General features: G+C 43.7%; 1 protein-coding gene across 1 annotated transcript; it reads left to right on the forward strand.

The window, feature by feature from the left end:
* The first annotated feature begins 26,768 nt into the window (after positions 1 to 26,768).
* On the forward strand, positions 26,769 to 51,169 carry Nalf2 (NALCN channel auxiliary factor 2). Its single transcript, XM_051178501.1, has 3 exons — positions 26,769 to 27,629; positions 49,447 to 49,618; positions 50,148 to 51,169. Exons 1-3 carry the CDS (start codon positions 26,769 to 26,771, stop codon positions 50,528 to 50,530), a joined length of 1,416 nt encoding a protein of 471 aa, XP_051034458.1. The 3' UTR covers positions 50,531 to 51,169.
* The last annotated feature ends 20,920 nt before the right edge of the window (positions 51,170 to 72,089 follow it).

The following is a 72,089-nucleotide window of genomic DNA, read 5'->3' on the forward strand; positions in this document are numbered from 1 at the left end:
GTATACATGTCCTAAATTATGTACATATATCAAAAGAGTTTAAATGGAGGAGACAATGCCTCAAACTGTATATCTTTTACCTCCAAATACAACCTCTAGTACCAGAAATGGGTTACGTCATATTGAGTCATTGGGCCATTGGCCAAAAGGGTCTTGTATACTCCCCCAAACATTACATGCTGTTGCCAAGGCTATTGGCTATTCTCCATAACCTGTTAGCCAGGTCTTATTGCTACAAACACAACTTACCTAAGTTGAGCTGGTGTACAACTGGATGCCTCACCCCTACTGACCAGTATCCATGGTTCTGGAAATTAATCATCAAAATCACCTACCTATAAAACCTGTGACCTATAAATACAACATGCCTGCAAGATGTACTAGTGCAATAGTGGCACAAATATTATAGGAGTAATGAATTATGTTTTAATTGGATTTAAGGCCCACAAGTGAGATGGAATCTGTACCTGAAACTGCTAAAGTGAGAACCTGATGCTAGATAGTCATGGGTCATAGGGAGAAAACTACTTCTGTTACTCCACTAAAAGAATATAACAATAAAATAACTTCTTATACCATACTGCTACATTGAACCCTCATCAGAAGAGCTTCTTTCAGTGGCTGATAATCAACACAGAGATCCAAAACTGGACAATGTGCAGATGGAGAGACTTCAGAACACTTGGGCCTAAATTGGATATTTTTATCAAAGTTGTCCCTTCAAAGTTTACGAATCTATGGGGAAGATGAGGTAGAAAAGATTGTAAGGGCCTCTAGATGACTCTAAGGAAACAACACCTGCCAGACACAGCAGGGCTGATACACATGAAGTCACATAGACTTCTGCCCTGGACCAATCCAGACAAAATCTCACCATTGAAAAGGGTAAGTGGACTCACCACTAACCAAGAAACTCTTTGCAATAGGTACCTGCTGGGAAAGGGAAATTAGTTTTCTCCAATGGAGTGTCACTGGATATATCTACTAAACTCCAAGGTATACCCCACATCCAGGAATAGTTAGCCAACACAAGACAGACATTGTTTGTTTTTTATGGGCATTTTGTTTCTTTTTTGGGAGGGGATTGGGTATATTTTGTTCTTTTTTTTTTTTTTTTGCTTGCTTATGTGTTTTGAGTTTTGTTTTGAAAAGAGGGAAAGAGACATGTTAATGTTAAAACATGTATATTTTGTTAACTCTTGCATCAAAGAAGCAACCCTATGTAGATGAGAAATATCAAAATGGGTCAAGTGCAGCAAGAAGATTGTACAAAGAAATTAAGACTTTTAAAAAATTATTTATTTAGTCTTCTCTTGTATATTACATCCCAACAGCAGTTTTCCCTCCCTCCTCTCCTTACAGCCCCACCCCCACCTACTCTTTCCCCCAGATCCACTGTTCCTCCTTTCCCTTCAGAAAAGATCAGGCCTCCCAGGAATATCAACCAAACATGGCATAGCAACATACAAGAAGACTAGGCAAAAAAACCCTCCTGTTAAGGCTGGACAAGGCAACCCAGTAGGAGGAAATGTATTCCAAAAGCAGGCAAAAGAGTTAGACACAATATACCAGGCTTTTTCTTTTGGACTACCAGCCAGCTCCCAAATCATGACATAGAGACTTCTTATTAGCTATGAATGTTTGGCCTAGCTTAGGCTCATTTGGGGAGAGCTCTTTTAACTTAAATTAACCTGCTTCTCTTTATCTACATTTTGCCTCAGGGTTTTTGACTTTTCTTTCTATGTAAGTTTTACTGCTTCTTATGTCTGGCTGGCAGCTGCCTTGCTTCTTTCTCCAGAATATCCCTCTCTTTCTCCCTTGTTTTCTCCTCCTTCTTCCTCCTGTTCTTCATTCTCCCAAGCCTAGATTTCTCCTCCTATTTACTCTTTCTTCCTAGAAACCCCACCTATCATCCCTCTCCTGCATTGCTATTGGCCATTCAGCTTTTTATTAGACCAATCAGGTGCCTTACTGGCAAAGTGAAACACATTTTGTTTCAAAGTCTATTTTGTTAGATATTAAAATGGCTACAGCAGCATTCTTATTAGGTCCATTTATCTGGAATACCTTTTTCTAACCCTTTACCCTGAGGAACTACCTTGTCTAGATGTTGAGGTGTTTCTTGTGTACAAGAAGAAGAATGTATCCTGTTTTCTAATTCATTATGTTAATCTGTGTATTTTTTCACATCCACACCAAAATTTCTCGTCTCTCCTCCTTCCCCCCCCAGTCCCTTCCCACCCCCCCCTCAGTTTCCCTTCTGTATCCCTTCCATCCACATTTTCTCTATTTCTATTCCGAAAAGGGCAGGACTCCTATAGACATCAGCAACCATGAAACATCAAGCTGTAGTAAGACTAAGCACCTCATCTTGCATTAAGGCTGTGGAAGGTGACCCGGTATGAGGAGTAGATTCCCAACACCACTAAAATAGTCAGAGACAGCCCTGTCTCCTACTGTTAGGAATTGCACAGGAAGACCAAGCTATAGGACTGACACATACATACAGAGGGCCTAGGTCATTCCCATGAGGACACCCTGGTTGTTGGTTCAGTTTCTATGAGCTCCTATGAGCCCAGGTTAGTTGACTCTATGATATACTTGACCACTTTCATTTGTATAATCCTTCTTCCCTGTCATCAGCAAGATTCCCTAAGTGAAAATGGAAAGATCTCTTATGATCTTGGGTAATAGGCTCAACATAGTAAAAATGGCAATCCTACCAAGTAATCAACAGATTCAATGAAATTCCCACCAAAATCCCAGAACAATTCTTCACAGACCTTGAAAGAGCATACTCAACTTCATATAGAAAAACAAAATACCCAGGATAGCCAAAACAACCCTGTAAAATAAAGGGTCATCTGGGGGCATCACCATCCCTGACTTCAATTGGCATAAAAACTGATAGGTGGACCACTGGAATAAATTCGAAGACCCTGATATCAACCCACACACCTATGAACACTTAATTTGTAACAAAAATCTAAAAATATAAAATGGAAAAAAAGAAAATATATTCAATAAATGGTGCTGGTATAAATAAAAATATAAATAAATAAAATATAAATAAATAAAATGGCTGTCAACATGTAGAAGAATGCAAATAGACCCATATCTACCACCATGCATAAAACTCAAGTCCAAATGGATCAAAGACCTCAATATAAATCTAGCCCCACTGAATCTCAGAAAATAATGTGGGAAATACATTTTACCACATAGGCACAGGAGACCACTTCCTAAATAGAACATGAGTAGCAGAGACTGAGAGTAACAATTAATAAATGGGACTTCCTCAGGAGGGAGGGCCTAGTCCATACTCCAAATGACTTGACAGATTTTGTTGACCCCTCCTGGAAGGCACCACCCTCCCTGTGGAGTGTGTGTGTGTGTGGGGGAATGCGATGGGAGAGTGTTCGGTGGGGATGGGAGGGAGAGAGAGAGAGAGAGGGAGAAGGAACTGGGATCAATATGTAACATATGAAAAAATAATAAATAAAACATAAAAAATAAATAAATGGGACCTCCTGAAACTGAGAAGCTTCTGTAAAGCAAAGAACATGGTCAACAAGACAAAATGGCTCCCTACAGAATGGAAAAAGATCTTCACCAACCCCACATCTGACAGAGGACTGGTCTCCAAAATATACAAAGAACTCAAGAAACTAGAAATCAAACAACCAAATAATCCAATTTGACAATGTGGTATAGATCTAAATAGAGAATTCTCAACAGAACAATCTCAAATGGCAGAAAGACAATTAAAGAAATGCTCAACATCCTTAGTCATCAGGGAAATGCAAATTAAAACCACTCTGGAAATCCATCATACACAGATGAGAATGGCTAAGATCAAAAACACTGATGACAGCTTATGCTGGAGAGGATGTGGAGAAACTGAAACACTCCTCCATTGCTGGTGGGAGTGAAAACTTGTACAGCTACTGCGGAAATCCATATGGTGATTTCTCAGAAAATTGGGGATCAATCTACCTCAAGACCCTGAAATAGCACTGTTGGGCATGTACCCGAAGGAGGCACATTCATACCACAAGGACATTTGCTCAACTATGTTCATAGCAACATTATTCGTAATAGCCAGATCTTGGAAACAGCATAGATGCTCTTCAATTGAAGAATGGATAAAGAAAATGTGGTATATTTACACAATGGAGTACTACACAGTGGTTAAAAAAAAAACAAACAACAACAAAAAAAATGACATTCTAAAATTCACAGTCAAATGGGCAGAACTAGAAAAAAAGATCATAAGTGAGGTAACCCAAAACCAGAAAGACAAATGTAGTATGTATTCACTCATAAGTGGATACCAGACATAAAGCAAAAGATATCCAGCCTAGAATAATCCATAATCCCAGAGAAGTTTGACTCCTCTTCCAGAAACAGATGGAAGAAGATGCAGAAATCCACAACTAACCAATGGATCAAGATCCTGGAGTACAATCAAAGTGAGGGAGGAGCAAAAATACAAACAAAGGAGTCAAGACCATAATGGGAAAACCCACAGAATCAGCTGACCAAAGCTAGTGAGAGGTCACTGACTCAGGTCTGACAAATAGGGAACCTGCATAAGACAGAACTAGACTCCCTTAATATTGGTGACAATTTTGTGGCTGGGATAATATATGAGGCCACTGGCAGTGGGTTCAAGATCTAACACTACTGCACAAACTGACTTAATGAAGTCCAATCTATATGGAGAGATACCATGCCCAGTCTAGACTCAGGGGTGTGGGGGGTGGAGAGCTGCCTTGGTCCTGCCCAACTAGATGATGGGACAGACTTAGTAGACTTCCTATGGGAGGCCTTACCCTCTCCATGGAGCACATGGGAGGAGGGAGGAGTGGAGGGAGTGGGAGAAGAGAAGAGAGGGGTAATTGGAATTGGAATGTAAAAAATAAATTAGAGAGAGAGAAGAGAGAGGAGAGAGAGAGAGAGAGAGAGAGAGAGAGAGAGAGAGAAATTTCCCTGAGCTCAGTCTAATGTTTGACTGAGGTTCTCTGCATCAGTTTCCACCAGTTGTTAGATGAAGCCTCTCTAATAACATTTGGGCTAGGCACTAATCTATGAATATAGAAGAATATTGTTAGCCATCATTACACTGACTTTTTAATTTCTTTAGTCATGTATGGTTCTATCCTAGGTCTCTGGGCCATCCAGACTCTGGGTTCTGGTGCTCCAAGCAGTGTCAGGGGTTGGCATGGATTTCAGGCTGTACCAGTCATTGATTGGCCACTCCCACAATTTCTGTGCCACCTTCCCCCCCCTGAATTTTCCATAAGCAAGACAGATTGTAGGTCAAAGGTTATGCTCCTGGATTGGAACCCCTCCACTGGAATTCTTGACTGGTCATAGGAGATGATCACTCCAGGCTACATATCTGCTGTTGCTAAGACTCTGAGCTAGGGTCATCCTTGTAAATTTCTTTGAGTTTCACTTACTAGTTTCTACCTGACCCCCAAATACCCCCATTTTTCAGTCAGGTCTTTCAGTACTCTCCCCACCCCACCTGATCTCTTATATTCCCATCCTCATCCATCCCCAATCCACCCACAAAATCTCTTCTTTTCCACCTTCCCAGGGATAACCATACTTTCCCCCTTGGGCCCTACTTGTTACATAGACTCTCTGGGTCTGAGGTTATTATTTATTTTATAGCTAATATCCATTTATAAGTGAATACATACTACGTTTATCTTTCTGCGTCTGGGTTACCTCACTTCAGGATGATTTTCTTTCTAGTTCCATCTATTTGCCTTTGAATTTCATGATGTCATTATTTTTAACATCTGAGTAATACTCCATTTTATATTTTTTTTCTTTATGTCATATTTTCTTTATCCATTCTTCAGTTGAGGGGCATCTAGGTTATTTCCAGGTTCTGGCTATTACAAATAATTCTGTTATGAACATAGTTGAGCACATGTCCTTGTGGTATGGTAGAACATCCTTTGGGTATATGGCCAAGAGTGGTATAGCTGGGACTTGTGGTACATTGATTTCCAGTTTTCTGAGAAATCACTATATTGGTTGTCAAAGTGGCTGCACAATTTTGCACTCCCATCAGCAGTGGAGGAGTGTTCCCCTTTCTCCACATCCTCTATAGCATGAGCTGTCACTTGTGTTTCTGAACTGAGCCATTCTGACAGGTGTAAGATGAAATGTCAGAGTCATTTTTATTTCCATTTCCCTGATGGCTAAGAATGTTGAACATTTCTTTAAGGTGTTTCTGGGCCATTTCGATTATTCTGTTGCAAATTCTCTGTTTACATCTGTATCCCATTTTTAAATTGGATGAAGTATGTTTTTAATGTCTAGTTTCTTGAGTTCTTTATATACTCTGGAAATTAGCCCTCTATCAGATGTGGGGATGCCTTTGTATATTGGGGAATTGAGACCACTGATATTTAGAGATTTCAATGTCTAATGATTATTATGTATTGTTATTCTATTGTTGCTTTTTTGTTATTGGTGGTGATAGTGGCGTGTTGTTTGTGTGTCTTTTTGTTTTGCTGGAGTGAGATTATTCATTTTCAATGTTTTCAGGCATGTAGTTAACCTCCTTTATTTGGGGGTTTCCTTCTACTACCTTCTATAGGGCTGGATTTGTAGATAGATATTGTTTGAATGTGACTTCATCGTGGAACATCTTGTTTTTCTCCAATCATCATGATTGTTTTTGCTGGGTATAGTAATCTGGCCTGTCATCTGTGGTCTCTAGAGTCAACAGCACATTTGTCCAAGCCCTTCTGGATTTTATTTCATTTTATTTTATTGATTGAGGGATGGATTGTTTGGATGATTTTATGAGACAGGGTTTCTTTGTGTAATGGCCCTGGATATCCTGGAACTCACAGATATCCATCTGCCTCTGTCTCCTTTGTGGAGCTCACCCTGCACTCAGAAGGCTTCAACACAATCACAACCTAGTCATGGCTGCGAACCTCACCAGTGTGTCCTAAATATTAAAATGTGATGGTAATGAAGACATCATTACATTAAGGGCTGAAGATAGTGCTAGTATTTGAAGTACCAAATCAAGAGAAAGTTGCTATGACATGAAGTTAATGAACTTATGTAGCACAAGTTCTAACAGGTCTTATTTTTTTTTTAAAAAAAAAAGGTCTTAAAATAAAATATCTGGAGTCAGCTATTGAGGAGGGGAGATGAAAGATCATAAACCAAAGCAGCTAGACACTATCCTTTCCCTTTACCTCAGACCGAATGGATAATTCTGTCTTCACGAATCCTCAGACTGCCTGCTTCAGACTCACTGTTCAGACTCAGTTTGCACTGAGCTCCTGTCTCTTCCAGCCTTATATTCTTCTCTCTACCCAAACATATCACTCCTGTCTTCACCTCCCTAGTGCTGGGATTAAAGGCTTGTGATCCTAGGTGCTGAGATCACCTTTGTGTGAGATGTTTCTTTCAAGACTGGATTAATTCTGTGTGTAGTCAGTGTGGCCTTGAACTAACAGAGATCCTCTTAATCCTGAGTCCCAGGAGTAAAGGTGTGGGTCCTGGAAGTAAAGGTGTGAGATCATCTTTGTGTGAGCTCTGTTTCTCTTATAGATTGGAGCCGTTTCATGTAGCCTAGGGTAACCTTGAACAAGCAGAGATCTGTCGACCTCTGTCTCCTGACTGCTGGGATTAAAAGTGTGTGCCACCACTGCCTGGCTTCTATGGCTGACTAGTGTGACTAGCTCTGCACTCAGATCTTCAGGCAAGCTTTATTTGTTATAGCATAAACAAAATATCACCACAGATTTAAATGTTAAGCAACTTAGACACCCAGAAAAGGAGTACAGCTGTGCAGTAAAGATGACTTTTGGTGAATTTGCAGTTATATGCCTAGACCATAGCCATATTGGAGATTTTGTTGCATCGTGTGCAAAGGGTGGGGCAAAGATTTCTGCAAGTGGTGAACTTGGAAGAATTAAGTTGTCACAAACAACTAATGTTGATAAAGAGGAGGAAGATTTAACCATAAAGCTAAATTAGTCGCATCAGCTAACCGTTCACTGAGGTACCTGAACATGTTCACAAAAGCCACTCCACTGTCTCTTACATTAACACTCAGTATGTCAGCAGATGAACCCCTAGTTGTAGAGTATAAAATTGCTGACATGGGACGCTTACAGTAGTATTTGCCTTCCAAGGTAGAAGATGAAGAAGAATCTTCTGAATTTAAGAAAGCTAAGCCTTTGAGAACTGCTTCTGATATGCCAGAATGTTCTGAAGTCTTTTCTGTCAGCAGGTTTTTTCCTGAGTACATAAAGACACCTTCTGTAAATAGCCTACATTTTCTTCTCCAGTCTCTTTAAACAATTTGTTTAAAGAATAAACTCCAACGTAAAAACTGATTTTGTTGACATAAATATGTCTACCTTAGAAACACTGATGATTTTTATAACAGAATAATCTTGATGCCAAATACCATTTTAATATTTTTTTTCAATTTAAATAAACTGAATTTCAAGAAAAAGGGGGGGGGCAAGCCATCTTTAAAAAGTCTCTCTCTAAAAGTTTAAAGTCTCTCAACTCCTATAAAATAAAATAAGAAAAATGTTATGTGCTTTCTTACCTCAAAAATGAAGAACTATGGAACAGTTACAAGCAAAAGCAGAATTCAGCAGTGTATCTGGGGATCTCAGACACCTAGCATCTGAAATCTACTTGGAATCTCCTGGGCTCCAAAGGTTTGGGAAGCTCCGCTTCTTATGCTTTGCCATTCATAGCACACACAGCTTGTCTCCTAGGCTCAGGCTGGCTCCACTCCACAATTGCTGCTGTTCTTGGCAGTCATCCCACAGTCTTGGCATCTCTAATATGCTGGGGTCTCCACTGCAACTGAGCTGGCACCTTAACCAAAAGCCTCTCTTAGGTTCTCTTTGGGAATTCTGGCCCTGCCTCATGGTACAAATCCTCAGCTTCTCTCCAAGACTGCTTCAATCTTGGAGTTTCCACTGCAACTGAGACTGCACCTTCACCCATGATCTCTCAGCACCCCGTGATGTCAAGCTTCAGATGCTCTCCATGACCACTTTATGCCTTCAAAACCAGTACCAAGTAAGAGATTCCCAAACACTATCAATTTAAGTTGCCAGAATGTGATGTAGATTTTACCCCTCCCCCACCCCTGAACCACAGCTTCTGTGTGCAGACCCAGAGGAAACATTAGCAGATTTTGTCTCAACAGTGCTGGTCTCTTAACCTCAGTTTATTTCTCAGCCTCAGCTAACCTGTGTCCCAGTAAGGCAAAGGTTTCCTTTTAGTGATTCTAGTCTCTTGTTAGTCACAACTGATTCTTCATCTGCAGCTGACCAAAAATGACATGTTCATCCTCAAAATACCACACAATGGCCTCTTTCCTCTGAAGCTTCACAAGCCAGGTCTCTATCATCTGCATCTCTCTCAGAATTCCTAACTTCCAAGCTCCCACAACAGTCCATAAAGGCCTGAGTACTCAACAGCTTTTCCAGCCCAATGTTCCAATTTGCTTCTATAATTTCTCCCAAAACAACAAGTTCAAGTCAGTTACAAAAATCACCCAGATCCTGGTATCAATTTCTGTCTTAGTTTGTTTTCTAATCCTGTAATAAACACAATGACCAAAATCAATTTGGAAAGAAAAGAGTTAATTTTATCTTATAGCTTACAGTCCATAATGAGGAGAAGCCAGGACAGGAACTCAAGACAGGAACCTAGAGACAGGAAGTGAAGCAGAGACCACGGAAGAGTGCTGTTTATTGGCTTGTTCTTCATGATTGATAAGCCTTTCTTTTTAAATTAATCTTTATTTAAATTAACAACAATATTATTTTACATACCAATTCCAGTTCCTTTCCCTCCTGTCCTCCCATTCCCCTACCATCTCCCCCCCGCATTTCACTCCCCAGGGAGATTGCGGCCTCCCATGGAGGATCATCAAAGTCTGTCACATCATTTGGGGTAGGACCTAGGCCCTCCCTGTGTATCTAGTCTGAGAGAGTATCCCTACATAGGGAATGGGCTCCCAGACCCCATTCATACATTATGGATAAATACTCAAATATGGTGGACAGCATGGCAGCAGATAGGCAGACATAGTGCTGGAGCAGTAGTGGAGAGCTTACATCTTATCCACAAGCAGAAAGCAGGCCAAGCTACCTAGAAATGGTGTGGGCTTTTTGTTTGTTGTTGTTGTTTTTTTTTTCTAATACAGAATGTCTCCATGTAGCCTTAGTTGTCTTGGAAGTAGCTCTGTAGACCAGCCTGGTCTCAAACCCAGAAATCTGCCGCCTGAGTGCTGGGATTAAAGGCATATGCCACCACCACCCAGCTGGTGTGTGCTTTTGAAACCTCAAAGCCCATCCCCGGTGGCACACCTCCTCTAACAAAGCCACACCTTCTAATTCTTACCAGTTTCACAAACTGGGGGTGAACTATTCATAAATATGAGCTTATGAGTGCCATTGTCATTCCAACCACCACAATTCCCAAAGGTATACTAGGACCAGAGAGTAGAATGTGGGTCAACTTGAGCTCTGGGATACATTTCACCTTTTGGAACTACCAGGTTAAGTGACATATAATCCAAATAATGGCTTCTAAGTTAAATTTGGAAAGTTATTATCCCTTTGTGCTGGATGGTTATGGTCCTCAGGAACTTCAGGCTGGAGATTTGTAACATAAGAACAACTAAGAGGAATGGTTCCTTGTCTAGTGTTCAGAAACTTCCCCCTTTCTCTGCACATTTCCCACATCACCAGAATAAGGCAAAGATGGGTAATCTGGGTGCAAACATCACCTCTGCTACAACCAAAATCTCAGCACTTCCAGCACTTTACTGAGTTTTGTCTTGCCCTTGTGTCAGTAGAGTCATATTCCTAAAGGTACTGTGCAGAATGAGGAGTAAAGACCCTGGAGAACTACTAGGAATGTGGCAGGCTGACTGCCTTTCTTCAGAAGTCACCCCACGTGAGGAAAAGTAACCTTAGTTACCATGGGGGGGCAGCAGAGGCCAATCTACAGAACCTTAAACCTAGACTAAGACCTCCTGGGTTATGCTGTTTGGTTGCTCTAATTCATGTCTAGGATCAGCCCCCATCCCACACTTGCATTACATTACTCCTGACCAATACAGACATGACCCAATGGGTAGAGGAGTGATCCAAAGAGCAGTCAGACATGTCCAAGAATAGGAAGGTCCCAGGACAGTAGGACAGTCTTTTATGAGTCAAAATGTTGCAATAGAGAAATGCCTCCTAAGGAAGGAGACAGTCATTTGCATACAATTCAGTTCCATCCTCACTGTATGTGTGTTTAGGAATTCCTCTTTCCAAACTGACTCATTCATACATCTTATTTCCCTCCCTTTGATATTAGAAGCTAAACTCTTTTAGCTTAAAACTGCTTTTAGCCTAAAACTGCCTGAACTTCTGCCCCAGATCACACTGGCAACGACTTTTTCCCCATGTCCACCATGCTGGGCTTTTCTGGCGTGGAAAAGCTACCTTCTTAATTTTATAGCTCATGGTTTGGGGTATTCAGGTATTATAAGGATGTAATTTGCTGCTACGAGGAAGAATTTCATCTTCCTCTGATACATCAGAACTAATTTGTTAGGGAAGAAGATGAGGGTAGTTACCTGTACTAGCATGTTTAGTTATAAATTCAAAAGATTTGGCTGTTTAAATACTAGGAAGGAGCCAAAAGCCAAAAGTTCTTTTGAACTAGGAAAGTTCAAAAGACAGCTAAGATTTCAGAACAGGAAGAAAAAGGCTGCTAACTGAGATATCTGAGTCTCAGACAACATCCACTCTGGAGGTCACATAGACAATGTGATGAACTGGTCCAGAGAGAAATTTAGATTAGCAAAGGAGGGTTCTGAGATTATCAGAGAAATATCTCGTGTTTTGTCACATGTGTTTTCTTTTAAATTCCCTGACCATGTGCCAGTTTCAAACCAATTCTAAGTGAGCTCCTTGGCTTACAACAGACCCAGGTACTCAGTTCTTTCCTTTTCTCCTTAAAACTGCTGATAACAACGCATCCCTTTGTGTGAAAAACACTTCTCCTTTGGGTTAGAAGGAGATAAAGCCCTCCTAAGACACTCCCCACAGATAAATCTAAAGACAATCTTCAGGTAACAGAATCTACTGACCACCAGGAAAGCAAAGAAGAACAGAGGTCACAAAATAATAAACACTGAATTTACTAGGTTTGGTGAATTTGGTACACTGGAATAAATATAAAATGACAAAGGCTCCATCTTCCAGAAACTTCATATGGTTAGCATTTGCAATCTGTCTCCTAGATTGCCACTGGAAGCTCATTTAAACTTATTTTCTGCCACTTTTCCTATCCTAAAGATGGGAGTTACTTCTTCCCTAATATACAATGCACTCCCCCCACCCAGGTGCACATATATAATCCTCCCAGGCCACACCTAAAACAGAGTTGTGCTAGCCTCCCGTCTTTGCATAAGGAATCTAGATCTCTGAGGATATTTGCACTAGGTGCTGAAAAGAAACATTCAACCCACAAGCCTCAGCTATACATAGAAATTGTCCCCTCTAGGGAGTTTCCTCCCAGCAGAGAATCAGACTTAATAACCTGCCTGTGGATGTGTCTCAAGCAATAGAACAGCACAGAACGACACCAGGAGGGAAGGAAAATGGAGTGTTTATCCTATCCTACAAAGAATAGTTTAAGGTGGACTAATACACATTGAAGGCTCTGTACAACACACTATAGAGCCATCAGGATACTTAAGGTGCACACTAAACCTTATAAAGCAGATATTTCCTCATTTTATTGAAGGGGGAAACGGTTGTGATTATTATTACACAGAAGTATTAGGTTGGGGTGTTAACTCAGGTCTGCCTGACTTGAAAGTGAATACTGCACCCTCTATCCACACTTGGTTGCTTCCTGAAGATGGTGGGAGGTCTGGGACTCTCAGAGTCATAAACTAAGGCCCATGAGGCAAACTCAAGACAAAAGATAATGGCCCAAGTCACAGGAGAAGAACTACAGGTCCTATGGGGCACAAGGAAGCCACAGGACCAAAGTGCAGCATGTATCAGGTTATGCCTCCTACCCACACAGGAACAATGGAGAAGCAGGTTCTTGGAGGTGCTGCAAATGAAGTCGTGAGTCCACTTAAACCAAACCAACTACATTTGGGAACAAATTCCCAGTTCACAAATGGGTCAACATCCAAAGTGACATGGACTTTAGTGTACACACCCAAGTCTGCCATCTTAAGACTTCTAATGGCATGAGATGTTGGAAACAGTGATATTATTTTAATATATGGACAAAAAGTTTCCTGTACTGTCCCCTGGCTCACTGATCAGCACCTTCATGAGATGGCATCCATGGTTGCAATGAAACAGGATGCTGGAAGAGAAGTTTTCTAGCCTTACAGAGTCTTTGGGGCCAAGGCCTTTCCTTGCTTAGAGACTGGCTCTGAGGAGGATCTGCACAACAGTGTTGGTGGGACCCCATTCACCCACTGCTAGTGAGGAGGTCCATCTCTGTCTACATAGGTAGTTTTCCTGTTGATCTATGTCAAAGGACTATGTGAGAAGAGAAACTGGAGAAAACCTCCATAGGGGAAGAGGCCACAGACACACCCCAGCTTGGACCCTTTTAATCTTTCCTTTCCCTGTAGGGCTCTGGGTCTCATTATGACCTTAACACTGTCACTCCACTCATAAATGGAATGCAGGGACCATCAGGCCAGAATAAAAAAGATCTTTGGGAGGAAGTCATCGCAGAGAAGATCCCTTATTACTGGAATCCTTGAAGTAATTTCTGTGGTAGGGCCTGATTTTTTTCTCTATCTTATGGCCCCTGCTGTGCCCTACCTCCAGCCTTAGGAATATGTCATTGTTTTTTTCAACACTCTGGCCTGAGGGGGCCATGCAGCCCAATCCTGAGTTTTCCCGGGCACAGTGTGGTAAGCAGGAAGCATCAGCAAAGGAACTATCTGAAGCACTGTGAGAAACAAAGGACCACATCAAAGCCAAAAGCAGCCCAGCTTCCACAGTTTCAGAGACACCCCCTATTTTACCCCACCCAAGCCTGGGTTCCCTCAATAAAGAATACATTTCTTCTCAAGATCATCCTCAGAACTCAGATACAGTTTATTAGCCCACATCTAGGTGAGAACTAACTCCCTACATAACACTATTTAGTCTGATAATACCATGTAAAACAGTAACATCCAAGAATTACCTATACACAGTTGTCTTAGTTGGGATTTCTATTGCTGTGAAGAGACACCATGACCACAGCAACTTTTATAAAGAAAAACATTTAATTGGGGCTGGCTTACAATTTCAGAGGTTAATTGGGGCTGGCTTACACTTTCAGAGGTTCAGTCTATCATGGCAAGAAGCATAGCAACACTCAGGTAGACATGGTGCTGGACAAGCCCAGTGTTGTACAGCTGGATCAGCAGGCAACGGGAAGATAGAGAAAGACACCGAACTGATAGAAGTCATACTGTATATATGTTTCTCTTATTGGTTAATGAATAAAGACCTGTTGGCAGTAGGAAAGCAAGATAGGCAGGACTAGGAGACAAGGAGAATTCTGGGAGATATAGTAGAGAGGAGTCAAGAGAAGGACATAACAGAAGAGGTCCAGACCCTTTCTCCGGTAAGATAAGACTACATGGAAACATTTAGACTGATAGAAAAGAGTTAATATTTAAGACAGTAGTAGCCAATAAGAAACACTAGTAACATTAGTTTATAACTAATATACTGTCTCTGTGTGTTATTTTGGGACTGATGGGAAACTGCTTATAGCACTGGGCCTGGCTTGGGCTTTTGAAATCTCAAAACATACCCCCCAGAGACACACTCCCGGAGACAATTTTACTCCAATGACATCATACCTACTCCAACAAGACCACGCCTTTTAATAGTGCCACTCCTTGGTGACCAAGCATTAGAATCTATGAGTCTATGTGGGACATTCTTATTCAAATTACAATTCTTATTCAAACCACCACAACATTACAATGAGGAACTGATTCTGCCTCAGATAGCACCTCATTTCTTTCTGCTATGAAATATGGGAACTTGCACTCAGTCATAACTATGGGCTAGGGATGTACTTTAGAAAGCAACATCTGTCCAGCTATGAGCAAGGGTGTCTGAATCCTCCTCACATGACCTGCTGTCTCCATGCACTCAGTAGCTCTGGGGGAAGCCAGAGGCAATGATTATATTTCTACATGTTGTGGTTCATGTTTACCATTAAAACAGTCATGATAGCAGGTGCGTGTTGGTATTTTGTTGATGGGCTAATAAAGCTTTCCTAAAGATAAGAATGCAGAGCTAAGTCACTAGTTACCCACACACCCAGTGAGGGGTTAAGTCATAGTTAGCCTCCCCTCCCCACACACATAATGCCACCATTTAGTCACACACATAAGCCACTAGTTAGCCTTAAAGGACAGGCAGTTGTGGCCACACCTTTAATCCCAGCACTCAGGAGACAGAGGAAGATGGATCTCTGTCAGTTCAAAGCCACCCTGGCCTACATGACAAGAATCAGTCTAAAAGAGAAACAGACCTCATACCTCTAATTCCAGCACCAGAGAGAATATAAGGCAGGAGCCCAGTGCAGTCTCAGGGTAGTCTGGGGCTTTTTGTGAAGAGCATTGCAGTTTGCAGTCACTCTGAGGACAGGATTGCTCCCGATTTGGTCTTAGCCTTGGTAGAGGAAAGAACTCTCTAGTGGCTGGCTGCTTTCATTTTCTGATCTTTGGCTTGAATCTCAATATCTTTCTCTGTGTTTTTATTATTCATGCTACATAGGTGCATTAGGGTAAAGCCCTGCCATATGATGGAGTGTGAATAGTTTAACTTGATGCATTTATTCATTAACTTATTCATTCTTTCGATAAATATGGAGCAATATTTGCTAGGCACTATTCTTTGCAATGGATAAATGAGAAGCAAAACAAGATATGATTCCTACTCTCATGGAGTTTGGGATATAGTGGAGGAGATGGTACTTATCCAAGGAATTATACAAATATGTATAAAATACAAATAAATTCTACTAAGAAAGATGAGCATTGACCTCTAGGGAATGTGGAGAAGAGTTTGGTCAAGACTATAGACCACATTCATAATTTCTCCTTTTGAAAGAAATCAATATTACTGAGGATTTTTGGTACAATATGATACTATTATCAGATTTAACTTTTAAAACACACTGGTAGTTATGTTTTTAAAAAGTAGTTGGAGGCAAATGGACAATGGGCAGACAGTGAGAGACTTCAGTGCACTCAGTCCTAAATGGAACGTCTTTATCAAATCCCTCCCCTCAAATCTCAGAAATTTATGTGCAAGAGGAAGCAGAAAGACTGTAAGAGCCAGAGGTGGTGGATGACTCCAAGGAAACATCTTCCAGATAAAGGGGACCAATATATTCCACTCTTGGAGACTGGGACAGCACACACAAGACCTGCACAGGGTTAAGCCAGACTGTATTCTAGTACTGAGTGGAGGACATGGACACAAGGACACAGGGACACAAAGACTTCCACCCCTAACCAAGAAGCTATTTGCAATTGACACCTGCTGGGAAATGGAAAATTAATTGTCTCATTTAAGTGTCACTGAATATATCAACCACACTGCAAGCAGACTTCATGCCCAGGAGTCTTGGCAAACAAAACAAACTCCATGTTTTTTGTTTTTTGTGTTTACTTTGTGCACATTTTGATTTTTTGGGGGGGTATATTTTATCTTACTGATGTCCTTTTCTTCTTAAGTTTTGATTTTTTATTTTATACTGTCTTTCTTGTTTTTGAGAAAGAGAAACAGAGAGAGAAAGAGAGAGACAGAAAACAAAAGAGAGCATGAAAGTTGGGTGGCTGGAAGTGCTGAACTAAGACTTCCAAATACAGAAAACTTACTGATGGTCTTCTGAATTGCATAACTGGATATTTAACAGTGTCATTAACTAAAAGAGGGGAAAATGGTAGAGACTCATTTCTAAGGAAGAAAAATATGCCTTGACCTTGCATTGTTATTTGAGCCATACTTCAATTATCTCAGTAAAGACAAAGATGTGGGGTGCAAACCATGAGCATGAATGCATGAGATTTCCCAAGGTAATATATAGAATAAGAAAGACAGACTCTGGGAACTCTACTATATAGGTCCAGTGACTCTGGAAGCAGAGGCAGAAAGACTGAAGTTCATGGTCAGCTTGGGCTCCAGACCAACTTCAAAGCTACCTTGTACAACTTAGCGAGAACTGTCTCACAATAAAAAGCAGAAAAGGGGCTGATTATATAGATCAATGGCAGCGAGAGAAACAGGCCCCAAGGGTCACCTTAAGACACTCTCAAATAGGTAGTAGAAAAACAAAGAAATCGGGTTAATGGTAGAAAGTCAACAAGGAAGAAGGACAAGGAAGAAGTGAACTGAATGAAGATCCAGGTAAAATAAGAATTGAAAGCATCCTTTGGGTTTACTAACATGAAGGTCACCAGTGATTTAGAAGAAAGAAGATTCAACCCGTTTATGGGAGATTGGAGTAGGCTGAGACAACTCTTCTGAGAAATTTCTTTGGAAGCAAAGACTGAAAACTAGAGGAGTGCAGACTTGGGGGTGGCATTACTTTAAGACAGGAGGGACTATTTCACCTGCTAGTAAGAAGTACCCACTTGAAGGAAAGAGGTTTAACTTATTGGAGAGAAAAGGGGTAGTTGATAATAGGGGACTGTAGGAAGGGATAAACTATGAAGCACCCATGGAAAGCATGGTCGCTGAAGAGAAATAGTACCTCCTCCACCATTTCAGACAAGAGGACCTACAGAGGAGATAGACAAGGTGATGTGTAAATGTGGCAGGAAAAGGAGGCCCTGCATGATACTTGCATTTTCTCAATGAAATAAATGGCAAAGTTATCTGCTAAGAGTAAGAAGGTGGACATGGGGACTGAAGGTTTGGATAAAGAGTGAAGAATCTTTTAAATAGTCATCCTGGAGAATGAGAAGAACTTAAAAATATTAGCAGGACTGCAAAGCAGCAATGAGGGATTTATTGAGGTACAGTTGATGACAGTCAGGAGAGGTAACTGAACTATGGAGGAATAGATGGTAAAACATAAGAACCAGGAAACTCAGGTGATGGTCAGATAATCAACTCAGATGATGGCAGTCCTTAATGCGGTAGGTAGGGAATGTAGGGAGACAGAAACCAAAGTCTTCACTGAGATAGTAGGTATATTGCTTTTCTATAGCTGATCTAACAGACTGCCACAAACTGAATGCCTTAAAACAACAGTTTATTCTTTCATAGTTAGAGAAGCTAGAAATTTCTGAGTCTGGGTGTTTGAATGCATGCCTCTTCCTAGAGGTTTCAAGGGGAAAATCTTTCCATGACTTTCTTCTAGCTTCTGTTGGCCAACAGAAATCCTTGATGTGCAACAGCATCACTCCAATCTCTGCCTCTGTTATCGCATGAGTGTGTTGTCTCTGTGCTCATTTGTGTTTCAATTTCTCCATTCTTTAAGATTGTTAATCATGAAACTGTAGTATGACCTCAGTCATTTTATCTTGGTCTAATCTGCAAAGTCCCTATGTTTAAATAAGGTCATGGGTACTTCATAGGTACTTTGTGATTAGTATCTCAATGGATCCCTTTAGAGAGCACATTTCTTTATTTTATATCTTTACTCATTTTACATACCAACCACAGTTCCCCATCCCCCACCACCTACCATCCATCCACCCTCATCCATTCCTCAGAAAGGATAAGGCATCCCATGGGTACTCAACAAAGCCTGACACATACAGTTGTGGCAGGAGCAACCCCATCCCCCCATTATCGAAGCTGAGCAAGACATCCCACCATAGGGAATGGGCTTCAAAAAGTCACCCATGCACTAGAGATACATCCTGGTCCCACTGCCAGGAGTTCCACAAACAGACCAGGCTACAAAATTGTTGCCCACATGCAGAGGGCCTGGTTTAGTCCCATACAGGCTCCCAGCTGTCAATCTTGAGTCCCTGAACTCCTGAAAGTTGGAGTCAACTATAGAGAGGACATTTCAACTCACTAGAGAAGATACGATCAGGTGACTGGTGCATGGCAATAATGTGGAGTAGCTAATATGCCAACTTTAAAAGAAAAAGGTGATTTGTACAAGAAAAAGCAAATGCTCTGAAAATAGCAGTCAAAAGCAAGCCAGACTCTTAAGCAAACTCCTGACCACACAATACTTGAAAAGGCAACTAGTAGGTCTCATAGAGGAAGCTTGCAGGGGAAGCAGAATCCTCCAGGTAGAACTAGGTTTCAGTTAAACCAAAGGGCTTGAGAATGCCAGTGGGGGAAAGTTGACAGAGAGGCAACTTGGGAAGATCCAGAAAAAAAAAATGAGCCTGGATTGACTGAAATAAAATCAGAGCAGTTTGTGAACCAGTGTGAGGGTGGGATACGGGGCTTTCATTTTGAGAGCTGACATGTAGGGCAGAACAAAGTTATTTGCAGGAGATTTGAAGAGGTTGGCTCTGTACCTGAGCCTAGTGGCTAGAAATGTGTCTGTGTCACTCTCCACCAGAGTTGATGGAAGCTGCAGTACCTTCAGACTATGTATACTGCAGGTGTCAAGTACTAGCAATTTCAGAGCCAACAGATTGTGTCCTAAAGTGGATACTGGAATAAGACCACTCCATCAATTGCCTAGGAATCTGCTACCTTCCTCATATTAAAAATGGGAAGTGAGAGAGAGAATGCACTGGGAGCTAAAGTATAGACATTTACGTTTCTGGCTTTTGACTATGAATATATAAAAATATTTACTTGTAATCTAGATTGTAGACCTTAAACTGGCACCCTCCACCCATAATCCCTGTATGCATGAGACTATCCATAACTACTGAATAATCAAGAAGTAGAAAATGTTAGCTGACATGTCAGTCTAGGCAATTACTCAGTCACTACCCACCTCTTCTGAAAGTAGACAAGGTAAGTAAGCATGAACTTTGGAGTGGGACTACATGTCTTTAAATTCTACTTCAGGCACTTGTTAGCCTATCTCTACTTCAATTTCTTTATCTAGAAGATGGAGAGAATAATAATTCCTACTTCACAGAATTATTGTTATAGAAAAAACTAAGTATCATCACCCATATTTAGCACTAACTATTCACAAGGGGCAATTTATGAATTTGTGGAATCTGTTTAGGCATTCATCAATTAATGACTATCAGTAAAGGAAATACAATACCACACACACACACACACACACACACACACACACACACACACACTGGAGTTTATTTGGTCAAAGAATATAATTGTTTCATTTTCAGAAAAAAATGGATGGAGCTGAAAATAACCACATTAAGCAAAATAAGCCAGATTCATAAAAAATACTACAATTTATCTTGTGTACAGATTTTATGTTTTAGAGAGATATGAAAGAAGAAGGTGGATTACTTAAGGGAAAGAAAGGAAATGGGGGTGGAGGAGCATATGAGAGGGTACTGAAGGATAAATAAAATAAAAGTATGTTTTATGTATGTGAAAATATTATTATAAGATCTATTCTTTTATATAAACATGTACTAGTCATTTCTATTTGTAAAGGAAAGGAAAGTTAAGTGACAATATATACAAATACATAAAACAGTATCGGGTGTGTGTTATGTTCTATGGGAGTGTTTATTTTTATGTTTATCCTCTCCTGCCCTATACCATTTAATCACTTGATACCATTCTACTTGCTAGCATCTCCATGGCTTTGGACCCTAACCTAAATGAGCACTTCTCAACCTTCTGTTACATTGTGCTCTTCTTTGAAACTGTTTACTTCTAGACTGAACAAGCCCAGAGCTTTCAACAGTTTTCCATATGGTGTTGCTGCTGTTACACCAGCCTAGTAACTCAGTTTTGGACATCTTGCACTTTGACCTTATATTCCAGTTTAAATGGGCTGTCTGGAATGGACCACAGTGCTTCAGGTAGGATGTGACAAGTGTAGGGAAGGGCAGAACCATCACTTCACTTGTTCTGGTTCTATACTTCTATTAGTGCAGCCTAAAAATCTAATTAGCTTTTTTGGCAGCATCATCATTCTGTTGGCTCACATTGACTTTACAATCAAATCAAGGTCTTTTTCACATATGCTGTTGTTAAACCAGGCAGGTCTCTTCTATCCTGCGCTAGAGGAACAAACTAGCTATAATTGCTATGTGAAAATCCAGTGCAGCAATCAAAGCCAAGTATCAACAGAGTTTAGTTACAAAGAAAAGACAGTCCAAGCAAGCTGTTGGTAGTTGGGGGTCGTGGAAGATGTTACCAGTTTTCTGTCTATTAATGATTTTCCTCTTCTTCCTTATTTGAAGAATGCCACAAACGTTTAGAGCAACAGCAATTACTAAGCAAAAGAATACTGTATTTCCCAGCTTCCATTGCTGTTCAAAACATCCATATTATCAAGCTATAGTCAAAGAGGTGTAGGTGGCTGTCACTGGGTAGAGGACATTATTGTGAATAAAAAAGCAAAGGCTCTGTAAACTAACCTTTGCCTTTAGTCTCCTTCCCATTCAGTGTGCTTCTTTCCTCCTGTCTAGAATGCAGACATGAAGCCCAGAGCTGAAGCAGCTGCCTTGTGACCCTAAGGCACAATGCAAATGAATGAAAGCCTACATTAAGAACCATAGAGAGGAAAAACAAGAATCTTTCTGTGGGAGTGGGTGTTGATAACCACACCATACTGTTCAGGCTTCCATTGCATTATCCCCCTGGCTCATCCTCTCAAGTTAATGGGACAATAGGAATGCACCAATACACTGGACAAAAGCCCTTGTGTCAAGGATGCCACTGAACTGCCAAAGTAGCCCTGGATCAAGGAAATTTTGTTAAATGAAGCAAATAAATCTTTATCTGTTTAAGCTACAACAGTAGATTTGTTCATGATTTGTGGCCAAAGACATTTCTAACTGGAGCAAACTAAGGATCCAAATGAAGGCCAAACTGGCCTCTAGAAATCAAAAGAAGGGGCTATTTAGAAACACACATAGGCTACTAGTCCTGTCAGGAGGTGTCTGTGATGGAGTTAAGGTTCATGTTTAGCTCAGTACTTCCTCCCTAGATTACAGAGGAAAAGAGCACCACCAGGCCTGGTTCTTGCTAAAGAATAAGGGTGAAGCTGGGACTTGGGTATAGGATGTGAGACAGAATGCTAGGAATCAGAAGAAATGGGGAATGAGACAGAGGAGCAGGAATCTGGAGACCAAACTCAGACCAGCAGCAAAAAGGCAAGCTGATGCTGCATTCCAGGTTGGGAGTTTACTTTAAGCCTTCCCATCTTAGTATAGGTATGGGGTATACAAAGAAGAAAACTTCCTCGGACCATGGAGGAAGAAGGTGCCCTGCAACGTGATACAGACAGAACCTGACAAGCTTAACTTGAGCTGTGCTTTAGCCACCTTGACACTTCTTAGATTCACCCTTCATTGCATGCACATCTTTCCTGCTTTGGGCTCATGACTTTTCTAAGTTCCAGCTTTAACAGACAGCCTCCAGTGTATTGACACTTGTCTTTTTAAACAATTCCCACTTCTTCTTTCTATTGTAAGTATTTCACTATGGAAATCTTTCCCTCCTCCCCCCTGCTCCAAGTTGTATTCTCCCATGTCCAGTGTGCAGGTGCTCTTCCTGGGTAGCTTGTGTCCCCTCAGGCAGGGCCACCCTTCAGCTTCTGGTCTCTGCTTAGGATGGATATAGACAGCAATAGCCAGGATAGAAGGCTGACTGGAGCCTATCAGTTGCAGGGAATGGTGTGCTCAAATCCCACTCCTGGCCTTGGCTTCTTTGCTCCAGCAGAGGCCAATGTTTTCCCCACCCCCATTCCACTTTCCAGTGTAAACTAGAGTGAGAGAATGAGATCCTCCTATTTCTCCTTTGTGTTGGCCAGGTGTTGTGTGAGTAAACCATTGTGATCTTGTGCTCCTATGATAAATGGACCTCTGTGAGACACTTTTCTCCTTGTGTTCAGGGACAGAGGGAGTCTTGCCTGAATGACTTCTCACAGAGGTGCTCAGAGCTCACAGCCCAAGGCAGGTCAGCTGTTTGTTCAATTGACAAGAGAGGGTGTCAATCACTGTGGGTCTGCCAATCAGCCCTAAACTAGTCATCTGTAGCCATTAATATTCCATGTTAAACACAACACCAAATCCCCCCAAAGACTAAACCAAGAGTGGCTCCCCAAAGGCAGTTCCTAGGTGGACAGGAGCAGGTCTGCTGGTGTCAGTAATAGAACTCTTTAGTTTCACCTTCCTTCTTCACAGAACTTGTTTCCATTCCTCACATCTAAATAGTCCTGGATCTCTTCAATTAGACCTCTCTCATTCTCCACCCACGAGCATTTCTTCCCCTACTGGAGCTGATGCTGCCTTGATCAGTCCTCAATACCCTTCACTGGGACTCCTAAACAGTCCCCTAATTTATCTCCCTGCCCCCAGTCTTGCCCCTCCAATGCAGTCTCCTTGCCTCAGCTAAATCAACCCTTTGAAAATACAAATCTGGTCATGGTATCTCCTCTCAAAAACCTTCCAGCCTCTTCTGTGGCTTCAGGTACCCTTGGTTAGGATAAAGTCCAGTGCCCTCATAATTAGATTTCTTTAAAACGCTCAACCTCTATTTTGGTAGTATTCCCACTTTATGCCTAACCACAGCAAACTACTTTGTAGGTTTCTAAATATGTCTTTCCTATGTTTGTGTCTACACCCTTATACATGTCATATCTTCCCTTCTCCTGGGATAACCTTCATAATCACTTTCTCTACTTTCTATTTAGCCAAAACCCACTTATCCCTCACTACTTCAACTAACCTCTTTGCATCACAAGACTCACATTATACTTGCAACTATATCATTGGTATCTAGTACAGCACATGGAATTTACTAATTCTCTGTAGATGTTTGCCAGCTGACCTGGCTATGGCAAAATCGCCTCTGAGGAAAATTTTCAGAGTTGACTAGTCCATCTGTCTATGGAAGGGAGACTTCTCATTGATGCCATTCCTTAGTATTTGCTTGTAACCCCTTCTTTAACATGTCTACTTCCCCAATTCAATTGCAAGCACTTCCATAGTAAGGCTGTGTCTGAACTATTACAGCATCCTACATAGGTCCAGTAAGTGCTTAAATAGAACGAATAAATAGGTCTCCTGAATGTCCACATCTTCTTTTTTATTTTGCCATACCTTGTTTTACTTTGTCTCTAAAGTCGAAACTATCACACTCACACACTTGGAATTTCTTTTATCTCTCTCATTTCTTTTCTCTGAAATGTCCTTCTCACCCACCAACCCAATTCAGCTAGTTATTTAGCAACCAGCTCCACCCCCAACCTTCACTCAGGATTTCCAAGCATGCTTTGCAGTTTGCCTCTGAGCAGTGTTAACAATTCCCACCTATCTCATTTAGTCCTTGGCATGTCCTCATGTTACCAAGATGAGGACAAAGCACGGTCAGTTTCAGAAGTATTACTTGAACCCAGCTCTGTCCATGAATTCCACTTGCCAAAATGTCAGTCTTCATTTTCTTGTTTGGAGAATTGCCATTTGCTGCCGGTCTGGGTCTTTCTACCCCTCCATCTTTCTATGGCCTTCTTAGAGAAGTAGAGAGGTCTAGGGCCAGACTCCCTGGGTTTCTGCCTATGATGCACTGGTTATCTTAGGCGGTTTAAGGACACTAACCTTCAGCTTCCTCTTATGCAAATGAAGACGACGCTAACATCCATCTCATACGATTGTTAAGATTAGAAAAATAAAGCAAGTTAAAGTGTCAAGTGCAGTATCTAGCAAGTTGTATGCTGTTCAGTAAAGGCTCTTTGCTCCATTGTTATGACTAGTAACAAATCTCTGTTGCAATGATCCCTTCAAAACTACAAAAGAGTTACAGCGGAAAGGGAATGAAAAAAGGAAGCTGACCACAGGAGATCTGAGATTTTTGTGAAGTCCAAACAAGGTTAGTAGCGCGGCAGGACATTCCTATGTCCGAGTTCCTAGAGCCATGTGACTCTAAGAGCCCAGAGCACATGGTTCCACCCAGCGCAGCTTCCCTAACTCTGGCGCTCAGCTATTCTCAGCAGCCTGTAGGGGGAGCCATGAAGCTAGGACGGGGTTTTGGGGGAGGCTGCTGGAAATCTTCCTAAGGGCAAAAAAAAAAAAAAAAAAAAAAAAAAAAAAGAAAAGAAAAAAAAAACCGACACCCCACCACTACTACCACTGCCTTGCCTCCTTCAGGACACACTCCTAGCTCAGTACTCTTTGGCCGCTAAGCTGGGAGCTGTCCTTCAGCACCAGGGCAGCCTTGGCCTCAGGCAGGACAGTGAGGGCGTCAGCGGAGTTAGGGACTCCGGACCCACCGATCAGCGACCGGCTTCAGTGTCCCCTAGTCTTGAGGACGAGGGCAACGTTACCCAGACAGACAGCAAGAACCTAAGGAGAAGCCCCCTGCTTCTTAGAATCACCCTCAGAAGTCCCCTAGCCCTCAGGGGGAGCAAGGGGCGGTCCTGGGGAGGGAGGCGGGCGCCGGCTTGGTGGGGGGAAGGGGAGTGCCAGGCCTGGGACTCAGCGTGTGGCGTGTGCACGCGGGGAGCGGTCGGATGAACGGAGGCGCCGAAGTGAATGGAGTTGGGGGTGGACTGGAAACATCCCCAAACAGCACAGGCTGCGGCCGGCGGGGGCTGGGGTTGGGGAGGGGGGAGTCCTGAGGCGCAGGCGCAGTCGGGGCCCCAGTCCCGTTCCCTCCTCCTCCCGGTGCCTCTTTCTCCGCCCTGCTCCCCCCCAAACACACTCGCACACGGGCTCTCAAGGTGTTCTCCGCACAGCGGAAGATGGCGACAGACTGAGGGGGCATGGCCAGCGGGAGGCAGGGGGCCATGCCTTTGGGCGGCCGCCACAGCGGTGCGAACCAGAGGCGGAAGCGAGAGGCGCACTAAGTAAAGCCGGGCGTCCGCGTCCGGCGTCTGTGGCGCTGCGGGGAGCCAGGTGGCCCGCCCGAGCCGGAACTCCGGGAGCCGCGGGTGCGGAGCCAGAGCAGAGCCGGCCCGGGACCGGCCCCGGCGGACGGCCAGCGCACGAGCGAAACCCGAAGGGCCGGCCGGTCCGCGGCTGGCCGGCCTAGGAGAGCGCGAGAGAGGCAGGGAGCTGCGCGGAGCGGGCGAGCGGGCGAGCGGGCAGACGGGCGGGAGAGGAGCGGCGCGGGCGAGGGGAGCGGAGTGGAGCTGAGCGGAGCGCGGCGGGGCCCGCACGGCGGCGCTGAGGGGCGCAGAGCCGCGCTCAGCCGAGACGGCCGGAACGGAGTGCGAGCCTGGGGGCCGGGGGCACGGAGTGAAGTGGCGCGGAGCCCAGGGCAGCTGAGGGGCCCGACACTATGAGGAGTGCGGCGCCGCCGCCGCAGCCGCCACCGCCCCAGTGCCCCGCACCGCCCCCCGCCGGGACGCCGGGCTGCGCCTAGCGGGCCGGGCGGCGGCGCCCGGGCTGCCAGCGAGGGAGCGCGGGAGGGGCGCAGGGACGGCCCGAGAGCGCCCCGCGACTCTGGCCTGAGCGGGGCCCCGGGCCGGCTGGCCTGTCTGGCCATGCAGCCCCCGAGGTAGAGCCTGGACGGCGCTGAGGAGCGCGGAGCGGTGCGCAGCCCGCCCTCCTGAGACGGCCGTCCGGCCTCGCGCCTGCCTACTCCCTCCAGCCCGGACCCCCCTGAAATATGTTCAGGGGCGCTTGGATGTGGCCCGGGAAAGACGCCGCCGCGCTGACTATCTGCTGCTGCTGCTGCTGCTGGGCTCCCAGGCCGAGCGACAAACCTTGCGCCGATTCTGAGCGGGCGCAGCGATGGCGACTGTCCCTGGCGTCCCTGCTCTTCTTCACCGTGCTGCTCGCTGACCATCTGTGGCTGTGTGCGGGGGCCCGGCCCCGGGCCAGGGAGCTGAGCAGCTCCATGCGGCCGCCCTGGGGGGCCGGCCGCGACCGGCAGCCGGTGCCTCCTCGCGCGGCGCTGCGTCTGCCGCCGCCGTCGCCCGGCGAGTCCAGTGCGTCCTCGGGCACCTGCGGCCCGCGATACAGCAACCTGACCAAAGCCGCCCCCGCCGCCGGCCCCGGGCCGGTCTGCGGCGGCGTCCCAGAGCCCACGGGGCTGGACGCAGCTTGCACCAAATTGGAATCTTTGCAGAGACTTTTTGAACCGACCACCCCGGCTCCCCCTCTGCGGCCCCCTGACTCCCCTTCCCGTACCCCGGCCGAGTTCCCCTCCGCCAAAAAAAACTTGCTTAAAGGCCACTTTCGGAACTTCACTCTTTCCTTTTGCGACACCTACACGGTCTGGGACTTGCTGCTTGGCATGGACCGCCCAGACAGCCTGGACTGCAGTCTGGACACCCTGCTGGGAGACCTGCTGGCTGTAGTGGCCAGCCCAGGCTCCGGGACCTGGGAGGCTTGTAGCAACTGCATAGAGGCGTACCAGCGACTGGACCGACATGCTCAGGAAAAATATGACGAGTTCGACCTCGTACTGCATAAATACTTACAGGCAGAAGAGTACTCTATCCGGTCCTGCACGAAAGGCTGCAAGGTAGGGATTGGGGTGACCCGTGCCACAATAGCTGCCTGGCCAGAGGCAGCTTCTGAGGCAGTGGGACCAGGAAAAATAAAGGTCTCCCTCTCTGTCCACCGCCCCACTCCCTCCATTCCCAGTGTAGCACTGTTAAGGGTCACCCCGAACCCCACCCTAGAGAGGGACCCGATGGGATTCAGGTCAACTTCTTTGAATTTAAGGTTTGAACATTTTTAAGGCTGGAGCCACGCGGCTTCCTGCCTGTGGGGAGGTGCGGGGGGAGTGAGGCCCTGGATTGGCAAAGTGGTAGCGGAGAGATTGTGCTCTCCAGTCTCCAACACCCTGGTTGGCCCTGAACCCCACACCTGGACTAGAATTAATCCTGGGAGTGGCTGTGGAGGAGCGGGGTGCTCAGCAGGAGGAAGAATATTTGACTACCTAATCCTCACCCTTTGGTTCCTGCCAATGGATGAGAAGCCAGGCCATGCCTGGTGACAGGGTATAGCACGCTGTTGACCTTATATGACCTGAGATATCTGGCCAGATCCTAGGCAAGGGAGCCCAGGGATGCCTGTCTTCTCTTAACAGGGGACCTGTAGGCTTCTGTCTTCTGATGAGAGAATGCTGGGGGAACAGGAGTTATCAGCAGCTTGTGGAAGGGCCATGGAAGGATGGTGCATCACAAAACTCCTAGTGCTCCTGGGTGGCGACAGGAAAATCTGGCTTTCTGGCTGCTAGGGATGAGCATCTAGAGGAAACCGGAGGGTAGACAACTGCAAAAGGGACTTTCCTGGGGAAGAACTGGATGTTGAGAAATTTCTTGACCCTCAGAGGGGTTTTTCTGTATAGTAGGTAGGTGGGACTATGCACATTTGGGGCCTGAGGCTGCTTCCCTGTTTTCCCTGCCTGGCCAGGTGGCCTGCTTTGGGGAAGAAAGAGAACAGCAAGGTCAAAAGGGTCAAGTGACAATGTGACCAGGTGGGTCTCACATAGCCTGGAGCTGGGGGTCAGCAGCTGAAGGTAAGGCAGTTGCCTCCTAGGCTAGTTCATCTCCTTTCAAGGCTTTGAGAAGGGGTAGCAAGCCTTTCCGGCAATCATGGCTCCTGTGGACTCCTGAAAGGTTCTGCTGTTCTCTGTGGGCCCCTTAGGGATTTGGGTGGAGGACTGGGGAGGGAAGGAGTAGCTCCTTGATCCTGACTTCACTTTCTCCTTCTCCCTTTTCCTATTCTCGTAACCTAGCAGTCTCCTCCCACCTCGCTCAGCCTCAGCTGACTCACTGCCTCACTCACACTACCAAATGAGATGTTCCACTTCTTAAAGGTGTACAGACAGATAGACAAACATACACAGCCATGCACCACCAGCACTACTCCAGGCAAAATCATACAGAGAAACAGAGAGGTTGTCACTTTCATAAACAGTGCTGTAGAAGCAGGTACCACGTCTCCCTATGGTGTCAGAGACATGCATACAGTCACATGAAGAAAGACACATTCTGTCATACAGGGCTACAGACACATACTCTAATTGCCTGCCACAGACATGCCCTCAGTGAGAACAGAGAGACATTGTTCCCTAGCAGACAGAATAAAGGATATCCATATCTTTCCAAGCCTATAGCCACAACTGTTCTTTTTTGATCTCCAGAATGAATGAAAACCGTGGCACAACTTTTATGGGTTTTTCTCCATGTTATAGTTGCATCCAAGCTCCATCTGACTCCACACTAAATTAAAGTTCCTCACATTGGTTGCTGATACAAAGCAGTTTGATGTACGAAAAGGCACTGGTTCTCTCTCATTGTAGAGGTCTCATCACCTCTGTCGAGGGCTAGTTAGCAGTTTGCTCTTGGGCACCTTACTTCCTCTAATCTTTCATCTCCTCGTTTGTAAAGGAGGAAAAATATCCTTTCCTGCCCCAAGTCCTGAGGGTTTTGTGAGATTTAAATTGAAATGCATGGCTAGTAGCATTTTGTAGTAAGAATTTAACATTTGGCATCTGGCATAGATGTAATTTACGAGTCTCAGTCATTCATGTATATTATGAGAGCACCACTGCCTAGATTACCTCCATTTACAGATGAGGAAACTGAGGTACATAGGAGTCATACAGTTTGCCCGCAACAGTGAACAGGAATTCCAGTACTCTAGCAACCTTGTCCTCATGCTAATCCCTTGCTTTTGCCAGGGCCTGCTGTCGAGTTCCCCAGGCCTTTTCTGCTGTCTCCTTCTTTGTCTCCAGCAGCAAGTGAGCTCCCCTGCTCTTAATGTCTTATGCTGGCAGCAGGACCATGGCAGCTCCTTGGTTCCTGTGTTTTCTACCTCTTCCAAAGCTTTCTCCTTCAACTGAGGCCCAAACCTGTAGTCTTTAATCCAGTTTTCTGGTGACATGAAAGAAAAAGGCAGCTCTGATCCCTTCTTGAAGCTCTGTTTCCTCAGTCACTCACCCCACCTTCTCACAGACCTTCTTCATCCATACTAAGCTTTTCCCTAACCTCAGAGCCCTCCTTTTCAGCCCACGCCTCAAATGGGATCCCATGAAGATAATGTACCACATCTGGAATCCTCTTAAGTGAGAGTTTGACGTCCTAGGAGGATGAAAATGTTTCTCCCACGTCTGTAAACCAACTGTGGAGACTGGTTCTTGAGCCAGGTGTCCCCCTACCCCCAGGGCCCTTGTTTTGAGTGCTTCAGTCAGATCCTTCCTGTGTGGCCCTAGAAACCCCATTCTCTGCCTCTGAGATGTCTGCCCCTGTTTTGGGACACACAGGGCCCCACAAATCATACAGTCCTCACTGCTGCCTGTGACACCTCCCAATTTAGTACTAGCTGCAACATTTCCTTAATGTGCGACTGACTTCCTCTCACACAGCAGAGAGATGAGGCTAACCCGGGCCAATGCCCATCCCCATACTGGCCTCTCCTAGGTCCGATGGCCATACCCTGTCACTTCCTTAACTCTCTGTGAATCCCCTACTACACACACACACACACACACACACACACACAATCACTCCCTTGGCCTTGCCTAGAGTTACCATAAAATCCCCTCCCACATCTTCATCCTCCTAATCTTGCCATGTCCCTGCCTGCTGATTGCCTCTCCTACTTCTGTGTCTTTCCTCCTCTCAATTCAGAACACTCAGGGTGAAGAGAATAAGGGCACAGGAGCAAACTCTGGTTTCTTTTCTCACAGCTATTCCTCTAAGAAGGCTGAAAGGCCCAAGAGGAGGGACAGTGTCAGCTCTTTTGGCAGCCATTAGCTGCACTAATCAGCTAGTTGAAGGAGGGGATAGTGCAGTTCCACTCCAGACTGACACCCACCTGGCAGCCTGCATGTTTGATACTGGGACATATCAACTGATGAGGTTGACAAGGAGGCTAGAACCTGAATTCTCTGGAGACACTTAAAGGAGTTTGACTTGGAAAAAAGGGGACTCGGGAATATATGGCCTCAGATTTCTCTTCTCAAAAGGGTTGTCCTTGTATAAAAGCTGCATGTCTTGATTGGTCCCAAGAGACTTCACAGAAAGTCCTGCATTCCAACCTAGATTTCACTTCTTACAAGTGTAACCTTGAACCTATGAACCTCAACTCTCTGAACCTCCTCACTATTTTCATCAGTCAAATGGGGATCATTAATCAGAAAAAGTCCCATCAGTTCATTATTAATGAGAAGTCTGTACAGTATTTAGGCTTATCACATCAGAGATTCTCCCTTGTGTTTTTAGTTGCAAAGAAGGAACAGAGTGCCTTAGAGCTCCTGTCCACAGGAAGTATCTGGACTAATACAAGTGGACTGCTGGGTGAAAATGCCATGGAGATGACTCTAGGACTGTATTGTTTTGGAGGAAAGAATTGGATCAGGTGACCTCAGAGATCTGCTTCAGTCCAGAGATTAGACATTAGAGCAGAGCCTGCACCCTGATCAGTAGCATTGGATGGGAGACGCTGGGGAGGGAGGTTTGACCTCAACTTCCCCACAGAGGGAGAGGATGGGGCTGCCAAAGCCAGCACCTTGCCTTCTATCCAATCCCACTGGGATCTGCTCTTCCTCCACTCTGGCTGGCAGCTGTTTCTGCCTCACTGCCTTCTCTCCTCCCACCTGCCACAGCTTCCCTGCCAAGCAGGACTCTCGGGCTAACACTGGAGACAGTGGGTACTAAAAGCAAGGAGCTTGAAGTACTGAGCAAAGGACAGCAGTCTTAAGTTGAATGGTGGTTCTTGTTGTCACCCAGTTGTTCTCTCTGGTGCATAATTCTTAAAGCTAGAAAGGATGCCTTGGTCCCTGTGTGGAGGCAGAGGAAACAGGGAAGCAGTCAATAATCAGCCTCCTGGGAATCACAGCAAAGCTAACCCTAGGGACAAGGCCTCCAGATCCACAGCAGTTCATTTCATCATCGTCACTAAGGACTATACGCTTGATGTTCTAGGAAAGGTCAGGAACCCAGAATCCAAGAGCAGGCACAGAGAAGAGGCAATGCTTACAGCTAGGACAAGGATGTAATGAATTAAAGCTGGGAGTAATAAAGCAGTCACTTGTTGAAATATCTCTCTCTAGATCCTTGACCTACATCCTGACCCATTCTGTCCACTCCAAGTCCGTATTCTTCCTACATTGTAGTCCATGCTCAACATTCCCAACATTTATCAAGGAGCACTAACTGGATAGTGTTTTATGAACTTAGACCCTTCTGAAACCACATCTCATACCATACTCTCTAGCCCACAACCATGAATCTACACAACTCTGCTTCTCCCAAAATTTACCTCTACTCTTCCTGGCCTGATTACTTCCTGTCCCACTTGGTTCATCTCCAAAAGTTGAATGTTCCCATGCCACTTCTCATCTATCTGCAACTGGTACAATTCTCCCAACATTTACTGCCGATCTCACACTGTTCTATGCCTCCCTTCCTTGGTGCCATACTTCTTGCCCTTGACGTTTCCATATCCCCTCGCCCCTCACATCCCTCACACTCTATTTACACTTCACCTCCCTCACCCCGTCCCTCTTCCTGCTGATTTTTCTCTCATTTTCCAACCTTTTTTGCCCCTTTCCTCCTCCCTCCTCGCCTTCTTTTTTCTCCCTTTTCTCCAGCCTACCAAGGGCAGACATATACATATACAGGCATACATAGGCACACACATTCCCTCAGTCTTCATGGCTACTTCCTATCCTTTCCACAAGTTGGTGGCCTGACTACTATAGTCACCATAGCAACGGGAACCTCCAGAAAGGCTGTACTAGTATCTCCTGAAGATGGGGTTGTAAGGAGGAAAGGAGCCCAGCAATCTCCCTCCCAATATTTTTCTGGCTGGGAGTGTCCACTGAACATGGTAGAGATGGGGGTAAGGAAAGATAAGGAGTGGGTGGAGCCAAGATCAAAAGAGAACCAAGGATCTCTGAACACCATCAAAAGGCTAGGAGGGTGCTCCCAAATTATGTGAATGTGTGCTGGTGCCTCAGAGAAAGTACACTCACTTGTCTATGTGTGGTTGGGGATGTGGGCCAACTCCTGAGACTCAGGGGTTGGGGTTGTGCCCTATTGGGGCAGCTCTTCTGTGATCCTCATGCTCCAAGGTTGTTTACCTGTGGTGTGCTTCTGCAGAAAGGCCAACCACCTGACTCTCAGCTCCTCTCAGTCATTTGGCATGCCTGTTGCTGGTGTGTGTTGAATGCTAGGAGCCACCCCTCTTCTGGGAACTCTGCACAATATGGAGGCCCACAAACACTGTTTTCAAACAATGGTCATGTAGGACCCCAGAAAAGGATTATGCCTGCATCCCTGTGTTTACAGGGGGTACACACCAGGATCTATTTGAGGGATGGCAGATCAGTGTCTTGTTCATGGGTAGAAGAGAGAGATCAGAGAAGTCTGAATTTATGAGACCTTGAATCAGGCAGGATTTCAGAGGGAAGATCAAGGGCACCAAGTAGGCTAGGCTTGTGAGGAGGAGTTACTACAGAAGGAAAAGGGTTGCAACAGCCAAAGTTCTTGCTCAAATGGATTCTGAAAATGGGATCTGGAATCTGAGCCACAAGTTTTTGGGCCAAAAGATGAGTCCAGCTGGCTCCATAGAAGAAAGGGATAAGAAAAGGAAGGAAAAAAACCCAAACTTTTGAGAACCTAGGAGGTGTGTGTTTGTAAGGTAGGGGTGTGTGTGTGTGTGTGTGTGTGTGTGTGTGTGTGTGTGTGTGTGTGGTGTGTGAACTCAATCTTGACAATGTTCCTAGCAGGAAAGGACTGTTATTATCTCCATTTTTACAAATGTAACAGCTGAGGTTCAGCAAGAATAAATGACCTCTCTAAGTTACACAGGGCAGGGACCTGGGTTACAAGCCTGCCTGTTTTTTTCCCCCAGTGCACAGATGTATAAAGAAGATGTAATTATCCTCTACCAGCTGTTGGAGGCAATGCCCTGTTAGCTATGAATAGACTGCGGTGAGAAATTGGACTGGCTCAGCAGAACCTATTGGAAACTTAGGGAACCCCCTGGAGTAGCTCAGATTCAGAGTAAGGGCTCACTAGCAACTTCTTTGTACAAGGTACCCGTTTCTTGTCCTTAAGATCTACCAACAGTTTGTCACTGTTTTAGCCGCCATTTTTCGCCTATAGTCCTTCATGATAGATTATCTAATCCAAGTGGGTAGCCTTAAACACATAAGCATATGAACAACATTAACCAGACAAGAGTTTTCTATGTATGTATGTGACAATAATAATGAAGTAATGAATTTGAGAGGGAGTGGGTGTAACATGGGAAGAATTATAGGGGGAAAGAGAAGGTGATGTGAATACAGTACATATGTAGGAAATTCTCAAAAAGAAATTAAAATTTGATTTAAAAATGATCCAGTGACAATCACGGAGGTGTCCTCTTAGGACAGTGACAGGAAGATGAGAAGGAGGGAGGCTTGCACCTTCCTTGTCTGCAGGCTTAGCAACAAAGAAGGGAAGAGCCTGGCTCCACATGTCTTGAGAAAAGGTATTTCTGTTATTTTCTCAGTCTCAGTCCACTGGAATTATCAGCCAGAGTAGAAAAGGAGAAGGTGCCCTACACAGGCCTAATGCCTGTCAAAGCCCCGCTCTACCCGCAGCACACACTGGTAACTGGTAAAACCTAAAGGGAAAACAAATGCAGTGAGATCTTGTCACTTAAAAGCCAGATGAGACCTGGCCTAGAATTTGGATGTCCAGTTCCCGTGCCAGGGTTTTATTGAGTTCCCAGTCTTAGATACCTCATCTTTTTGCCTTGGAAACAGAAAGGAAGAGATGGCCCATAACAATCTGTCTGAGAGAAGGGCATGTGGTAGTGTGAATGTTATCTGTGTTTCCTATGCTCTGGTTTGAATCAGATAGCATGTCCACCCAGCTAATTTGTGAAAGGTGAAGTATGTCTGTTCAGTGTTCAACTCAAGTTAATTCTTTGAAAAAAATAGAATCAATCTTTTAAAAATATATTTCCTTGATTATTAAAAAAAATGATGTCTAGAGAACTTTTGGAAACTAGAAATTTCATAGGGAAAGGGACCTAGAGGCATTTAGGAAGTTTTTATTTATTTATTTATTTAGCTTTATTGTATGTGCATTGGTGTGAAGATGTCAGATCCCCCAGAACTGGGGTTATAGACAGTTGTGAGCTGCCATGTGGGTGCTGGGAATTGAACTCTTGTCCTCTGGAAGAGCAGCCAGTGCTCCCAACCTCTGAGCCATCTCTTTAGTCCCATTTACAGATTTTTCATTATTATAAAGGATACATAACAGAACTTTCCATTTTAACTGTATAATTCAGTGGCATTGAGTACATTTCCATTTCATTACTATTTCTAAAGCATTTTCATTCTCCCAAACAGAATTTTCCACCTGTTAGACAATATAATACTTTCCCATTTCTCCTTCATTTTATTCCCTGACAACTTGCAATATATTTTCTGTCTCTTTTAACTTGACTGATCTAGATAACACACAGAAGTCGAGTCATACATTATTTGTCCGTTTGTATGGCTTGTTATATTTTATGTATTATATATTATATGATGCTTTTAAGATCAATCAAAGCTTTAGCATCTATCAGTATTTCATTTATTCATATGGCTGATCAATATTCCATTGTGTGCATATGCCACATTTTGTTTATCCATTCATTTCTTAGTAGATATTTGAACTATTTTACTTTTTGACTATTGTGAATAATACTGCTATGAACACTGTTCTACTTATATTTGTTTGAATACTTATTTTCACTTCTTTTGAGTATATTTAGGAGAGGAATTACTTGGTCATACAATAATTCTATGCTGAAATTTTATTTTATTTTTTTGAGACAGGGTCTTTCTGTGTAGCCTAAACTATTCTTGAACTCAAGATCTACCTTCCTTAGCCTCAAATGCTGACATTACATGCATGCATCATTGTCCAGCTTATATTTAACTTTTTGAGTAATTGCATCCTGTTCTCTATAACAGCTGTGTCATTTTTCATTCCATTCCATTCTTACATTTTGCATTCTGTACCATTTTACATATGTACCAGTAATGAAGTGAGCAAGGGTCCAAATCTCTACATTTTTGTTAACACTTGCTATTTTCTGGGTTCTTTTAATAATATACACATTGATACCACCACATTGTTCCCTAATATTTTATTGTAGGTCTTTTTATATTACTGGTACTCTGAGTACCTTTCCATGTACTTAAATATTCATAAGCTCCATCCTTGATGAGTGGATAATATTCCGTCACAAGTTAAATAATTGATTTAACAGGCCATGTACTGTTAGATATTTACATTACTGCCATTTTTTTTTTTTTACTATTATAAGTAATCCTGTGATGGATATCATTGTTTATAGATTTGTTTCAGATCTATGACTTTTACTAATAAGACTATCTCAGTTCTTTTTCTTTATTCCTGTTCTTTCCTGAGGTTTTTGAATCACAAATGATATATGCTTATTTTATTAAATCTAACAATATAGATACATATAAAGAGAATGTGAATAATCCTCCTATTCAGTCTTTCCTGGTTCCACTGCCCTAAGGTCGTGGATGTTAACAATTTTGTGTATTGTATTTTGTGTATTTCCTTCTTTGTAGGCTTACATAAACATCTACACAAAATGATTTTTTTTTCTTTGTTTTGCATACAAATGGAAGTATAAACATCTATTCTGAAGAATGAAGTTTGGAACTAGACTTACAGAATCACAGTATTAACTTTTTTAAATGCTACTGGCATACAATACTAAATCTCTTTCAAATTACTATATTATTCTAGTTTATACACTCAACAAAAATATGAGGTTAATTTACTTGAAAAATGACCTAGCCTTAACTTCTCATTGGTATTATTTTGGTTTTCTTGTTCATAAGTCATTTGTAATACATGTTTGTGAATTGTTAGCTCATGTTTTCTGTTTTTATTAATACTTTGTTCCCCTTCATATAGATTAACAATGTTAGCCATTTTATGATCATATTTGGGGCAGATTTGCACAACTTGCTCTTTGGATCTTAGAGCTCAAAGGAGAGAATGAAAAGGAAAGGTGCTATTCTAGTCATGTCACATCCGTTATCTTACTTATTCTTATGCAGGCCTTGTGAAGTGTACACCTAATGTGCCCCTTTTGCACTGGACACTACAGTGGAAGAGGAGACAAATGACTTGGAGTTATTCAGCCCATGGAATTGGAGCTGAAAATTGTATGTTGGCAGACAGCACTGCTACTCAATCTGTGCTAGTGTGCATAAGGATAAAGCTTTCTACTTTTGTTTTAGAGACATCATTTACAGAGAGGCAAGGGTAGGTTTTGTTGTTATTGCTGTTGCTATTGTTTTTACAGGACACAGCTTGTTTATCAGAAAAGGGTATGTTAGGGAGGTCAACACCTTGCCTGTGATTTTCTTGTTGGCAAGGCACACCTGTGATTCCCACTGCAGGTCCATTTGAAATAAAGATGCTGGATCCCATCTTCCCACTACCCATGCTGCTTACTTAATAATCATCTTCTTGGACTCAAGTTGCAGCGTAGGGGGGGAAGTACTTGGCTCATAGTCATAAGGAAATTAGTGGCCAAAGCTCCTTTCTAGTGACATGTCTTAAGTTCACACAGCTAATTATTGGCAGAGGCAGAACCAGACCAGAACCAAGCTTTGACTAACTACCCATCTGTTAGAGCCAAGACTGTTTGATGACGAGTATTTGTAGGGAAGGAGCAATTATGTGGGGTGCACAAGATGTCACCTTTTATTCTGGTCTCTGGCATTTGAGTCTTCCAGGACAAGGCTATTCCAGAATCCAAGAAGCCCTCAGATGGTAGACTTGGGACAGGAGAATTCCTGCCCTAATGGCAACAAAACATTTCTACTAGAGACTGCTTCCAACTCTGAACTCATTGTGCATTTGTGTAGGGGAAGAGGGGGAAGGAGTACTTTGGTAGTTTGTTTTGCTTCTTGTTCATTTGTTTATTGGTTTGCAATGCTGGAGCATGAATTCTGGCTTTGCATTGGCTAGGCAAGTACTCTACCATTGAACTACATCTCCAGTCTGAATGCAGTGCTTTAATAAAGGATTTGAAATAACCATTTGTAGTATCCAAATGTTCTTTCCTTCACACCCACTTACAAAGCAAACTCTATTCCTATAGGAAGTGGGATGGATAGATTGATTTTGGAAAATCATTCTCTATAAGCCTAGAAATCTCTCCTCAATGTGACCTGAAATTACACCAAAAAGAAATTTGAGTAACAAGATTTGATAGGGACTGTCCCCAGGGTGGTGTGGCTGGCATATAAGAACTTGGGAACTGAAATACAGGTGCTCTCTGTAGAATGGTTGTTGTGCCATTCATTGCATTGGTTTTTTGTTTTGTTTTTAACATTTTAAAATTATATGTATTTCTGTGTATGCAGGTTTCACATTCAACAGCACACAAGGGCAACTTCTGAGAGTCAGTTATCTTCTTCCACAAAGTAGTTCCTGGCATTTGAACTTGCTCATTAGGCTTGGAGGCAAGCCACCCATACTTGTTTTTAATGTATTCTATAATCTCACTTGTGAACCCACTTTTTTCACCTTCAAAACTAATAAATAGGGTCATCATGAGGCTTGAAGGACATAGATCACCCTAATTTCTTATAGTGGCTTTGTGGTAGAAGGTGCTCAATAAGTGCTAACCACCATTATGATTATCATTGCCTATGAGCCTTGGATAAGTTATTTAAACTCTTTGATTCTCTCTGTCCTTATCTGTAAAGATTTGTTTCTCCCTCTGGGGGTGATTATGGGTAATCAATGAGTTAATAAAGGTCAGGATTAAATGCTTAGAATAGAACCTGGCATATAGTAAGCACTTAATAAATGGTAGCTATTTTCTCATCTTAATTAGATGTGTTTAGTCCAAATGATTGCTTAATACCCAATTGAAATTCTCAACACTGAGTTGGGATGCTGAAGAGGAGGAAAAGGTAGTGTTTGAAGAGGGGGTGGAATGTCTGGGGTGTGGGTGGGAATTGGAAGCTAGAAGGCAACTGGAGACATTTTAGAACGTGCATGAGATAGGAGGTGGAAAAAGAGAAAGACCTCTTTCCCAAAGTCTGTGATTCACATTGTAGCAAAAGGATAGTTGTAGTCGCCTTTGACCAAATCTCTGTTCTTCCCAGCCTGTCATCTACCTGGAGGAGGGGGATGAGGCAGGGGAAGGGAGCTGGTTTTTCAGTGGTCGAAGTGATGGTGAATATGGCTTTCTGGGAAAAAAAAAGTGTGCTGTGGAGAGAGGAATGTGTGCTACTCCAAAGAAGCTGTAGTTGCTTGTGACACAGTAATGTCATTCCTGTGGTGACTGGCACAACCATTGTGCAGAAAAGCACCAGAAGCTTCCCTCCTCCCAGCTTAGCTTCTCTCTGTCCTTAAGACTGCTTGTTTGCTCCTTTAGTTTGTTAAGTGCTCTTGGGTGGAGCCCAGACACTCATGGATTAGATGACCTAGGGCCTCTGGGGCAGGAACATGTGGACCGAGTCTCGTTGTTTTTGAAGTTCTGGACTGTAGGTAAAGTTCTTTCTATTTTATCATTTTATCAAAGTAATACATGTTCATAAATTTCAGTTACCTTCATGCTGAACATATGCACATGTTTTTGCTCTTCAGAGTTAAACACTTGAAACTTTCCTGATTGCTTTTGATTTTACCACCACATTATTAAATGTTGCATTAATAGTACTACTACTTGATTTTTTCTATGTGTACCTACACATATAAACAGACAAAAGTCTATCCTATACATATATTTGTGCATGTGTATGTCTTTTTAATAATATATAAAGATGAATGCCTGTTATTTAAACAGTAGCCTGTGTTTCACCCTTGATATCACTCTAGAATGTTAAATACTTCTAATTCTTCTGACAGTTTTGTTGTTGTTTTGCTAATATTTCATCATGTTTCTAAATGGCACATCAATATCTTATTTCTTGGTTGTTTTTTCTGCTTTAAATATCTATTGACTTTTTAAAAAATCTGGTTAGAGGAAGACTTACTTCTCTTAATACTCATAGCACCATATATGTGCACACACTTTCCCTCCATACATCCAATAATGGTATATTCAAATTTCTGATTCTAACAGTTTAACTTATTACATTATTAATTTCATAACTATTGTTTACATCTAGCAATGTAAGACTATATGATTCACATTTCATCCTTGGTCAACTTGCTTTCTTGAAGTTAACAATGGCTACTTGTTTCCCCTTTTTCTTTACTAAGGCATTCCCAATTTCTCCACTCACTGTAAAAGTCCATGGAAATATATTCATTTTTCCATTAGAGTTTTTCACATTGTTTAATCTGGGCTAGCTACTTGGAGCTTCGTATTCTGGTACTTGGCGTACATCTTGTGTATACATCCTTGAGTCTATATATCAGGAGATCCCATTAGACCATGAAAAGAATGCACATCTATGTAAGACATGATCTCTGTTCTCAAAGAGCCTAAAATCTTAGTGATATTCAATTTGTGTAGAGGTCCCATTGGAAAGCTTGAACTCTATCCTGGGAATTTGAATTAGGTCATCTCTTTGGTCTTATACTTGAGGTAAGTCTCCCCTCTCCATCTACAATGAGTTATCAGCAGATTAAGATATAGACCCCCCCAGAGAGCAAATGGTATCTCGGGCTACATTAACAGAAACAATTTCTAGGACAGGAGTGCTGATAGTTCAACTTCACTTTGTGTCAATAAACTGTATTCAGTTACAGAAAAAAGCAAACAAAAACCAAAAACAAACTAACAAACAAAATCCCAGAGGCTTTTGTGTCTGAACGATCATACAGAAGAGGGAGCTGAAAACTCCATCCATTGAAATAGTTGGAAAACCTGGGGATGTTTGACTTCTAGGAAGCTTTATATATACATTCTTACCTCCACTTTTCTTTCCTTGCATTCTCTTTTCAAATTCCCACAGTCTGGTTCCTTCCCCTGCTGCTCCCTTGAAACTGTTCTCACTGTGACGAGACTATCTTAATTACCCAAACAAATGTGTTCTCACCTACATAAATCTTTATCTGCTGACCGCCCCCCAGACTTTGATATTCTTTCCTCTCTTAATTTAAAGAATGCCATTCTCCTCTTTTTCTCCTCTAATTGCTGTACAGATTCAAAGCAGGCCCTTTTGCATGCAAGGCAATTGTTGTACCACTGAACTACATCCCAGCTCTCCTTCATCTCTTAAACTACTCCTCCATGTTCATCTCATTTCTTTTCTCCACCTGCACTTAAATTAAGTTAATGTTTTCCCAGGAATCTACTGTGGAGCCCTTTGTCTTCTTCCTTGGCTTCTATATTGCCTTATCACCTAGGGTGCCCTAAGTTACACTGTCATAAAAAGTAACCACCAAATATCAGAGGCTTAATATAACAAATGGCTTTCTTGCCATGATTCATGTCCAAGACAGGTCAGCAGGGATGAAGCATGACTTTGTAATGATCACTATATAGGGAAGAGGGAGCATCTATCTCAACTTTGCTTTCACAGTTAGAAGCAGAAGAAAGAATATGTCAAAACATGTGTCATCCTTAAACTGTCTCCTCCGAAATAATCTGTATCATTTTAAGTCCTGTTTGATTGACTATGTGAAGCTTATGACCACACCTAACTTCAAAAAGGAAAGCATATTCTTACTGTTTCCTTAATGACTAACCCCTTAGCTCCCCATGGGTTGGAGACCTTTGTTAGGATTCTCATCTTTTATTATTTTTACTTTATTTTTTGAGACAAAATTTCATGTAGCACAGATTTTCCTTTAATCCACCATGTAGACAAGGCTAGACTTGAACTTGCAGCAATCCCCTTTGTTTGCCTCCCAACTACTTGCTAGGATCCTTGCCATTTCTACCTAGTAGACCCATATATACCTCAAAGTCATATGGCCCAAAGTTGACTTCACCTTTGTTCTCCGATACACCCCTCCCCCATTTCTTTCCTTAATGAAAGAAATCAGACAGGTGTAGTGGCACATGCCTTTAATCCTAGCAGCTACAAAGTAGAGGAAAGAGGATCAGAAGACATGAAGGCCAACTTTGGCTACTTAATGAGTTTGGGGGTAGCTTGGTCTTCATGAGACCCTGTCTCAAAACAAGAAATTTTAAAAAAATAAAATGAAATTGGTATTCATCTTACCACACAATCTGGAAGTCTAGTGCTTATCCTAGAGCCCTTTACCTCGAATCTTTTCCACATCTGTAAGTAATCCTGTTGGTTTCATGTCATTAACATTTTTTTTCTTAAATCAGTCCTTCCTCCCAATTCTTCTCTCAGGCAAGAAATTTTAAATGACCATTGTGGAACCAAAAGTCACAAAAGCCTTAACATTTGTGTCTTGACATTCATTCCTTTGGTGTGTATTATCAAGTGGGTACTATTGCTAACCAGTGTTAGGGGAGGTTCCTACTCTCATAAAGTATATTTCTCCATTATTACCTTCACATTATTTCAGTACTTGTATTACTTTTTGTACTCTCAAGTTTTAAATTCTGTTGCTACTGTCTTAGTTGAGACCCTCATAGTATCTTTTTCAGACTTTTGCAATAACCCAGCTTGTCTCCCTGCCTGCAGTCTTAATGTTAACACTCTCATCCTCCATACTTGTAGAAAAGTCTGAAAAGTTAGTTTAAAAAGTTATAAGCAATCTCTCCCCAATTCCCTAAAACAGGGTCACACTAAATTACCCAGATTGGCTCGAATTTGTGATACTCATGCCTCAGCCTACCAAGTAGCAGGGATTAGAGATCAGCACCATCAAACTAGGCATAAACATATTTAAATGAGCAGTTATTCTAGCTCATTAAAAGCTCTCCTCTGCCCATAGGATAGATCCTAGTTCCTCCCCAGTATCTAAAGCATGTTGATATGGTCATGCCCTTTCTGTGCATCCCCTGTTCCTTCATAATCTCCTGTTCGCACACTCTATTTATACTGAACTACGTACATTGTCTGAACCCAGCATTACTTCCTACTTGCAGGTTATTATGCATGCTGATTCCTTTGCCTGAAGAGTACTTTATCCCAGCTCTATTTCACCTACTGAGAGTCTACCCCCTACTTTTTCAAGTCCTAACTCAATCCTTTCCCACATGGAGATGTGTTTTCTGTCCTTCAGCCTTCAAAACACAGTTAATCATTTTTCCTTTTATCCTACCATGGTGCCAAGTACATGCAACTGCACACAGAAGCTTCCACTAATTAATTCACATGGTTGTTTCCCTTGCTCAAGACAGAAATCTTATCAGACTCAACCCCTTTGTCCGTAGCTGCTATTGTAGAGCCAGGAACTCAAGTATTCAGGATGTGTTTTCTGTATGAACAAATGAATGAGGAGACTAGATTAGGGGAAGTTGGCAAATTCCTAAGATTTTGTCTGAGGAATAGGACTGTGAATGTTATATAATGGCCCCAGAAGAGCTAGAAGAGCTAGTAAGATACATGAGTGAACTCACAGAAAGGCATTTCTTTCAGCTCCTAGGAAGGAAGAACTTCATTTATCACCAGAGTTCTCTGAAGCTATGGACTGCCCTATGAAAGAATGAGCCTTCAATGACAATGGGTACAATTAGAAGCTGGATGGCACTTTAGTGTGATATTGGGTGGATAATGTGGTGGAATGATGACTCTCACAGCCCTTTCCGTTCTGGAATAGTTATGAACTTTCCTCCTCTGCTCATCTAATTGTTATCACTCATCTAATTGGCACTACTCATCTAGGCCCTTTCAGAACTATCCCTAGATTATGGATACTACTTCTCCATTAGTCCACCCTTGGCCAGCCTGGACACATGTAGCCTTTGAGCAGATGGTGTAAGAGGCTTGGAAGTATGAGGACCCTCTGAACTAAAGCAGCTTTAGTCTCTCACCCACCTCTCCAGCTGTCTCTCCCACCTTTCCTTCAGGCCAGACTAGGCCACTGTGACTCATAACTGCTCATACTAAGAAGGAGGACAGCTGTTGCTTACAGACCCTTAAGTAAAGCCCTGCCATTACCTGGATTTGCCCTGTAATACCTCTAATATGATTCTGACTTTACCAATCCCAGCGGACTACTACTATCTTCAGAATTACATCCATGCTCCAACACTGACCTTACTCCGTTCTGATGCAACTCTGTTGGAGTCCAGAGTAGAAAAGGAGTGTTTTCTCCTGCCTAGTAGAGTCTCTTCCACAATTTGAGGTTTGCTCATAGATGTAGGGCAAGTTAGTAGCCAGCCTGTTTTTCACATGTCTAAATCAGCCATTCCCTTTCTAAGGACCTCAGTTTTCTTGTGGCATAAAAACTGGGGTTAGGTTGGTAACTTGTATCCCGTGGATTTTTCAGACTTTAGATTTTCTCCTAAGCTCAGCCCTCCTTTTACTTTGCTTTTACAAGCACTTCAGTTGCAGCTCCTGGCCAGGGTTCCCACGGGTACATTAGGAAGATAAGCAGCCATGAAGAAAGGGTCTATAGGAAAGATTTGGATGGGGAAACTGACCCTAGGGAGAAAAGTGAGTTGGAAACCCAGAAGGAAACTTTGCTTCCTGGTTGAAAATAACTGAAATTTTCCCCTAGGAGGGTTTTCGGACCCCAAATCTAGCAAGTGTCAATGGGCTCTTCTCTCTAACTCTTCTAGCCCAGAGTCCTGACTTTGGGGTATGATTATGCATTTACACAGCCCTCTACAAAGTCAGCCATTTCTTTCTAGAGGAATGTTGAACTAAAATACCCTGGACAAGCCAATAAGCTGAGGGTAAGGCTAGCTGGGTCATTCCACTCCTCCATAAACTGACAATTGCAGAGCCCAGGAGGACTGGGGGAATCCCCTTTGTCTCACCCCTCCTGTTTGAGGGGTGGTTTTGTTGCCCAGCTAGAAGAATGGATGAGACAGCCTTCCTAGCTTCCTTTTTTGGTTAATTGGTGTTCCCTCTAGTTATTCCCTGTTTCCTTCCCCTCCCAGTTCCCATAGCAACTGGGTTGTAGCAGCCAGAACTCGATTGAGACCTGTGGTGGCCCTACTGAGGTGGGGAAAGGAGGGCTCTGGTAGTTCAAGGTTTCCTACCCACCTCCTATTCCCCATCCCTGCTCCCTCAAGGATCTAGGATGGTTTCACTCAGAGAACAGGGCATAAAGAAAAGGCTTTCCTGACAGGGCTTGAGTTTGAAGATTATGAAACTGTAAAATAGGCCTTGTTCTTCTTGGCTGTCTTCTTATATCTGACCCCTGGTGTCTGAACCCTAGTTGAGGATCTAGTTGCTGACAGGATTTTTCGGTAGGAAGATTCCTGGAGTTGGAAATAGGAAACCAGGTTTGCAGCTACTTTCTTTACTATTATTTTATGTGGTTATACTCAGTTATACTCAAGTTCTCCCCCTTTTAGGCCTCAGTTTCTCCATCTATATAATAGTAAAAACTGACTTTCTCAATCCTGGCTACATGATGAAAATTGCCTGAGGTCACTTTCCAATTACAGATGTGTGGGGTTTTGCCTGCAGGGATTCTGACTTTGTTGGTCTGAATACCAATACTCATTCATTCCCTAGTGGTTCTAGTATACAGCCAGAGTTAAGAATCTGAGAGCAAAAGCTCTCCACAGGTCTCTCAGCATTCTTTACCTGGTTCTAAGACTCTTCCTCCTCTTCCTACAATGCTCACCTCAGCAAGCCCTTCTGTCCATTTCCTATTCTTCCAGAGGAGTGCCCATGACACCTGTCAAAGTCCCAACTAGCTAGCCACCTGGCAAAAATGAGACAGGACAAGGTATATAGGATGATCTTGGGAACAGGGTTTCAGAGTCTAAGGTGGGTTTATTGCCAGGTGAGCCAGCCTATCACCTAAGACAGGTCCCAGGTCACCTTAAAGCATATGGTCCAGCAGTGGCTCAGCTGGCCAGCTGTGGGGCTTAAGAATTAGATTCCCTGGGAGATCACTGTGGCTCTTCTACTTCTATCCCCTCATTAGTTTCTTGCCTGTTCCTGCCTCGCCACCCACAGGCCTGGTGTCCTCCCCAGGCAATCTGCTCACCCACTTGTTGCCATGGTGACTCCAACTGGGGGTGTGAGGACTGAAGGGGGGTCGGCTAATTAAGGAGAAAGGCCATACTCCCACTGTCAGGCCATCCCTTCTCCCTCCCCCACCTCTCAGATGAAGGGAGTGCCCAGACTCTATAGTTTGTTACTGAGCTAATTGCAAATGCCTGTGAGGAGAGCAGGGATGTCACTGGAACTCCTCATCTAGAAGCAGGAGCACTGGACTGGAAAAGCCAAGGAGACTCTCACAGGGCCCTTTGAGCCCCAGCTCCACTGATGAGCACAGAGCAGGGGGCTGATTACAGTTTGGGGAGAGAGTGGGGTGGGCTCTTGGACCAGGCTACTAAAGTGGGGCTGAGGCTATGGACAGAAACACATCTTGGCACTTAGGGGCCCAGAAGATGGAAGGCATTATTAGGTGCTAAGGCCCTTGGCTCTTAAGATTTTACTTTCTTTTCGGCCTCACTTCTGCTTCTTCTTTCCTGGTCAATCATAGATCCTTCTTTCAACATATATGTATTTTTTTCTCATTTATTCTTGTCTTTGTTTATCCATCCCCATGCTCTCTTGCTCCTATCTTTTTTTTTTACTCCCTTTCTTAACCCCTTCTCTCAGAATCCCCCTCTTGCCTCCATCTTACCCCTTCTGCCCCTACCTGATCTTATCTTCCTGCTCTTCATTACCCTTCTCCCACATTCACCTCTCTTAGCCCTGTAGCCCATGTACATCCTCCATCCCTCCTCCTGTTCTTTCTTCACAGCTGTTATCCTACCCCAGTGATTACTATCATCCTTTATCCTATGCACCTCACTTTTTATTACCCTTTTCCTTACACATCTTCTCATTTGCTACCTATATCACTGCTACTTTTTACCCTTTAAGCACCTTTCTTACTGCCTTCTTTTACCCTTTCAGCCCTTTCCCTGCCTTTCCCCCTTGCCTGTTCTTTTTCACTCTTCTTTGACTCCATTATTCCTCCTTGGTTGATGTGTTTCATCTCCGTTGTTTCACCGTTAGGAATTTGTATAAATAAAACTGAAAACCATTAGACATGTGTGCAAAGATATCCAGTAGAACACTGTTTATCATGGTCACAAGTTAGAAGGAACTCTGATGTCCATGGACAAGAGTTTACCCACCTTTCCATGCCATTCATAAGAAGTCATTCTCTTCTCTTAGTCCATGTATACTCATTCACTCTATATCTTTGCTTAAACTGTTGCCTCATTGCTCCTTGGCACATCCTCTCTATAAAAGTCCTTCTTTGGGACTAATCTTGGCTCTTTTGTTTGAGACAGGGGCTCATGTATCTTTGGCTGGCCTTAAACTCACTATGTAGACAAAGATGACCTTGAACTCTTGATCCTTCTGCCTCCACCTCCCAAATGTGGGGATTATAAACACACCACCACACCCAGTTTAAACACTTCTAGGGATTGAATACAGGATGGAATTACAAGAGTGCACCACACCTAGTTTTTGGCTTACTAGGGACTGAGCCAAAAGCTTTGGGCATGCTATGAAAAACTCTACTATTGAACCACATCCATAGCGCCCAGTCTCAGTTGCTATCTCCTCATTGAAATTGTTCCCAGTTTACTATTATCTTAGCCACAATCAACCATTATTCATGTGTCACAGATGTAAGGTATGTCTACTCACGAAATTGGAATTTTCATGAAAGAAGGGACCTGCTCTCATTTACTTCTCCTGTTCATTCAGCCATAAGATTTTGAAAATGTGTATTGTGCTGAATGTACAATGGCTAATAAAGAAGCTTATAATCTTATATGTATCTCATAGTTTAGTGGAGCTGACAGAAACTGAAACAAAGATGCTGACAAAGTAGTATCTGTGGTGAAGAAACAGTTAAGAATAATTAGGGCTATGTCCTCTGATGAGAGTAGAGACAGCCTCAGCAGAAGTGATATTTAATCTGAATCCTGAAAGATGTAAAGGACTCATGTATACCAAAGATGGGGTGAAGAACATTCCAAGCCAGGAGATCACATGTGCCAAGCCCGGAGGTAGAAAGAAGTAGGGCATGTTCAAGAAAAAGAAATAAAACCTGTTTTGTGCATCAAGATGGGCTTGAAGAGAGATAGAAAATGAGGTTGGAGAGAGGTGGGCAGAGGTGTGCAGAGCTTTGAAGTCTGTGCTTAGACATTAGGCTTTTAGTCTAAATGCATCTAAGGGCCTGAAGCACCAGAGTAAGATAATTTGATAGCAGCTTGATTCCACTCTTATTCTCATGCAGTAAATTGGAACAAGCAGAAGTGGAGGTGGGAGGCATCTGTCATCCAGGTGAGAGATTATGATGGCTTTCAAAAAGTTGTGGCTTTGGTTCCCCCTCTCCTGGAGACATTTGACTAAGGCTGGGGACATTCTTTGAGAGGAGACATTGCTAATGGTATCTAATGTGTAGAGGCCGGGGGTGCTACTCAGTACCCTACAATGCACAGCACAACCCCCAGGACAAAGAATTATCTGTCCCCAAGTTCATCAAGTTTTTTTGAAAAACCATAGACTTGAAGAGAGAAAAGTTATACAACAGGAGCACTTTCTCAATAGAACCAGTGTCTGGGGTGGGGGTGGGCTAAATGAAGGGAAGAAAGTGCATTGATGAAGTGAAGCCACAAAGAAAGATTCCAAAAGCAATGGAGCAGTGTCTGGGATGTCTGCTTCAAACCAGGGCTGAAGCCAACAAAACAGAGCCTGGATTAAGTAGAGCTCAAAGACACATGTGTGCCTGGTAAGGCAGATTCCAGTTTTTATTAAAAATGACCCCTCACATTTGTATTGCCCTTTAGAGTTTATAAAACATTTTCATATACACCATACTATTTAATCCGTAATAGTTCAATGGACGTAGAGCATGAATTCTCATCTCTTCTTGAATTTAGAAGCTTAGCACCATCAGCAAAGGAAATGTTTATCAAGTTGAATGGAACTGATATTTGCCTCATTACTTATAGGTAACCTCAGAGGAGTCAATACTCCTCCTTGAACCAAGTGTAAAATGATTGAGTTAGATGAAATGATTGGTAACATTTCTTGTATTCTTACATAGGATTAATTTTGTGATTGTGGCTAACAATTCTAAATCTTTGATGATGGTGTATAGGGAGCCCTGGCTTTGAGATGGAACATCTCAGAGTAGGATATAAACACTTCCAACATGCCCCCCTCCAAACTCTGGGGTTAAGGTGGCTTAGCCCCATAAAGAAACACAAGAACTACCCCACATGGCACAAGGGCTGATGCTGTTTCCTTTCCTCCACAGGCTGTCTACAAGGCCTGGCTGTGCTCGGAATACTTCAGTGTGACCCAGCACGAATGCCAGCACTGGGTGCCCTGCAAGCAGTACTGCCTGGAGGTGCAGACCCGGTGCCCCTTTATCCTCCCTGACAACGAAGAAATGGTGTATGGAGGCCTCCCTGGCTTTATCTGTTCAGGTAAAAGCAGGGCACCGGGGGAAGAGGGAGGAGGTGAAAGAGGTTAGGGGTATTGGGGACAGGAAGGACATCAAGGAGAGTCAGGATAGTGGCAAGGAGAGTGGGCAATCAGGTCCCCAATTTGATATAGGGCCAAATGGAACACTCCTGCCAAGAGCCCTGGCCCCAGGGAAGGAGGCTGCTTACCTAGCCTCAGCCCTACAGGGAATGTTGGGGGGCACAGAGGAGAGTAGATCTCCCCCCTCCACATTCCTTTCGTTGCCAAGATCCTTAATTCCCTCCTGCCCATATCCCTACAGAGTGGCCATATCTACACAGAATATGCTGAGCCCTCAGTCACTGTGGAGAAGCAGGTTAGTCCCTGAAGAAGGGAACTTAGAAGGGAGGATGTGAGGGTTGGCGGGGAGGGTTTCTGGAGTAGGATTACCTGAGCTGAGCCTCGGTGTTGAACATCCCTTTTCCAGATGAGGTAGAGCCATCAGCCCCCTAAGTACCCCCCAACACATACCCCTTCCTTGTCCCTTGGCAGGGTTGTTGGATACTTCACCAAAGCGGCCGGAAACCAAGTGCTGTGATGTGCAGTGGGTCTCCTGTGAGTCGGAGAAGAAGAAGTTGAAGGGATCTGAGCCCCCCCAAACCCACCACCAGCAATTCCACCATTCCTATTTCCACCACTACCACCAACAGTACCACCACCACCCCCGCCATGAGCCCCCGAGCCGTGTCAGCAACAAGCCCTCCCTGCTGCCGGTCTCTGGGGGCTCCTGCCTCAGTCCCAGCAGGATCCGGCTCTGTGTCCTTGTTCTTATGCTCCTCCATACCGTAGTGTCCTTCTCCAGCAGCCAGGGTGGTGGGGGACTGGGGCTAGAGACACTGCCTGCCCTAGAGGAGGGCTTGACACAGGAAGAGTGACAACAGGGAGGGAGGACAAACCTCCACCACATACTGACATCAGCTCCGGCCCTGCTCCAGGCGGGGGGAGCACCTCCCATGGGAAGTATATGACCAGATGGGGGGTGGGGGACAAATGGGGGATCGGATATTGCCCCCAGTCTAACCCTTCCCTAAAAGCAGCTCCAACAGAATGGCCAAAGGGCCCACAAGGAGCCACAAAACTCACCCAGGAGAAAAAGATAGGAGCAACAGGTGTCCCCTCCCAAAGCCCCATCTATGGGGTTAGTAAAAAGGGGGGAGTGGGGGCTGGAATTGCCCACTCCTGCCAAGAGCCCTGGCCCCAGGGAAGGAGGCTGCTTACCCAGCCTCAGCCCTATAGGGAATGTTGGGGGGCACAGAGGGGAGTAGATCTCCCCCCTCCACATTCCTTTTGTTGCCAAGATCCTTAATTCCCTCCTGCCCATATCCCTACAGGTGACGGCAGACAGTGTGGTTGCCCTCCTGCCACTTCAGCACACCCTGAGTGTGGGGCCGTCACAGGTGAAGCTGGGGGATGAGGCCCCCAGGGCTGCAGCTAGGAAGGTGCCCGAGTTAAGCTGCCTCCACCACCCTAGGCAATGAGAGATTGGAACTGAACATGGAATGGGTAGTAAAAGAGAAGAAAGATAGGGAAGTGAAGAAGATAGCCTGAAGAGATAGATGGTTGAACTACTGCTACCTGGCTTTGGGGAGGTGGGTGATTAATGTTGAAACAGGCTCAAGAACGGTCCCCCAAATCAGAATGAGGTGCATAAGGAAACCCCTGGGGGAAAAGCCCAGGAGTCAAAATCTAGCAGGCTGAGGGCACATGGTTGGACTGCCGCTGTCTGGAGGGCCATATCTTACAGAAGGTGCACACACTCCCTAGGGCTGTTCTTGCCCTGGAAATCTTGGCCTTGTGGCCACAGACCTTTCATTTCCAATCTCCACAGGGAGGAGGGACTTGAGCCAAGTGCATCAGGCCTGGCCTAGGTCCCCCATACTCCCCCATCTTGTCCTAGCCCAGGCCTCCATGAAGGAGAACCTGGTGGTGTTTGTTGCCCCAGAGCTCTCCAGAGATGAGCCTCCCCTACCCCAACCTGTATCCATCCCCAGCCTACCAAAGAGTATTCATCCCTTCCCATCCCTGACCTTGTGGCCTATTGTCTCATTGAGGGACAGCTAGACTCCTCCTCACCCTTTAGTGGGTCCCTTTCTCTAGCCACCCCTTGCCCTTGCTGGACAAAGTTCCGAGACTGGCAAGAGGACTCTGCCTGGAGATAATGTGCTGCTGTTGACCCTTGGCTGAGAAATTTGTTTAGTCAGTCTAGAGGGACCAGTGAGAGATGAGGCTTAGGAGCCTTTGGCCTTGCACTGATCTGTGGGGGGGGGGAGTATTGGGGTAAGGGAGGACACATTGCTTGGGAATCTAAAAGCCAATGAAAGTTGACAAGAATGGGAGCCAGATTCTTTGTGGGGCAGGTCAGGGGCTTTCAGAGATCAAAAGGATGAATAAGAGATGGCAGACCTGGAGCAGCATTACAGAGAAAACAGGTGAAGGCAAGGGAAGGAGAAGCTGCATCTTGCCAGCTTTAGAATGGATGGAAGCCCCCCTAGTACATAAGAGTTCCTTCATTCAAGGACCATGGTTGGATCCCAAATCAGCTTTATGAGCCTATGAAGCCCTTCTCTGCCAGTTTACTCATATCTCACAGCCTGTCCTCTGCCTGGACCCTGTGTCCTCCATCTTTTGGCCCTCAGCACTTCGGGCCTGGCCACATACCCCATCCCTAGAGTGCTCTTTTCAGCTGGGGAGGGTAAGAGGTGCTGGACCCTTCCCAGATGTGCTTATATATAAGCGAAAGGTGGGGGCTTGAGCTCCGGAGAGACCCCAGTACTGCCTTCTAACTCCTGCATCCTCAGGAGGGAAAAGGGACTGGGTAGCAAAGGGGGACAGTATGGTCCCAGGGAATGGACCCTTGGAGACTCCCATCCTCTCTTCCCCCTCACCAAGTGCCCTGGAGACCCCTGGCTCAGACCAGCCCAAGGCCTTGCCCAGTGGCAGGGGAAAGGGGCACCACACTCCACCTCAAAGTCATTTGACTGTCCCCATCTCTAGACCCCCTGATCTTCACCACCTCCCCAGCTGCCCCTGCCCTCCGTCACTGGAAGCAGAGCTGGGCAGCTTTCTTATGCCATTTTCTACACTGTGCTTCATGAGTAGGACTTTCTTGCACTAGTTCCTATTACTGAGTCTCCAAGCTGGTTCCCTAGTAGTCTCCCATCCCTTCCTCCTTTCCCTGGCTATGGTTCAGTTGTCTCTGCCCTCCCTTTTACCTGCCTCTGTGTTTCAGTGAGAGTGTCTGTGTGTGTACTGCTTTCTGTTTTGTTGCACTGTGGGGCAGGAAGCTCTCTGCTCTCGTTTAACCCCTTAAATAAATAAATGGTAAAACTTGATAACACTTTCTTCATGGATTTACTGTGTAGAATAAAGCTCGATGCTCTAGGAAACAGTTTAATGTCTGAAGAGGACAATGGGCTGGAAGATGCCAACACTCTTGTTGGTTTAAATCTGAGAGGAAGCAAACTTTGTAGTGTACCATTCTAGACAAGGAAATCGCAAAGCCATCCACTGTAGTGGTTAAGCCAGTAACTGTAACATGGAGGGCGAAGCTGAGGAAAGTGCAGGCTCAACCTGGAATGTTAAGAACTTCAGAGCATATGGGAAGGCTCAAGTCCAGGGTTTTACTGTGGGAACATGAGGCATGTGGCCAGTCCTTATTCTCAATGCAAGGGAAGCCAGGATTCACAATTTTGATGTATTGCCCCTTAATTCCTAAAAGCTAATCAACCACCCTATCTAATTTCCTATGGTCACTGCACCAGGTTCATCTTTCCACTTCAAGGGCAAGACATACTCAGGAATTGCTGCTGAAGAAGCCGTGCAAGGGCCTGTGCTACCAAGCCTCTTTCATAAGAATGGAGGAAAGGAGAGCATTGGCTGAGCTTCCAGATTACTCTTCAAAGAAACATGAGCCCCCCCCCCCCCCAGTTTCCTTCAAAGCAACAGAGAATGACACTTTAGTACACGGCCTTTGAAACCAGACTGGATATGAAAAGTTCGTTCACCATCTTATTGTGAGAATAAGGTGATGTATGTAATCACTTCACACAGAACTGGTGATTATTGGTCATTCTGTTCTCTTACTCCCAGGTCAAATTCTGTCATCACAGTACTGCCTATAAGCCCTTCTTCTCATTTCCACCTTGAATCCCACTAACCCATTTCAGGACCTCTCCTTGAACTGTGATAATAGCCTAACTATTGTCCAGCTAATCTCTTGTCCAATTACTCTGGCTTCAGTCGATCTCCTACCTAGCACAGTTCTAGGTACTGTGGGGGAAATCAATACAATGGCCATGTTTGTGCCTGGAGAGGCTGGAAAGATGGCTCAGTGGGTAAGAGCACTGAACTCTGGCTCACTTCTCAACAACCACATAGTGACTCACAACATCTATAACTCCAGTTCCAGAACATCTGTCATCCTCTTATGGCCTCTGTGGGCACCAGGCACAGGTATGTGGTGCATATACACACATATAAGCAACCCTTTCATACACATAAAATAATGAAAACTGCCATGTTTGAGTTTCCTAAAGGACACAGCTAATCTTCCTAAAGCTGATATACTGCATGACTCCAAAACACCAAGCATACATACACGTGGGCACACACACAACATCAAAAACATCAGATGGCTCCTCACTTCTGTAGAATGAAGAGAAAGTTCTGAACATGACATCCAAGGCTCTTTGTTTTTCTGACCCTATCCCACCAGTTCGATAGTGTGTCATAATGCTGTTGTGTCTCAGGTCTTAGCCTATTCCCAGCTGTTCCCAGAATGAGCCCTACACCTTTTCATATCCTGCCATTTGCTCTCATCTGTTTCTTCCTCCTGGAATGTCTTCTCCCACATCACTGCCTTCCTGATATCAAACTCCACCTTAAATATCCTCTCTCTCATGAACACCTCCACATCCCTTCTTTTCTCCAGCAGGAAATATACTTCCCCTGTATTTTGATAATACTTTGTACTTTAATCATGGTACTTATCACATCCTGCCTGCGTTCAACATATTCATTCATTCAAAATATACCTATGGAGCAATTACAATAGGTCAACTGTGTTGGATGCTGGTGGTACAGCAGGATGGATGTATTCCAGACACACAACATGAGTTTTTAAAATTAAATGATAACATGCTTACTATAACATAGGCCACACACATGTCCAAGCATCTATTGGCCTTGGGCATAGGACAGAGAGATAGACTTCCCATGAAAAGTCAAGGGGTAAGGAATATGTGTCTAAGGAATAGACTGTGCCAAACAAATAGCTCTACAAGCTGTATGCTACCCTTTGACACCTGAAACAAGCTAACATCAGCCTTCAACTACCTCTTTGTGTGCACCCCTCTATCCAAACCCAGATCCTGAAATTCTCCCTCTGGTCAGTGCAACTACAGCCAACCTCCATCAGCATGAAGGGTGGTGCAGGGAGGACTTCAGTGGCCTGAAGCCCTAGTCATGCATCATGATCACCTCGATAGTACTAGCACAGGCACCACCAACAAAAAGTCTAATTTAATTAGTGTGTGGTTAGGGTTCCCATTTCAGCATTGTTTAACAAACTCCACTAGTGCTGCCAATGTGCAGCCCGGCCTGGCCACCATCAAAGAAGAGATGTTCATGCAGCTCCATGAAGTCCTTGTTATCTCAGGATGAGTGGTGCTAGAAAAAGGCTGAAATAAAGCCTCTTGAAGTGGGAATGGGACTGATATTTCATAATAGTCATAGAAAAGGGATAGTCTTGACCGGGACTTTAACCTGAGAAATAGAGTTTGAAATATCTTAATTTCTTATTTAAAATGTATAAATAATTGGAACTATGTACTAATTCTTTGAATGAACAAAAAATGACCCAAACATTGCAGTATAATGCAATTTTCCAGACCAAAGTGCATGAGAGCACAATGTCAACTTTTGTGGCACAGTCAAGCAAGGCTTTGTTTTTCTAAAATTAGACATCTTTCTCAATTATGCAAAGAATCTCTTCTATTCCTTTGCGAGCTGAGTTGTTCTCTTTGAAACCTTGACCCTGCCATTACTCAGGTCAATTTGCCAGTGGGAGCTAACTGGTCTATCTCTGCCAAATCTTCGTTTAGCAAGGATTTGACGTGACATTATAGATGGTTTCCAATATCATTGTCATTGATATCAGGAAATCTTAAATCTTCTTTAAAACTTGCAACTTCACTTTGAGATTCACTGGCATTATACTATACAGTGCAATACAACAATTAATGAGCAGCTAAAGATGGTCTTAGCATGTGGATGCAGATAAACAAATGGAGTAAACAGAAAGAAGAGCTTCTGTGAGACTCAAAAGAGTGAACACTTTATGCTATGATATTGACTTTCTACCCAACATTCATAGAGTCCTTTTTCTCCTTTTGGGTTTGGTCTCTTAAACAAATGGATGGGATTAGTTGTTGTTAGTTAGTTAAAGAACAACTCAAAGTAACATAAATGAAGGCCTTAGTCCAGTTACTAGGACAGAGGACACTGGGGGATTAAAAAAAATGAAGAAGAAGAAAAGAAAATGCAGAAGTCCATCACACAAAAGGTTCAAAGTTCTGTCCTACTGTTACTATGTCTTGTCATAAGCAGTGTGGCAGGTCACACAAATCTATTCACTTAGTACTGAATGCCATGAGGCTAACCGCCTTGGAGTATGGGATAAGAGTCAACAGGTTACTCAGACATGGTATCTTCCCTCCTGGCTTGCATAGGGAGAAAACCCTGAACAGAAATTTCTTGAAATGCCTGTAGATTTTGAGAATGTCTTCTTTGCCCATTGGTGTCATCTAGTTCAGGCCACTAGTGACTCAGACCATAGTCACAAATGACCCCTCAAAAATCAGAAAATCGGACATGGGCTCTCAAAAGACAAAAAATACAGAAATACAGATAAGAAATATCTCAAAACATGTTCATAATCCTAAGCAAATATAGAAATGAAAATCAAAACGACTTTGAGATTTCATCCTACCCCAGTCAGAATGGCAAAGACCAACATGAAATGCTAGATGGAGTGTAGGGAAATTGTCTTTCAGTCCCTGAGTGTGTATCCTTCCTGCAGCAATCTTTTAAAAATGAAAACCAACCCATATTCTGCTGCTAACCACTCTGATTGTTTCACATCACACATAGAATAAAATCTGAACTCCTTTCCGTGGCTTGCCAAGATCTACACAGCTGGAAGCAACCTGACTTCCACTCCCTCCTCCTCACTCCCAAGAACCCTACCTATCATATTTTTCTTTGCTATGCTGAGCTTATATTTGCAGTTCCCGTGTCTCAAATGCTCTTCCTCAGAGCATTGCAAGGCTGACTCTTCATGTCAGGTTTCAGCTCACATGTAAATTTCTCAGAAGTCTTCTCTTGACTATTCATTTCATTATGGTGCCCTCCTTGTCCCAATACTCTGACATGCCACCCTGCTTCTTACATCATCTAGACTACAAGGAACTATTTTAAATGATAAGTGGACACGGAACAATGGGTTATACATGCACTTTGTTGGTTTTATATCGTGGTTGTTGTCTCTGCACTTGAATAGAAGCTCTATGGCAGACAAGGACCCGTTTGTCCCTTCTGTAGTACTTTAGTCAACATCCACAGATCCACAGAATGAATGAATGAGGTGGTGGTAAAGGTAGTTCATTTGAGCAAGAGAGAGTGGTTTAGGATGTGCAGAGTTGGTGGCAAAAGATGAGCTTGCAAGATTGCCTAAGGTAAAAAAATCATGGACGCCCTTGAAGGGCTGCCTTCATCCTGGCCCATTGGGAGCCATGAAAATTGTTGAGCTTGAGAAGAATATTATCAGCTGACCTGAAGTAAGATTCAGGTAGTGCCACATCCTGGATGGATTGGAGGATGAAGTGAACGGAAGGTCCGGTTCAGAAAGCTCATCAACTACAAAGTATCCAGCCTTTGCACTGGCTTTCCTCCAGACGCTTCCCCCAGGCTGCGCACCACCCAGCTCTCAGCTCTTCTGGGGCAACGGAAAAGCCCTAACTGCCTTTCCCGGACACCGGCCGCTGGGTGGCGCTGTGGCTCCTCCTACCCGGGCGGGAGGCGCCAGGGAGGCGGAGGTGCAGCGGCTGAACAAGGCCCAGGCGCGGGGGTCCACTGCAGCCCGCCCTGTCGGCCTTGCCTCATTGACCTCTTTCTCCTTCTTCGTGCTTCCCTCACGTCTGGGCCATTTCCCGCCTTCATCCGCACCCAGACCCTCTATTGCCTGCTCCCCTCCTCCTCTGGCGGCCTTGGCTTTCCCTCCGCCCTGTCAGGCCAAAGGCAGGCTGAGGCATGGGCGGGGCGCTGGAGGCTGGGCGGGAGCGCAGGCCTCGAGGCCCCTGAAGGCCTGGCCTCCCGGAACCCAAGTCGTGCAATGCAGTTCAGTGCCTCAGAGCCTTAGCCACAGCCTGGGAACCGGCCGCCCCGTCCAGTCAGGCTGGAGTGCAAAGTTGTACCAGGCTGCATGAGCAGACTTTTGGTGGAGAAGAGAGTCACAAAGAGGCCAGTTCATTGTGCAAATAGCTTGCCTTTCCCTTTGGCTATTAGAACAAGAAGTCTGTCAGTCATCATCTGGGATTCCTTTGGCACCTTCCACTCTCCCATCACTCCCATCACATGACCCAGATGGTGTCTGGATGTCTGTCTGTTTCTTTCTGTGTGTCTTTCCCTTTCTCCCCTTTCCCTCTCTCCTCTCTCTCCGTCTCTCTCTCCATTTGCCCTGCCTCCTTCCTCTCATCCCCTCTCCCTCTCTCCACTCTCTTAGGTATCCATCATTACATCTGCTATTTTGTCCCCAGATCCTCATTCTTTCCATACCTGCCTCCAGCCTCCTGACCTTGACGAAAAGAATCCCTGGCACAGGGCCAGGAGCCTTCTAGAGCTTTGGGTTAGCTTCCTGCCCCTGTAAAGGTTCCCACGTTGGAAAAAGCAAAACCTGACATTCAAAACTCCCCACACTCTGACCACACCATTTTGGCCAGTAGGCTTCCATTCATATACTCAAAGGCATACTTTGGTGGGCTGCCCTGAGTAGGACTAGAACAGTGGGGGACTCAGTGGAACTCTGTGGAGTGTTTCAGACGCATCTGTTAACAGTCTTCTCTCAGGAATACTTTGTGACAAGACTGGAGACCAGATGCCAAGACCATGTGTCTGCCTTCCCAGAGCACCGGAGTACATCTGCATTCTCCGTGTGGTCCTCTCCTATTCATCTGAACTGCTGGACTTTGTTATCTTGACCCTCCAACATCTTCCCCTCCGCACCTTCCTGTTGCTTACTGGATGTTCATTCTCAGCAAATATACACTGATCTTATCGCAAAGTTGCTGATGACACGCATGATCAAGTTTCTCCACAATGTTGAGCTTTACTTTCAACAGGTTGAGGAAAAGATGTATTTTCTTCTCTCTCTCTCTCTCTCTCTCTCTCTCTCTCTCTCTCTCTCTCTCTCTCTCTGTGTGTGTGTGTGTACTTTGCTTTGTTGAACTCAGAGCATAAAACTAAGTTAATATGAAAAAAAATAAATAAAAGTGGAGTCCTTGAGATAACTCGGCCAGTAAAGGCACTTGCCACCAAACCTGGAGACCTGAGTTTGATTAGGACCCATGTGGTGGATAAGCAAAACCTTGCACACATGCATTGTGGAATGTGTGTGTCCATGTAAGCACACACACACAGATAAATAAATGTAATAAAGATTTTAAAAATGAGAGTGAAAAGAAATGACAAAGGGAGATTTGTTGGCAAACAAGCACTTATGCCAAATTTCAAAATGCCTCCAGCCCTTGAATTCCAGAAATCAGTGCCCATGGTCAGACATAGTCATACATGTGGCCTGGTGGTTGAAAGAGCTTGGGATCAAAGATAGAGCTCTTGGAAAGATGTGATGACAGAAGAAGACAGCTCATCATTCCTGGTTCCATTTCTGGGTAGCTTTCCCTAGGAAATGACATCTTGTCTATAAACAAGCTCTACTGCTAAGAATATCCTATTTGTACTTTTCATGAACACACAATGTCCTGCTGATCCTCACAATAACCCTGTGCGGGACAGATTACTAGTTGGGGTTTACAGGTGAGAAAACAGACTGACAGATACCAAAGATCCACCCACTCCAAACAAACAAGCCAACAAACCAGAGTCAGAACTAGCCAGGCATGGTGGTACATGCCTGTAATCCCAGTACTTGGGAGGCAGGAGGATCGCTGCAAATTCAAGGTCAGCCTGGGTTACCTAGCAAGGTTCATGCCAGAATAGGCTATCTGGCAAAATGCTCTCCCCCAAACCCAAGGGCTAAGGATGTAACTGAGTGGGAGTGCACTTGCCAAGCATGTTCTAAAGCCCTGGGGTCCAACCCCAGCACAACCAAAGAACAGGAGGAGTGGAAGGAGGACCAGAATGAGAAAGTGTCAGCATCTTTCTACCTCTAGTTATTTGAGGGATCTTATGGTCCCAAAGCTAGACCAAGTGACCCAGCTCTACATCCTCATCTTGTTCCCAGGAGCAATTGAAACAGAAGGCAGCATGACTACGACCAGGTAAAAGGTTTGTTCCTGAGCCAGATCTTGCCTAGGCAGGAATGCTAGCAAGTAAACTTGTCCAGTGTTGAGGTTTGTAGGCCCATCAGTGACAGCTAGCCTCATTTCAGAGTAGAGTAGAACTCTCTTTGGGAAGCTTCCAGCAACATTTAGTTTGGCTTGGTAGTGTTGATCTCTACAGTACTCATGTTTCAGTTTGGGATCTGCAGTAAGTGGTTGTATAATATAATGGTTAAGAGTATAGCCTAGGGTTGTATTTAGACTGCCACTTGATCTGTGTGTTTCTGGGAAGGTTACTTAAATTATCTGAGCTTTCTCTAGATCAAAAATGAAAATAAAATGAAACAAAAAGACAATATGACAGCCAGGCAGTGGTGGTGCACCCTTTTAGTGGCAGCACTCAAGAGGCAGAGGCTGGTGGATCTCTGAGTTCTAGGCTAGCCTGGTCTACAGAGCTAGTTCCAGGATAGGCTCCAAAGCTACACAGAGAAACCCTGTCTCTAAAAACCAAAAATAAAATAAAATAAAAGACAATAAGACAAAAATATGCCTCAATGGGAGTTCATTTTATGTTGACCAATTACTTGTGGGCATGGGACATACCCTGGAATATGGATGATATACCCAGTGACACTTCATTAGAGAAAACTGATTTTCACAGCAGCTACCAGTTCCAAATAGCTTCTTGGTTAGGGGTGGAGCCTATGTCCAAACTCTTGAACATTGCCTGACACATACAAAGTACTTCGAGCTTATATATTTCCTGTGATTTTTCTGTACATGCTGGGGAGAGTTCATTTAAAGCCAAGTCCCTGACTTCTCCATTAATAGATGACAGTGCTGGCAGCTAGAATTGAGTCTGCTCTGGAAGTCAGCCTCACTGTCACACCTTCTCCTTTGGCCCCTCGCTGAAGCTAGGTGTCAGTTGCCATCTGTCATCCTACATGAAGCTGGCTTCCTGGATATTCATTATCTGCCTGGCTTCTAAAAGTAGTCTGCTATCTCTGGCCACTGCTTTAAGTGGTTCAAGGAGCAAAAACCTGTCACAAAATAGGAATTTGTTAGTTAGTGGGTACAGCTCAAGAGACCCCTGTACCAGGCCAGTCTGAGCTTTTTGGCTTCCTTTTCCATAATGTCCCAGAAAGCCATTTAGCTTCAGCAGACCAAAGATCTGGGAGAGCATCAAAACTGGTAAATGGCAGCAAAATGAGGTCATAACATTCCAGAGCACTCTGCTCTGCCACCTCAAGTTGACTTAAAATGTGGCATGAGAACTCTTTACATGCTCATACCTCTATTGAATGGTGTGTACACAGTAATAGCTGCTGTAAGATTATGGATCATATAAATAACTGGAGCTTAGATTTAATCAAAAGGAGATAGGTTTGTTAAATGTTGATGAATAAATACAATGGCATATTATACAACCACTTTAAAGAAGATGAACAGCAGTGTGGACTTTTGCATTTCTAAGGGAAAGGAATGGAAAGTACAAGTGAACATACATGTGTACTTCTTAATATATTCTTTCTTATTCTTTATTGAATTTTGCACTGTTAATCTAATAAAATGTACCTCATTCTATTAAGTCCTTTTCAATATTCTCAAAAGGGGACCTGGAATTACTTTCTATTCAAGGAAGGCCCCACAAGAAACAGCCAAGAGCCTGTACTAGTCAGAGCTTCGACTTGTAATGCCATTCACACAGTCAGTACTCTATGCACAGGTATGTTTAAATCAGGCTCACTCTTCAATTTCTAGTCTAGGTAACTTCCTCTATTTGGTCAGGTTGGTTTTACTCAAGCTCTAAAGCTTTGTGGGCTACCTCCTTGGCACCCAGATGTGAAAACTTATGGGGACTATAGCCGAAGAGAAATGGGTAAGAGCAATGCACCCAGAGACCAGGCTGCTATGAGTTCTCTTGCTACAAAAAAAAAAAAAAAAAAAAAAAAAAACACTTGGAGCTGTCTGAGGTGGGAGCACTAAAACAGCCAAATGGCACACCTCTGGCAGTGCCTCTTTTGCCTGAGCAGATGCCCACAGTTCAATGGGATGCCGTTTAGCCAAACCCCAAGGCAGAAGTGAAAGGCCCCAAGGCACGGTGAACACAGGGGAAAGAAGACCGTATCTACCCTTTCAAGATCCACTGTATTCATTCTGGACGCATTCTGGAAGCATCAGTGTTAGAAGTACTCTAGACAGATAACATGTGGATGCCTTTCACCCAGAGCTCTATGATGCCCTTGGGCTTCAAGGGTAGATTTTGGGTAGCAAGTGACAACTAGAACATTTGATTTCAAACTACTGAGTAGGCACAAATGCCCCCCATGCTTCTGTTAACTCAGTGGACTTTATAATAAAGTAAATGACATAAATTTGAACCCAATGGACATCTTTCTACTAATCAGATAATGCTTACTCTCTTTTACACAGTAGTGTTATATGTAAGATTTCAAGAAAAGAGAGCGTTCACTCGCTTCAGAAGTACTCCCTATTTGATAGAGGAGGAATTCAGCTCATAGGAAAAAAAAGGACTTTCCCAAGATCACACAACCTGGCAGAGGTACAGTTAGGATTGAAACAGCTCCTCCTCCTCCCAGCCTGGGGAGTCTTATGTCTCAGTTCAGAACTGGGTTGACCTAAGGACTCTTTTCCCTATAGGATGAATGCATGGCTGGAAAGGATGTTCCAGAACTCTTTAGCATTCAATCCTAACTAACTTATTTCTTCATCATGCAGCTTTCTTATGGAGCCCAAGCATTTACTAAGTCCAAATCTAGGCTCCTTTCTGTGAAGGTACCACCGTGCTGCCAGTCCCACTCTCCAGAGCTTCCTGGGATTCCCTCAAGCCAGGACTTGGGCCAGGAAAGCCAAAATTTACTACTTGCTCAACATGCCTTGGCTCCCAGCACCTGGGTCTATGCTCCAAGCCTCTTGGCCACACTTCCTGGGGGCTCACATCTCTTACCTTGTTTCTGCTCGTCCACCCCCTCGCTCCCAGGTGTTGGCCCCGTTAACACTCCCTTGCTGGCAGACATCCTTGCAGGCCCTCCCCCTTCACTGGCTCTCCTGAAACCACTGGAGCTGCCTGAGACCTCCTGCCTTTTATCTTGCCCCAGAAGCCGAGCCCTCCGGTTCCTTAATTGTTCAGGTTGCTCTTTTCTGAACTCACTCCAATTGAGCTCCATAAATTGTAGATAATTGGACTGTCTCACTCAGATTACAAGCCCCTGGGGCAGTGTCTTCTTGGTCTGGTACAGCCCTGCCCACAAAGGGAGGAGGCAGGGGAGGGACTCAGGAGAAGGCCATCCCAGCAAACCTCTGGAGAGAAGAAGGCAGGGGGTCTTTGGTATCCATTTTTGAAACCTGGATCCCTGTTGCTCTGTTGCTTGCCTTATCCCTATGGATAAGTAGCTGTGTGAAGCACCACTGACTGTGTTGTCAGCAATTGGTTACAACATTAAGTGGTTCTTCAAACACTGTCAAAGTCCTGGGTTTGGATGAAAGAACCTCCTTTGGGGACATCAGAATGAGTCACCAGCAAATTTTTAGGGAGTTCTGGAACAAAGTCTAAAACAGAGAACATCCTTGGCAATTTCCACATCTTACCCCTTTCTCAAACAAAACAAAACAAAACAAAAACTTTATGCCACTTCCTATCTTGGGCACAGCCAGGAAGGTAGGCTTGGCTATATCCTAGGCATGTAGGGTGATGCAGGTGAGTGTTGCACCAAGATACACTTCAAGCAAGGAGTGAGAGGCTGAGGCAGTGATTCTTTAGACTCATGATACCCCACCTGCCCACCATGTCATGATTTCCCATCACTTTGGTAGTCTAGTGGTCAGGACACACCCTAGAGAAATTTGTTGGCCATTCTCACTTAGCTGTCACAAGCTTATATCCTTATACTTTTCACTGTGTCAAAAATTCCTGTCACTGTCCATCAAGTCTCCTGGAGGCAATGAGCCCTCAAGGTGTGGAACAGATCCTGGAACCAAATATTTGAAAGAATTAGTAAATGCCCTTATTGACTGAATGCTTCCACATTCACAAGCCACATAGAATCTAGCTTTCCCTCCATTGTGTTTCTAAGAGCATGGAAATTATCTCATGGGAAGTGAAATTTGGAGATCCTGTTAGCTATCTCTCACCTCCAGTTTGTCTGTGTACAACTGTTATCAATTAGAAGATTTCTAAGATTTCCGTAAGATGAGGCTGAGAAGCAGCTGAGCTCAAGTTAAAGGAGCACTCCATCTTAAATCAAACACCCAGTCTGAGAACTTCTCTTATCTAAGATCTAAATGTCAAGAGAGGGTGTGGTGCCAGAATAGGAGCTGGCTTGGAATATCATCCAGAGAGGCTTTGTACGTCAGAATTTCACTAAACAGCTACGGTATTTCAAGTGTCATTCTAGGGGACCTTCCATCACTCTGGTAGAATCATCATGGAGGAACCCATCTGCAGGTAAGAAGATAAGTTGTAGGTGGTGTCACTATCACCACACTGAATAAAGACAATAGAAATGGAGAGAAGTAATAGAGGAGATCTTATAGAGACAATTTAGGAAGTAAATTTGTTTGGACTTGATAAATTGAACATGAAGATTAAGAGTGAGAGATATACATCTGAGACAGTTAAAGCTCAGTTTCTGTTGTTAATGATGATGTCATCATTAAGCAAAGATAAGGAACATAGGACTCTGGTTTTGTGGTTTATGGAAGAAGACTCTGCAAGATAACAACTTTGGTGGGGAGCAGATACAATTTGAAGAAATGGAGGATAAAAGATAGAAGATGCACAGACCTAGAATTCAATCAAGAGTCTTAGCCTAAATGGAGGATTTTGGTAATTCTCACTATGTGGCTATCTTTGTAGAAGATATATGCAGAAAATAAAACATGACAACTAAGGAGATAAATCTCAATTTTTCCAAACTTTGGAATGCACATAAAACACTGTACATGGTATAGCAATGATGACTTAGAAGAAAGAGGTAGGGAAGTAGGAATGAGACATGGTACAGGGGAATCCTGAAAGCCAATGGAGGATTTCAAAATGTTGAAGTAGTTAGCACAGATGGTATACAGAATATGAAACAAAAATGTCTGAAACATCTGTATTGTCTCTGCCCTGAATACTGCCGGTACAGTTAGTGGAATATCAAGAACCCCATAGCTGTGGGTTGAAATCTAATTGAAAGGTTACTCTCAAAAAATATCAGCAAAAACGGAAAGGAAAACACTGAAAGGAAAAAGGACAGTGGAAGAAGGAAACAAGTTTATAGTTTTAGAAAGGGAGTTCATAGCCCATTGCTGCTAATTAAAAAGGTAAAAAGGTTTAAAATAGTGGCCAAGGAACATGGGAGGGGAAGAGGGAAGAAGGAGGAGGAGGAGGAAGAGGAGGAGGAGGAGAAGAAGAGGAAGAAGAAGAAGAAGAAGAAGAAGAAGAAGAAGAAGAAGAAGAAGAAGAAGAAGAAGAAGAAGAAGAAGAGAGATAGAGAACTCACAGGGCAAACTATGTTTATAAACTAAAATTAGAAACCACATATTTGTACTAGCACCCATGCAAATGACATCCAAGTTTCCTTCAGGAATTCTGGCTGAAGAACCGGAAGGTTGGCTGTCATGTTGGTTCAAGGTTTGGAATTTTTAAGGTAAGAACAACAAATAGGTAAGCAAGAAAGCTTGGGTGATAAGGTTAGTGATATAAATAATCAATCCCAGGGGGTCAGGACAGGTTGGAGATGGAGCAAGGATGGGGGACAATCAAAGATCTAAAATTCTACTGAGATGGAAGAGGTACCTGAGGAAGGAAGTAATATATCCAGAAGATGGTCCTATTATTCTTGGGATATCAAAACATTGAGTCAGTGAAATTCTAGGTGATTCTGATGTATGATAGCAGGTAGTAGGTTGTTCTTCTGAAGTGTGGTAGAGGTGACAATCTTTAGAGTTGAAATCCCATGTGACAAGGCTGGCTTTAGGTGGAAGCTAAAAAAACTTAAAAGATTTCCTTGCAATTCTGGAACATTATAATTTCTTTAGAACTTAGAAAGTCATACACAAATTATAACCCTGAAGATGCAGATTCAATTGACTTGAGCTAGCTCCAAGAAGTCATACTTTGTAAAAGTTTTCCAAGTAATTTCAGGTTAGAAATGCTCTGACACTTTGTTGATAAGATTCACTAATCTATGAGTAGAGAAATAAGAATTTAGAGGATAGTTTGATATTATATGCATTTAGAAAAATAATAGCAATAGATTACTCTCTAAGGCCTGTGAGCTCCCCGTCTACAGGTTTTTGGCTAGATTTCCAGTACCAGGCATGTGTTTCCTCCTGTGGAATGAGCCTTAAGTACAACCAGACAGTAGTTGGTTAACACCATGTCATTTATTGCACCCATGGGTCTGTCTTTCTTACCATGCTGGTAATTATTGCATTTCACAGGGTTCACAGCTGAGTAAGACAGTTGAAGACTTTCCCTGACAGCAGCCTACATAGCACCTCCTAGTACTGTAGAAACTAGATAATAGAAAGGAAGCTTCCTAATCAGTCCAACTTGACTTCTTCATGTTCTCTGACTAAGGTATATGGTGTCTTCAACAAGTTCTGGTGGGCAATCAAGGGCAATGGTAAAAACCTGTATTGTTTTGGAGGTTTTACGTAACACCTCTCACTAATAATGGGAGAAGAGATGTCTCATACCTGGCAGAGGACTTTGTGTTTGCTAACCTGTGGTTTCTGAGAGAGACACAATCCCCTACATAGGATAACTCTCTCTATGCATTATATCTTTTTAAAATATCCTTAGCATTAGTTTTGCCTCTTCTCACTTTCTCCTCAAATTTACACTCCCATCCCTCTCTCCATTCAAACACCATTATTGTTCCTTGTCCCTTCATATCATCTATGTCTTACTGTCCTCTTTTTGTTAATGCAGAAACTCGCCATTGGTGTAAGTGCAGAGAAGAAATGTCTTTGAGTGTGTGGCCATAGATAGGATATCTATATCACTCCAACACACAAAACTCCATCTCAGAGGAGGGGATACAAAGGTCGTAAGAACCAGAGGTCTGAAAGGATTAGGGCAAAAATTTTTCTGGATATGACAGGACTGCTGCTCATGAATTCACAGCAGTAGTGATTGCTGCAATGAGATCTGATTAATATCATCAACACAGTATTTCAGCACAGAAGAGGGAGGGGCATATGAGGGGCATTTGCTGGAGGGCTACTGATAGACCATGGCTTCTGGGGGGAGAAAGTCAGTTTTCTTTAAGGATATGGCCCCTGGTAGGTAATTCTCATGTTCCAGTGGGTGGCCTCATACCCATGAATATATAGGCTTAAGAATTGAACTTGGTAGATTAGAAAAATTTTTAAGGGAGGACATGAAGTTGGAAAGGGGCAGGAGAGAAGAGCTAGATCTGGTAGAAGTTAAGGGGAGAAGTAGGAGGTGCATATGAACAAATTACATTGTATGAATGTATGAAAGTCTCAAATTTAATAAAAATATGATATTAAAAATCCTCTGACAATGTAGAATATAAAATGACAATGTGGGCAGATGGATCCATAGAAAAGGTGATAACCCCAGATGGCAGGCATATGAGAGGGGGAAGAGACTTTACATATTGCAGATGAATGGTACGGAAGGAGCTGCAGGAACTAGGGTAACTAACATAGCCCCCCCCCCCCCGCCATTTTAAGCCCTGCAATGCTTAGGTTGGGGAGGATCTGTCTGGTGCAGGAAATAGAGCCAGATGAACCTGATTTTACCAGTTAGTGTGGAAGGTAGGACAGGAACACTTAAGAGTTTTTTGAGAGCAGGGAAGTTTGCTGACCTTTGAGTTTCATTTCCATAGCATTTGCTGGAAACAGGACTGGCACCCCACTGTGGCCCAGGGGTGCTGTTTGCATTGGTAATGAATGGCAGAGTTTGGGAGTAGAGATCCCAGAGTAGAAAGGGGGTGAAAGAATAGGAGAAAGTGATCCTACAAGATTCCTGTGCCTTTGGGAAGAGTTAGGAGGAAGAGGAGGGGAGAGGTGGGCATGAGGGAGCAGGAAGATTGAGTCAGGGAAAGAATAGAGGAGAGCAAGAAAAGAGATGCCATAATAGAGGGAGCCATTATAGGTTTAAAGAGAAATCTGGCACTAGGGAAATATCCAGAGATCTGCAAGGATGACCCCAAGTAACAATCTAAGCAATAGTAGAAAGGCTCCTTAAATGTCCTTCCCTGATAATGAGATTGATGACTACCTTATATCCCATCCTAGAGCGTTCATCCAGTAGATGATAGAGGCAGAATTAGGCACCCTCAGCTAAACATTGAGCCAAACTCCTGGAATCCAGTTGCAGAGAGGGAGGAGTGAGTGATGAGCACAGGGATCAAGACCAGGCTGCAGAAACCCACAGAAACAAGGGGGAGCTCATGGTCTCCAGTCTGAAAGCTGGGAAACCAGCATAAGACTGATCCAGGCCCCCTGAATGGGATGTTAGTTGGGAGGACTGGGCAGTCTATGAGGCCTCTAGTAGTGGATCAGTATTTATCCCTAGTGTAGGAAAGGACTTTGGGAGCCCATTTCACATGGAGGGATACTTTCTCAGCCTAGACACATGGGAGAGGGCCTAGGCCCTGCTCCAAATAATATGACAGACTTTGAAGACTCCCTATGGAAGGCCTCACCCTCCTTGGGGAGCAGAAAGGGGATAGGATGGGGGTTGGTGGAAAGAAGAACAGGGGATGACAAGAGGGTGCAGGATCCGGGGTTGACATGTAAAGCAAGCTTGTTTCAAATTTAAATTAATACATACATATATATATATATATATATATATATATATATATATATATATATACTCCTCTACTTCTCACTTTCCCCCCTTCATTCCAACTGGCTTTCTTTTAGTGGCTTTTCCCTTACATCTCTCAATTAAGCTCTTCTCAACTTCTCAACCATTTCCCTTACAATCTTCCAGTGGCCCCCAGCTTGAACGGGCAATCTTATGACTTCATTTCACCATGCTGCCTTTTATTCAAGAGGCAGAGAATCCAGGCTGATGATGCAGCTCACAAAACCTTAGATTCCATTCCTAGCATGGCAAAGCAAAAAGTCAGAGAAGTGGTCCAGGGGGCCCTGGTTGTGTTTGACCCACTATGTCTGCTGGTCCTTTGCATACACAGCTTAGATTGGCATTTGCTTCCACAAGCTTGTTCTTCCCAGCAAGAAAGCAGTTCTAGAAGTCTTAGAGAAGATAGAAAAGATCCCATAGTTAAAAGAAGTCATGGCTTTGACATCCTCCAAACACTCCTTATTAACTTAATGTCAGTGCCAGAACACTGACTTGGGTAAAGTTTAGAAAACAAACTGCCAAAGAATCCTGTGTCAGTGGGGCCTATGATGGGCTTCTGCTGTAATCAAGCTAATCCAAGTCTACTTTCCCTCCCTCCTTTCCTTCCCTCCCTCCACCCCCCATCTACTGGAAACGAATATGTAACCCAAACTGGCCTCAAACAAAGTCATGATCCACCTGTCCCAGTCACCCTCCTAAATCTATTTTCAAAGAGAAGTCTCTTGTGGTGGCACTCTTCCCCTCTTCTTTAGAGCTGTTTAATCCAAACAGAACCTCACCCTAGCTTTGCTAGAAGCAGCCAATTGTTTTCCAGGAAATAGAAAAAGTATCAATAGAAGGTTCACAGCATGTGATATGTAGAATTTCAGGATAGCTTTCTCCCTTAATATTACAGTGTTATATCATCTCCTTCCCTCAAGTGAGGGTGAGACACATAAATATAATGGACAGTAATTCATATTATTACATTGTTATATAAGAAAAGAAATGGTTCATGTATAATTAAGGTCCATTCTCAGTTGACTTTCGAGTTTAATATAAATGGAGATTATTCAGAGTGGATCTAATTTAATCATAGGAGCCCTTAAAATCAAGGAATAGTGTTGCTACACTTAGATAACTGTAGGCAAATGATAAAACTATGCATGAAGTTGAAACAGTATGTTACAATGAATTGAAAGCTGGGGGACAGGCTGTAGGTTAGCTCAGTGTTAAAGTATATTCTGTGTTTATTTTGAAGACAAAGTTACATGCAGCCCATAGCAGCCTTGAACTTATTATGATCTTCCTGCCGTCACCTCCCAAATTGCTTGAATTATATGCCTGCAATATCACAGCCAGTTTTCAGTAGTAGAACCAAACAGAAGCAAGAAAAATCCCTCAACTCATAGTGATATATAGATTTAAATATGAAATGTAAAATCATCAAACAGGAAAAATAAGAAATCTTTAGAATAGAAGAAACGGTGAAGTATTCTTAGGCTTGATATGAAAAACACAACCCTTAAGAGAAAAAAGTTCTAAAGTTGGCTTCATCAAAGACACCAATTTTGGGGGCAATGAGTTGGTTCAACAGGTAAGGAATTTGCTATGCAGGCCTAACTACCTGAGTTCAATCCCTAGAATCCACAGTGAAGGAAAGAACTGCTTTCTGACTTCCACATGTACTATGACGCAGATGCACCCATACTCACATGCATAGCTCATACACACACATTAATAATAAAAATTAAAATAAAATCTTTTTATTTGCTGTACAATTCTGCTAAGAAGAAGAAAAGACGCTATATAGAGAGAAACTATTTGTAAACCCTCCACCTGATAGTAGTCACCACCAAGATTACATAAAGAAGTCGTGAAATATAACAGTAAACTGATAAACAACCCAATTAGAAAATAAGGAAAAGGCATGAAGAAACGTCACTGAGGAATATCTGCAAATAGTAAGTATGTAAATGCAAAGATGCTCAACATTATTAGCCATTAGATAAGTGCTAATTAAAACCACCTTTCCATAAGGCGGGAGGAAATAGTGACAATGCCGAATGCTGGTGAGGATGTGAGAAACAGCATCACACCTTTCTTGCTGGTGGGAACACACATGTATACTCTGGAGAAAAGAAATGAATTATTGATAGTTGCAAGCACACAGATGAGACTGAGAGGTATTATGCTAAGTGGCCAAAAAAAAAAAATCACAAAAATGCCACATACTGTATGGTATATAACTTTCTTAAGACAATTATATAATTTATGCTACTACAAGGTAACCTTCAATGCCAGGATCAATTCTGAATCTTGGCTACATTAGTATGTGGTTTCAGGGATCTACACATGATAAAATGACATGAGCTTAATAATTCCAGTCTTCAGGGTGTGACAGTGTACTATAATTTTATAAGATGTGACTATTGGTAGGCCCATAGAGAATGCTCAGTGATTAAAGACACTTTACATAAAAGTCTGATGACCTAAGTTGGATCCCTGAAGAAAGGTGAAAAGAGACAATCAACTCTGCAAAACTGTCCTCTAACCTCTACATGTGTGCCATGGCATAAACACACCCACGGTGCTGGTTAGTTTTATGCCAAATTGACACAAGCTAGAGCCATCAGAGAGGAGGGAGCCTCAGTTGAGAAGTTCAATCAACAAGATCCAGCTGTACGAAAGCCTGTAGGGCATTTTCTTAATTAGTGATTGACCAGAGAGTGCCCGGCTCACTTTGGGCCATCTCTGGGCTCCTGGTCCTGGGTTCTATAAATAAGCAGGCTGAGTAAGCAGTGTGGGGCAAGCCAGTAAGCTGCATCTCTTTGTGGCCTATGCATCAGCTCCTGCCCCCAGGTTCGTTCCCTGCTTGAGTTCCTGTCCTGACTCCCTTCAACTATGAACTACCATGTGGAAGTGTAAGCCAAATAAATCCTTTCCTCCCCAAGTTGCTTTTTGTCATGGTGCTTTATCATGCAAATAGTAACCCTAACTAAGACACCTATACATCATACAAAGGGTGGATAGGAGGGGAAGGAG

The sequence above is a fragment of the Phodopus roborovskii genome, unplaced genomic scaffold (assembly GCF_943737965.1).
Source record: "Phodopus roborovskii unplaced genomic scaffold, PHOROB, whole genome shotgun sequence".
NCBI classification, from domain to species: domain Eukaryota; kingdom Metazoa; phylum Chordata; class Mammalia; order Rodentia; family Cricetidae; genus Phodopus; species Phodopus roborovskii.

What these genes read in the sequence shown, in the direction of transcription:
- Nalf2 (XM_051178501.1), top strand. Translation starts at nt 26,769, where the DNA reads ATGTTCAGGGGCGCTTGGATGTGGCCCGGGAAAGACGCCGCCGCGCTG. An exon ending in CCTGCACGAAAGGCTGCAAG is followed by an intron (nt 27,630 to 49,446) that starts GTAGGGATTGGG and finishes TTTCCTCCACAG; the next exon opens with GCTGTCTACAAGGCCTGGCT. An exon ending in CCCTGGCTTTATCTGTTCAG is followed by an intron (nt 49,619 to 50,147) that starts GTAAAAGCAGGG and finishes GTCCCTTGGCAG; the next exon opens with GGTTGTTGGATACTTCACCA.